Source organism: Emys orbicularis, chromosome 1, assembly GCF_028017835.1.
Source record: "Emys orbicularis isolate rEmyOrb1 chromosome 1, rEmyOrb1.hap1, whole genome shotgun sequence".
NCBI lineage: Eukaryota > Metazoa > Chordata > Testudines > Emydidae > Emys > Emys orbicularis.
In genome coordinates this window covers 6,342,143-6,404,396 of record NC_088683.1, presented here as the reverse complement: position 1 = coordinate 6,404,396, position 62,254 = coordinate 6,342,143, and the positions used below count along the sequence as shown (strand labels likewise).

General features: G+C 55.0%; 2 protein-coding genes across 2 annotated transcripts; both read right to left on the bottom strand.

The window, feature by feature from the left end:
• Positions 1-4,726: 4,726 nt before the first annotated feature.
• Positions 4,727-7,966, bottom strand: LOC135885046 (interferon-induced protein with tetratricopeptide repeats 2-like). Its single transcript, XM_065412688.1, has 2 exons — positions 7,754-7,966; positions 4,727-6,802 (listed from the first exon to the last, which is right to left on the bottom strand). Exons 1-2 carry the CDS (start codon positions 7,756-7,758, stop codon positions 5,440-5,442), a joined length of 1,368 nt encoding a protein of 455 aa, XP_065268760.1. The 5' UTR covers positions 7,759-7,966; the 3' UTR covers positions 4,727-5,439.
• Positions 7,967-24,744: 16,778 nt separating this feature from the next.
• On the bottom strand, positions 24,745-28,028 carry LOC135882938 (interferon-induced protein with tetratricopeptide repeats 2-like). Its single transcript, XM_065409968.1, has 2 exons — positions 27,815-28,028; positions 24,745-26,817 (listed from the first exon to the last, which is right to left on the bottom strand). The coding sequence occupies exons 1-2, from the start codon at positions 27,817-27,819 to the stop codon at positions 25,458-25,460; spliced, it is 1,365 nt and encodes a 454-aa protein (XP_065266040.1). The 5' UTR covers positions 27,820-28,028; the 3' UTR covers positions 24,745-25,457.
• Positions 28,029-62,254: the final 34,226 nt, after the last annotated feature.

Below are 62,254 nucleotides of genomic sequence, written 5' to 3'. Positions count from 1 at the left end.
ATCCCTTTAACTCTTCTCAGTCTGCTTTGGACTTAACTATCTTGAGTAATTTTGTATCATCTGCAAACTTTGCTACATCACTGTTTACCCCTTTTTCCAGATCAGTTATGAATATGCTGAACAGTACTGGTCCCAGTACTGACCCCTGGGGAACACAACTATTCACCTCTCTCCAGTCTAAAAACTGACCATTTATTCCTACTATTTGTTTCCTGTCTTTTAATCAGTTACTGATCCATGAGAGGATCTTCCTTCTTAACCCATGACAGCTTACTTTGCTTAAAAGCCTTTTGTAAGGGACCTTGTCAAAGGCTTTCTGTCAGATCCCCTGGATCAGCCTTGTCTTTGTTGACCTCCTCCAAGAATTCTAATAGATTGGTGAGGCATGATTTCCTTTCACAAAACCCATGTTGACTCTTCCCCAAGAAATAGGATGTATTAGCAGGAGTGTTGTAAGCAAGACACAAGAAGTAATTTTTCTGCTCTACTCCACGTTGATACAGCTTCAAATGGAGCATTGTGTCCAGTTCTGGGCACCACATTTCAGGAAAGATGTGGACAAATTGGAGAAAGTCCAGAGGAGAGCAACAAAAATGATTAAAGGTCTATAAAACATGACTTATGAGGAAAGATTGAAAAAACTGGGTTTAGTCTGGAGAAGAGGAGACTGAGAGGGGACATTATAACAGTTTTCAAGTACATAACAGGTTGTTACAAGGAGGAGAGAGAAAAATTGTTCTTGTTAACCTCTGAGGATAGGATAAGAATCAATGGACTTAAATTGCAGCAAGGGTGGTTTAGGTTGGATATTAGGAAAAAGTTCCTAACTGTCAGGGTGGTTATGCACTGGAATAAAGTGCCTAGGGAGTGTGATGGCGTGGCTGCTTCTCACTGGCAGAAATGGGGTTAAAAGCAGCCCTCCGGAGGGTGCGCTGTAGGCAGCCAATTAGAAATGGGCTGAGAGGAGCAGCCAATCATGGCCCGGCAGGCTCATATAAGAAGGGCTGCACGGCGTAGCAGAGTTCAGTAGCTGAATGGAGCTTGTGGGGAGAAGACCAGGCTCTGAGCAGGAGGAATGTGTGCCAGGACCTGGGATAGAGAAGTGCTGGAAGCGGGGGCCGGGGGGGGAGGCTAGAGAGAGCTCCGGGCTGGCTGCTATGGCCTGCGGGCTGGCTGCTACGGACCTGAGGTGTGGGCAGAAAAGGGTGCTGCAGCTGCATGGGAAGTGGCCCTGGGACAATGGACTGCAGTTGCCAATGAAGGAGTGGCTGGACAGATACTGTGGGTCCCCCGAAAGGGGGGAACACCGAGTGTGGCACAGCCAGAGGGCAGTGTCACTGAAGAGGACTCTGCAGTTCTGGGAGCGGCGTGGGTCCTGGAACAAAAGTGATGGCGACAAGGCACTACCCGGGGAGGGTGCCCTGGTGAATAAGGTAATTACCATGACAGCCAGTAGGAGACGCCAGAGTGGTGAATCCCATCCCGTCACAGGGAGGTTGTGGAATCTCTGTCAAAGAGCAGGTTAGATAATCACCTGTCAGCGATGGTCTAGATAATACTCCCTTCTGCCTTGAGTGCAGGGGACTGAACTAGAAGACCTCTTGAGATCCCTTCCAGTCCTATGATTCTATGAAATTGTGTTTATCTACGTGTCTGATAATTCTGTTCCTCGTTATAGTTTCAACCAATTGCCAGGATCGCATCTGGAGCTTTTTTAGAAATTGGTGTCACATTAACTATCCTCCAGTCATCTGGTACAGAGGCTGGTTTAAATGATAGGTTACATACATAGGTTTTAGGACTGTACATTTAATTTCTGTTTAACTAGCATCCTCATTATTGTGTAGTTCCCCTTTCTGAAATTAAATGCTTCTGTGTTGGACTTCTTTGGTGGTCCCCTTCCACTCCCCCCGATATGTTAACTTTAATTATTTTATGGACGCTATTACAAAGCGGTTCAGCTATATTCACCTCTTGCACCGAATCCTGTGCTCCACTTGGAACTAAATCAAGCACGTAGAAGCACTCCTCCCAGACTCTAGGGAGATGGGGATAAAAATCTCGGAGCAGAAGGAATTTTGGTCCTTTTATCCTGTTTGGATTCTCAGGGGCAAAGATTCCTAAACACAAGCCAGAGATGCGCAGGACTAACCTGGTTAGCTCTAATGGACGTATCGAGCTGGCATATTTCAGGAGCTCTAGCACCATGTGAAGCCTAAGACTGCAACGTGTTTTTGTGTGTATGGTTATTTGTTTGACCCTTGTAAATAATGCTCTGATTTCTTTTTCCTGGTTCATAAATCCTAGTTTACTAGAGAAATGTCTACAAGTGTTGTCTTTGGTGGGAGATCTAAGGTGCAAATTGAGCTGGGTGTCCGTGACGGGTCCTTTGTGAGTGAGACTAACCTGAATATGTTGTGATCTTTGGTGTAAAGCGACCAGGTACCAGAGAGCAAGCTTGCCTGGGTGGCGAGAGAGAGCGGAATGCCCCAGGGGCGTGTCTGTGGCCCCACGGTAAAGCTGCTTTCAGCCTGAGGGGTTCAAACTTGTCACTTGGTTGGTGAAAGCGAAGTCTAGAATTCCCAGCCAGTTTGGGGTTTGTGCTGTGCCCGAGGCTGGTATTCTCACTCGTGAGCCACTCCAGCCAGTGTGACTATAAATACGCTTCCCCATGGCCCTGGGGAGCCACCTCCGGGCTCTCACGGCGCATGGGGGCTTGGAGCTCCGATGGACACAGCTCTCCATAGCCCTGCAGAGCCACCCATGTGACTGGCACAGCCTCCATCCCTGACACAGAGGGGGCTCAGGCCTGCATTGCCCTCTAGGCCCTGCCCTCACCAGCCACACTGCCAATGAGGGACGTTTTCCGCAGCCATTTTGGCTGCTCTCTCCCATTACTCTCGGTGGGGCTGAAGTCAGCCAGAAGCCGTCTCGGTGTAAGGGGGCTGCTGGCCCCTCACGGAAACTGAGTGGGGTTGTTTGGCTGCCCTGTCCCAATACTGGGAAAGGGCCATGGAGAAATCAGGATCCAGAGACTGAGTCCCTGGGGCCAATGCTCCAGGACAGGCTGATTGACAGGGCGGGCAGGCCAATGAGGGAGTCAGAAGCCCGAGGTCCCGTCCTGTGTGAGCTGGAGTTGCCTGACCCAGGGCAGGGCTGAGCTAAGGGGAGGGCGGGGCTGGAGCTGGAGCAGCCCCGGGGTGGGTGCGGCTGGAGCCGGAGCAGCCCCGGGGTGGGGGTGGGGGCAGCGCTGGAGCCAGAGCAGCCCTGGGGGGTGGAGAGGTTGTGGCGTGCTGGAGCTGCCCGGGGGTGGGAGGGGTTGGCGTGCTGGAGCCGGAGCAGCCGGGGGGTGGGTCTCTACCCGTCTCCCAGTGGTGATACATCCAGCCACAAACAGCTGCTGGGAGGGGCCCCCAACCCTGGACAGCCCCAGGGCAGGTACCTGTTGACTGCCCAGGTTTGCTGTGGAAAAGGATTGGGGCTGGAAGCAGGGCACCTGCTCTGCGTGTGAAGCAGCCCCCAACCAGCTAAGAACCTTCCTGTGTTTTGCCCCTTCCCCAAGCTCCCTGTGGATCTACGCCCCGTCCCCTCCAGCACCCCCTGACAGGGCAGACCTTCCAGTTCCCACCCCCCCCACTCGCACCCAGCCTGCCCTGGCTGTCTGCTGATCCCTTCATCGCAGCGCAAAGGGGCCCGTGGTGTTTGGATGCGCCTGGCCAGTTGGCAGTGCTGGGGCGAGCGTGTTCCCCTGCACCTGATGGGGTCGCTGTGCCTGAGGGGTTGGAGCACACAGGACCCCGGGAGGGCTTTTGAACATGCCAGGTAAGGAGCCTTTACCCACGCCTCTGCCCCATCCCTTTGTCCACCTCACCCACCTGGGAGCTTAGGGTCCTTTATGGTAATGCCTTGAGTGCCCAGCAGACCCCAAAGATACCCCCTTAGCTGCCTACGCTTCTATGGCTGTTTTTCAAAAGTGCTAGCAGTGTCCACTGAGAACAATGGAGAATCGTCCTCACCCCACCCCCATTGAGAACAATCAGGGCCGGTGCAACCCATTAGGCGACCTAGGCGGTCGCCTAGGGCGCTAGCATTTCGGGGGCGGCATTTCGAGTCCTTCGGCGGTGACCGCGGAGGCCGGATCTTCGGCCGCCCCGGTCATCGTCGGCATTTAGGCGGAGGGAGCTGGGGCAGGGGGGCGTGGGGAGGGCCGCCTGCAGCAAGTAAGGGGGGGACGGCACACAGGGGAACTCCCCGCCCCGGCTCACCTCTGCTCCGCCTCCTCCCCTGAGCAAGCCGCCCTGCTCTGCTTCTCTCCCTCCCAGGATTGCGGCGCCAGGGAGGCGGGAGAAGTGGAGCGGCAACAGCGTGCTCAGGGAGGAGGTGGAGCAGAGGTGAGCTGGGGCGGGGAGCTGCCACACGGCTCCCCAGGCCGGGGGGAGCTGCCGCGGGGGGGGGCGCCTCAGGGCGGAGGGGGGGTGGGGAGCTGCTGCAGGGGTGGGTGCCTTAGGGCGGAGTGGAGAGCTGCCACAGGGCTTGGGGGGGCGGGGGTGCAAGGTGGAAGTTTCGCCTAGGGCGCGAAACATCCTTGCACCCGCCCTGAGAACAATAGAGCATTCCACCGCACCCCATCCCCTGAGAATAGTGCAGGGGGCTTGGACCCCAGCTGAGACGTGCCCGTGTGCTGCTCACCCCGATGCAATCGAAGGGCAGGGAAAGGAATGTTCCAAGATGGTGCAATTGATTTATTTCTGTTTTCTCAGTTACTTTTATTGTAAATGAAATAAAAACATAGCAGATCCCTGACAAGCTGGGGATGAAGGTGCCATGTACATGTGAGTCATTGTCAGGGAGAGGTGCAGAAAGCAAAGATGGGACTCATGATATAGACACACTACGGGCCCTCAGCTATGCAAATACAAGAACTCAACGCGGTTAGAAGAAACTCCACCCCTATTTCCTGCGTGGATGTTAGAAGGCAGCAGAGCAGGGAGGTAGGTTTGCTTAGAGACAAGGATGGTCGCACCGTCCCCTCTGGGTAGAAACAGCTGCTCAGGATCAGAAGCTAAACTCTCCTCTGCGGTGATGCTTACAAAGCACTTGACAATGGCTGGGTAGCTGGTGGGCTGAGACCACTGTCCATTTTGCTGACCAGTATCGTCTGCCTGTGCTCCCCCGTCTGTCTGCTGGTTCCCTCCTGTTGTCTCTGGTCGCAGACTGTAGACTCTTTGGGGCCAGATGCAATGGGGTCCTGGTCCATGTCTGGGCTTCTAGGCGCTATCACAATACAGGTAGCTAATAATAATGATAAGAAACAGCAGAAGCATGTGCCGTGGTGTGAACTATTCAGGGGACCCAGAATCAGTTGCAGCACGAATGTCATTGTTACACAGCTGGGGAAAGTGACTCACTTCAGAAAGTGTGTCCAGGGAAGGGAAAGGATCACACATTTTCTCTACATCTCCAGTCTCCTGCTCTGTTGCTGCCACCAGTGGATCTCCCCATGTCCCATGGAGTTTCAGTCTCTTGAATGAAGTCAAGTATGGCCTCAGCCTCAGCGGTTTGGGAGCTCTGCTGGAATTCTCCTGCCACCTCTTCCAACCTTTGTTTCAGTTGTTGCCTCTCCTGGTAGCCGTCTGGAATGGCGAAACCTGCTTTGTACATCTCAGCTGCCTCCCACACTGACTTCTGCTTGTAGAAGAGGAAATCCCCCCAGTGAAGGTAGACTGCCTGCTGACACTTCTTGCTGAGGCTGGGCATTTCGCTCATGAGATTGAGATAAATCTCTTCTTGGTAGTGAGGTGTATTTTCTCCATACATTTCAGCTAAAGCCAGCTTTGAAAATACAGAGACTGGATCTTTTTGCACAGCCTTTTTGAAGGCCTCAATAGCTGCTGCCAATATTTCTTCTCTTCTGCCTGATTTGGCCTCCTTCAGTTGTTTCTTGTAGCAGACGCCAAGGTCATAGTGAAGGAGATGATAAGTGGGATTCAGCGATATTGCTCGCTGTAGGATAGCAATTGCTTGTTGTGGGAATTCTTGTAGAAAGAACTTGGCTGCATTTCTCAGAACCTCAGGGTCCAGGCTATTCTGGACAACATCTTCTAAGAGGGCTTCGGCTTGCTGTCTATCCGCCCTCTTAAGGATCTTGGCTAAATACACTTTAGCTTCATAGTTTTGCTGCTGTTCATGGATAATGGCGCCCAACTTCTCTCTGGCAGCATTCCGAGATGCAGAATTCGGTGCGTGACTCCATGATGCAAAGGCTGCGATTGCCAACCCAGCAAGAAATTCCCCATTTGCTTTGTCTTCTCTCAATGCCATTTGGAAACACTCTGTGGCTTCTCTGCCATTGCGGAAGCCTGCTGCCAGGAGAGACCAGCCTTTCTGTGCATGTATCTCAGGGATCTGAGCTGCATATGGAGAGCGGCTCTTAAGGGAGCTGCAGATCTTTCTAACCTTGTCCAGGTAAAGCTCAACCAAATCATAGTGGGCCAAGTGATAATAGAGCCAGGCGTAGTTTCCGTAAATGACCGGGACCTGCCGGGGGAAGTTATCTGGGTGATCTCTTTGCAGAATCTCCTCGGCTTCTCTAAGGCTTTGCAGAGCGTCTTCATATTGCCCTTGCAGGTGGTAGAGATAAGCCTGCATGGCAAGGAGCACGGGCTGGTTCTGGTGGTGAGTGTGGGCAATCCTGAGAGCCAGAGTTTGGAGGATGTGAGTTGCATCTACCTTGTCTCTGATTTCAAAGTTCCAGGTGAAGTGGCACTGGAGGGCCTGCAGCTTCTCCTTCAGACGCAGGGGGCTGCAAAGAGAGGGGGAAATGAGACTCCATCTGGGCTGAATGAATTTCCACTGCACGCTGCAATCATCCCCACCACTATGACAGGGAGCGACACTGCCCCCCACCTCCAGTGAATACCCCGCTGCAGGTACCCCCTCCAGCACCCCCCAACTGTACCCCCCCGTTCCCCCCCCTCCCCACCCGGCAGTGTCCTCTTTCTGGGAACAAGCACCTCACTGAACAATAGAACAACCCCCCCCCCGCCTTGCTAGACACACCGACCCCCCCCCCCCAGCTGTGCCCGCTCTCTGGTCTGGGGCCGGTGCCCTGCGCTGAGGGGCGGGGGGGGTGGGTGACGTGGTCTCAGTCCAGGCTGAGCGTTCACAAGACCCCCCGCCCCCTTCTGCAAGCAGCTGGTTTCCCCTCCCTGCAGCCTCCTCCTCCATAGCTCCGTTCTCCTGCTGCTGCCTTTTCTTTCTGCATCTCCCGGGCTGGTCCCGTCCCGCCCCCCGGCTGCCCCTTGGCTCCAGCTCCCCGGGGATCGGAGTTAATCCCCCCCTCCCCCGGTTTGTGCGGAGGGGAGCAGGAGTTAAGGCCAGTGACTAGTCTGGTGACACCCACGTGGATGTTTAAAACCACAACAGGGAGAGCGGACGGGCGGGGCTCTCTCACCGGCTCCTCGGTTAATGCGGAGTGAAGCCGGAGTGACAGCTGGCCAGAGCGGGGAGTTCTCCGGAAAGTGACAGCAAGGTGAGCTCGCAGGGTGAGGTGTAAACAGTGACCTGCTCTAGCCCTGTGAGTCACCAGCCTGGAGCAGCAACAGGCTGCAAAATTACCCCAGATTAACCCCGCCCCAGAGGTATAAAAGCCGGAGATGGCCAGCCCCAGAAATGCGCAGAGGGGTGGGAAGGTGTCTGGATTGAGTCCTTGCTGGAAATGGCCCCCCCCACCCAGCGACCCCAATGCACCTACCTCATTGCGATCCGCTAAGTCCCCAGCCCAGCCAGGGAGGTGACGGCTCCTTTCACTGCACTGGGTTTCTTCCCGAGCTGGAGAAGTGCCCGGTTCTGGGAGAGACCCGAGTTCTGTCTGGGGCCAGAACGGACTGTGTCTGCTAGGACCCCCCTGCCTTTTTATAGCCAGCCTGGGCTGCGGGCTGGGGAGCTCACGGGGCTGGCTGGGGAACTGAAAGAGAGAGTGAGCTGGAGAAAAGGAAACTGAAACTTAACTTTCAGCTCCACTTGTCACCTTCAGCTTCCACTCTGCCTGACTTGCCATCTGCAGCTCCAGGGGTGACATGGGACTAGTTACAGGGTGTGTGTGTGTGTGTGTGTCTACGCACGCACACGTTTGCACCCGTACAATCCTGCCCTGGGTTTCCCCGCACACAGACGGGGTCACTCACCATTACCACACCGCAGTGCGCTCCCTGCTACGCACCCAACCAGCTCCACAGCCCCGTGCAGTGACCAGGTTGGCCGTGTCCCGGCCTCCGGCCAGCCCTTCCCCTCCACCTTGGGGTGTTTGTGTCGCCCGGGTGGGAACAGCCTGCGCTGCCCTGAGCACAGGGGCTGTGCTTGTGTGCAGAGGATGGGGCCCATAGCACAGAGGAGCTCTCCCTCATTCACTTCAAGGTACCTGCACAGGGCAGTGGGCAGCCCGGCCTCGTGCTACACACGGGGACTGTGCGGCACAGTTGGCAGCCCGTCCCCGCCCCCGGCACGGGGCACTTAGCAGTGAGGAGCAGAGGGAAATGACTGAGGCAGGGCGATTAGCATAATGTGAGCGCTTTGTACCTGCTCCCCCAGGTCTCCTCCTCCTCCCCGAACCCTCCCCCAGCTTTATCCGTGCAGGGGGCGATTTTCAAAAGTGCCCCCCTGATTTAGATGCCCAGGCCCCATTGGCTGCCAGCGTAATCCATGCTCCTCAATCACTTCGGTGCTTTTCAAAATGCCTCCCCCACATAAAAATCAAACCCTCTGAAGTGAGGAAATAATAGTTGGGTTCCCTGTGCAGCCTCATCTCTGCCCTTTGCACCACCGCAGGCTGGTGCACTCTTGAATTACACGATCGCGTTCTATCTCCGTGGGGCCGTGCCTGGTTCACTGTGCTGTGGGGACACTGTGGGGTCTCTTCTGTTCCGTCCTACATAGGTTCTTACCCTCTGCTCCTCCCTGCAGTGTCTGGGCCCGGTCCGGCTGTGCATTAACCGCCGTGACTATCACCTGCCACGGGTTTGGGTTCTCCGCTCCCTAGGGGGAGAAGCGCCTCGTTTTGATATGTTTTTCTTTGTAAATACACACTTTCTTTTGTTTCAGAAGGTGGAGGATGTAACTGAGGGCCTCTGTTTTTTATTTGATTCGGACGAACAGGGAGGAACTGGTTGAGAATCTGAAGGTGGAAGGCAACTTGGTTGAAAGTGACCATAAAATGATAGCGTTCTTCTTCCAGTAGTGTCCCTATGGGTGCCCACCTCAGGTGTGCATACACCTCATGGAGCTTTGGTTGGAGACTTTTCAGAGTAGTGCCCGTTCGACCCATGCATATGCCCTACGTCTCCCGGTGCCCCGCTCCAAGGCTATACAGGGCTGCATGGGCAACCCACCCTCAGTTCCTTCTTCGCCTCCTGGGCCTGGGACGGAATATTCGTGTGCCCACTTAGGAGTCAGAGCTCGTACCTAGTCTGATCTATCTTTCTTCTGTCTTACACCCTGTCACAGAACGAAAGAATCAACCCCGCACTGGGCAAGCAGCGACAGACCAATCACTGTGGGCCCAAAAGACCCCCACGCCCCCTGCCCCACGGCTGCGCATGCTCCACCTGGAGGAGGCAGATAGAAGGAGGCAGCTCAGCTCAGCTCAGTCGGGGCTGACTGAGGAGGAGGAAGGACGTGTGCTGGAGGCTCTGGCCTCCCTGGTGGCTAGCACGCCTGGGTAAAGGGCATGGGAAATAGGGGCTCGAATGGAGACACTCCATTTACAGCGTTCTTCAAGGATAAGGTTTCTTGTGTCCACATCCTCAATTTTTACTCAAGATTTCATCTGAGTTTCATATCAACCAAGTTATCCATCCCCCAGTATTTTCCCCTAAACCACATTGGTACAAAGAGGAGGATGCTGCTTTACACACCCGGGATGTTGGCAGGGCACTAGCCTTCTATCTAGACAGCACCAAGTCCTCAGAAAGTCATCTAGATTATTTGTGTCTATTGCTGTACATCTAAAGGGTCAACAGTCGCCTCTCAGGGACTCTCCAGGGGGGTTTCTGCTTGTATTATATCGTGCTCTGTATGTGCCAACATACAACCTCCCTCCAGGGTGCTGGCCCTCTCCACCACATCCCTTTCTACCTCTGCCGTGTTATTCAGAGAAGTTCCTGTTGTGGAGATTTGCACGGCTGCATCTTGGCTTCCCTACGTACCTTTTCCAAGCATTGTGTGGTGGCGCAGGCTTCTTGACCAAATGCTGCCCTTGGAAACGCGGTTCGGTCCTCAGTCTTGGACTTTGCGCTGAAGCCCCTTCCCCCAGCTGGGGGTTCTGCTCAGGAGTCACCAGAAGTGGGACACATGTAGGGACAATGCTCGAAGAAGAAGGAGAGGTAATTCCCCCTGTGCAGTCACTGGAGATCTTCGAGATGTGTGTCCCTGTGGGTGCCCCACCACCCGCCCTGCTTTCCACTGTTTCAGAGTTCCCGTATGGGACTTTGTGGCAGAGGAGGAACTGAGGGCAGCTTGTCTGTGCAGTGCTATATAGTCTGGTGCAGGGCACGAGGAGATGGGGGTCAAGGATGCATGAGGGGGTTAACTGGAGCATGAAGAGATTACATAAAAACAGCCATATTGAGTCAGACCAATGGTCCATCTAGCCCAGTATCCTGTCTTCTGACAGCAGCCAGTGCCAGGTGCCCCCGAGGGAATGGACAGAACAGGGAATCATCACAAGGTCCATCCCCTGTCGTCCAGTCCCAGCTTCTGGCAAACAGAGGCTAGGGACACTCAGCGCTTGGTGTTGCATCCCTGCCCATCCTGCTAATAGCCCTTGATGGACCTATCCTCCAGGAACTTACCTAGTTCTTTTTTGAACCCTGTTATTGTTTTGGCCTCACAACATCCCCTAGCAACCAGTTCCACAGGTTGACTGTACATTATATAAAGAAGTACTTCCTGCTGCCTATTAATTTCATTGGGTGAGCTCTAGTTCTTGTGTTATGTAAAGGACTAAATAACACTTCCTTATTCACTTTCTCCACACTGGTCAAGATTTTATAGACCTTTATCATATTCCCCCCTTAGCCATCTCTTTACCAAGGTGAAAACTTCCAGTTTTTTAAATCTCTCCTCATATGGAAGCTGTTTCATACCCCTAATCATTTTTGTTGCCCTTCTCTGTACCTTATCTATTGCAATATACATATTTTTGAGCTGTGGCAACCAGATCTGCACACAGTATTTAAGATGTGGGTGTGCCATGGATTTATATAGAGATGACATCATATTTTCTATTTTATCTATCCCTTTCCTAATGGTTCCTAACATTCTGTCAGCTTTTTTTGACTGCCATTGCACATTGAGCAGATACTTTCAGAGAAGTATCCACAAGTCTTTCTTGAGTGGTAACAGTTAATTCAGAACCCATCATTTTGTATGTATAGTTGGGATTATGTTTTCCAATTTGCATTACTTTGCATTTATCAACATAGAATTTCGTCAGCCATTTTGTTGCCCAGTCACCCCGTTTTGTGAGATCCCTTTAACTCTTCTCAGTCTGCTTTGGACTTAACTATCTTGAGTAATTTTGTATCATCTGCAAACTTTGCTACATCACTGTTTACCCCTTTTTCCAGATCAGTTATGAATATGCTGAACAGTACTGGTCCCAGTACTGACCCCTGGGGAACACAACTATTCACCTCTCTCCAGTCTAAAAACTGACCATTTATTCCTACTATTTGTTTCCTGTCTTTTAATCAGTTACTGATCCATGAGATCATCTTCCTTCTTAACCCATGACAGCTTACTTCGCTTAAAAGCCTTTTGTAAGGGACCTTGTCAAAGGCTTTCTGTCAGATCCCCTGGATCAGCCTTGTCTTTGTTGACCTCCTCCAAGAATTCTAATAGATTGGTGAGGCATGATTTCCTTTTACAAAACCCATGTTGACTCTTCCCCAAGAAATAGGATGTATTAGCAGGAGTGTTGTAAGCAAGACACAAGAAGTAATTTTTCTGCTCTACTCCACGTTGATACAGCTTCAAATGGAGCATTGTGTCCAGTTCTGGGCACCACATTTCAGGAAAGATGTGGACAAATTGGAGAAAGTCCAGAGGAGAGCAACAAAAATGATTAAAGGTCTATAAAACATGACTTATGAGGAAAGATTGAAAAAACTGGGTTTAGTCTGGAGAAGAGGAGACTGAGAGGGGACATTATAACAGTTTTCAAGTACATAACAGGTTGTTACAAGGAGGAGAGAGAAAAATTGTTCTTGTTAACCTCTGAGGATAGGATAAGAATCAATGGACTTAAATTGCAGCAAGGGTGGTTTAGGTTGGATATTAGGAAAAAGTTCCTAACTGTCAGGGTGGTTATGCACTGGAATAAAGTGCCTCGGGAGTGTGATGGCGTGGCTGCTTCTCACTGGCAGAAATGGGGTTAAAAGCAGCCCTACGGAGGGTGCGCTGTAGGCAGCCAATTAGAAATGGGCTGAGAGGAGCAGCCAATCATGGCCCGGCAGGCTCATATAAGAAGGGCTGCACGGCGTAGCAGAGTTCAGTAGCTGAATGGCGCTTGTGGGGAGAAGACCAGGCTCTGAGCAGGAGGAATGTGTGCCAGCACCTGGGATAGAGAAGTGCTGGAAGCAGGGGCCGGGGGGCTAGAGAGAGCGCCGGGCTGGCTGCTACGGCCTGCGGGCTGGCTGCTACGGACCTGAGGTGTGGGCAGAAAAGGGTGCTGCAGCTGCATGGGAAGTGGCCCTGGGACAATGGACTGCAGTTGCCAATGAAGGAGTGGCTGGACAGATACTGTGGGTCCCCCGGAAGGGGGAACACCGAGTGTGGCACAGCCAGAGGGCAGTGTCACTGAAGAGGACTCTGCAGTTCTGGGAGCGGCGTGGGTCCTGGACCAAAAGTGATGGCGACAAGGCACTACCCGAGGAGGGTGCCCTGGTGAATAAGGTAATTACCATGACAGCCAGTAGGAGACGCCAGAGCGGTGAATCCCATCCCGTCACAGGGAGGTTGTGGAATCTCTGTCAAAGAGCAGGTTAGATAATCACCTGTCAGCGATGGTCTAGACAATACTCCCTTCTGCCTTGAGTGCAGGGGACTGCACTAGAAGACCTCTTGAGGTCCCTTCCAGTCCTATGATTCTATGAAATCGTGTTTATCTACGTGTCTGATAATTCTGTTCCTCGTTATAGTTTCAACAAATTGCCAGGATCGCATCTGGAGCTTTTTTAGAAATTGGTGTCACATTAACTATCCTCCAGTCATCTGGTACAGAGGCTGGTTTAAATGATAGGTTACATACATAGGTTTTAGGACTGTACATTTAATTTCTGTTTAACTAGCATCCTCATTACTGTGTAGTTCCCCTTTCTGAAATTAAATGCTTCTGTGTTGGACTTCTTTGGTGGTCCCCTCCCACTCCCCCGATACGTTAAATTTAATTATTTTATGGACCCTATTACAAAGCGGTTCAGCTATATTCACCTCTTGCACCGAATCCTGTGCTCCACTTAGAACTAAATCAAGTATGTAGACGCACTCCTCCCAGACTCCAGGGAGATGGGGATAAATATCTCGGAGCAGAAGGAATTTTGGTCCTTTTATCCTGTTTGGATTCTCAGGGGCAAAGATTCCTAAACACAAGCCAGAGATGCGCAGGACTAACCTGGTTAGCTCTAATGGACGTATCGAGCTGGCATATTTCAGGAGCTCTAGCACCATGTGAAGCCTAAGACTGCAACGTGTTTTTGTGTGTATGGTTATTTGTTTGACCCTTGTAAATAATGCTCTGATTTCTTTTTCCTGGTTAATAAATCCTAGTTTACTAGAGAAATGTCTACAAGTGTTGTCTTTGGTGGGAGATCTAAGGTGCAAATTGAGCTGGGTGTCCGTGTGAGTGAGACTAACCTGAATATGTTGTGATCTTTGGTGTAAAGCGACCAGGTACCACAGAGCAAGCTTGCCTGGGTGGCGAGATAGAGCGGAATGCCCCAGGGGCGTGTCTGTGGCCCCACGGTAAAGCTGCTTTCAGCCTGAGGGGTTCAAACTTGTCACTTGGTTGGTGAAAGCGAAGTCTAGAATTCCCAGCCAGTTTGGGGTTTGTGCTGTGCCCGAGGCTGGTATTCTCACTCGTGAGCCACTCCAGCCAGTGTGACTATAAATACGCTTCCCCATGGCCCTGGGGAGCCACCTCCGGGCTCTCACGGCGCATGGGGGCTTGGAGCTCCGATGGACACAGCTCTCCATAGCCCTGCAGAGCCACCCATGTGACTGGCACAGCCTCCATCCCTGACCCAGAGGGGGCTCAGGCCTGCATTGCCCTCTAGGCCCTGCCCTCACCAGCCACACTGCCAATGAGGGACGTTTTCCGCAGCCATTTTGGCTGCTCTCTCCCATTACTCTCAGTGGGGCTGAAGTCAGCCAGAAGCCGTCTCGGTGTAAGGGGGCTGCTGGCCCCTCACGGAAACTGAGTGGGGTTGTTTGGCTGCCCTGTCCCAATACTGGGAAAGGGCCATGGAGAAATCAGGATCCAGAGACTGAGTCCCTGGGGCCAATGCTCCAGGACAGGCTGATTGACAGGGCGGGCAGGCCAATGAGGGAGTCAGAAGCCCGGGGTCCCGTCCTCCGTGTGAGCTGGAGTTGCCTGACCCAGGGCAGGGCTGAGCTAAGGGGAGGGCGGGGCTGGAGCTGGAGCAGCCCCGGGGTGGGTGCGGCTGGAGCCGGAGCAGCCCCGGGGTGGGGGTGGGGGCGGCGCTGGAGCCAGAGCAGCCCTGGGGGGTGGAGGGGTTGTGGCATGCTGAAGCTGCCCAGGGGTGGGGGAGGGGGGTGGGCGGTGCTGGAGCCGCAGCAGCCCCAGGGTGGGGGTGGGGGCGGTGCTGGAGCCGGAGCAGCCCGGGGGGGGGGGGTATTGTGGCGTGCTGGAGCTGCCCAGGGGTGGGGGAGGGGGGTTGCGTGCTGGAGCCGGAGCAGCTGGGGGGTGGGTCTCTACCCAGATCCCAGTGGTGATACATCCAGCCACAAACAGCTGCTGGGAGGGGCCCCCAACCCTGGACAGCCCCAGGGCAGGTACCTGTTGACTGCCCAGGTTTGCTGTGGAAAAGGATTGGGGCTGGAAGCAGGGCACCTGCTCTGCGTGTGAAGCAGCCCCCAACCAGATAAGAACCTTCCTGTGTTTTGCCCCTTCCCCAAGCTCCCTGTGGATCTACGCCCCGTCCCCTCCAGCACCCCCCGACAGGGGAAACCTGCCAGTTCCCACCCCCCTCACTCGCACCCAGCCTGCCCTGGCTGTCTGCTGATCCCTTCATCGCAGCGCAAAGGGGCCCGTGGTGTTTGGACGCGCCTGGCCAGTTGGCAGTGCTGGGGCGAGCGTGTTCCCCTGCACCTGATGGGGTCGCTGTGCCTGAGGGGTTGGAGCACACAGGACCCCTGGGAGGGCTTTTGAACATGCCAGGTAAGGAGCCTTTACCCACGCCTCTGCCCCATCCCTTTGTCCACCTCACCCACCTGGGAGCTTAGGGTCCTTTATGGTAATGCCTTGAGTGCCCAGCAGACCCCAAAGATACCCCCTTAGCTGCCTACGCTTCTATGGCTGTTTTTCAAAAGTGCTAGCAGTGTCCACTGAGAACAATGGAGAATCGTCCTCACCCCACCCCCACTGAGAACAATGGAGAATCGTCCTCACCCCACCCCCACTGAGAACAATGGAGAATCGTCCTCACCCCACCCCCACTGAGAACAATCAGGGCCGGTGCAACCCATTAGGCGACCTAGGCGGTCGCCTAGGGCGCTAGCATTTCGGGGGCGGCATTTCGGGTCCTTCGGCGGTGACCGCGGAGGCCGGATCTTCGGCCGCCCCGGTCATCGTCGTCATTTAGGCGGAGGGAGCTGGGGCAGGGGGGCGTGGGGAGGGCCGCCTGCAGCAAGTAAGGGGGGGCGGCACGCAGGAGAACTCCCCGCCACGGCTCACCTCTGCTCCGCTCCTCCCCTGAGCCCGCCGCCCTGCTCTGCTTCTCTCCCTCCCAGGCTTGCGGCGCCATACAGCTGATTGGCGCCGCAAGCCTGGGAGGCGGGAGAAGTGGAGCGGCGACAGCGTGCTCGGGGAGGGGGCGGAGCAGAGGTGAGCTGGGGCAGGGAGCTGCCACACGGCGGGCCCGGGGGAGCTGCCGTGGGGGGGGGGGGGCCCTCAGGGCTGGGGGGGGGGAGGAGAGCTGCCACAGGGCTGGGGGGGGGGGGCTGCAAGGTGGAAGTTTCGCCTAGGGCGCGAAACATCCTTGCACCCGCCCTGAGAACAATAGAGCATTCCACCGCACCCCATCCCCTGAGAATAGTGCAGGGGGCTTGGACCCCAGCTGAGACGTGCCCGTGTGCTGCTCACCCCGATGCAATCGAAGGGCAGGGAAAGGAATGTTCCAAGATGGTGCAATTGATTTATTTCTGTTTTCTCAGTTACTTTTATTGTAAATGAAATAAAAACATAGCAGATCCCTGACAAGCTGGGGATGAAGGTGCCATGTAAATGTGAGTCATTGTCAGTGAGAGGTGCTGAAAGCAAAGATGGGACTCATGATATAGACACACTACAGGCCCTCAGCTATGCAAATACAAGAACTCAACGCGGTTAGAAGAAACTCCACCCCTATTTCCTGCGTGGATGTTAGAGGGCAGCAGAGCAGGGAGGTAGATTCATAGATTCTAGGACTGGAAGGGACCTCAAGAGGTCATCGAGTCCAGTCCCCTGCCCGCATGGCAGGACCAAATACTGTCTACACCATCCCTGATAGACATTTATCTAACCTACTCTTAAATATCTCCAGAGATGGAGATTCCACAACCTCCCCAGGCAATTTATTCCAGTGTTTAACCACCCTGACAGTTAGGAACTTTTTCCTAATGTCCAACCTAAACCTCCCTTGCTGCAGTTTAAGCCCATTGCTTCTTGTTCTAGCCTTAGAGGCTAAGGTGAACAAGTTTTCTCCCTCCTCCTTATGACACCCTTTTAGATACCTGAAAACTGCTATCATGTCCCCTCTCAGTCTTCTCTTTTCCAAACTAAACAAACCCAATTCTTTCAGCCTTCCTTCATAGGTCATGTTCTCAAGACCTTTAATCATTCTTGTTGCTCTTCTCTGGACCCTTTCCAATTCCTCCACATCTTTCTTGAAATGCGGTGCCCAGAACTGGACACAATACTCCAGCTGAGGCCTAACCAGAGCAGAGTAGAGCGGAAGAATGACTTCTCATGTCTTGCTCACAACACACCTGTTAATACATCCCAGAATCATGTTTGCTTTTTTTGCAACAGCATCACACTGTTGACTCATATTTAGCTTGTGGTCCACTATAACCCCTAGATCCCTTTCTGCCGTACTCCTTCCTAGACAGTCTCTTCCCATTCTGTATGTGTGAAACTGATTTTTTCTTCCTAAGTGGAGCACTTTGCATTTGTCTTTCTTAAACTTCATCCTGTTTAACTCAGACCATTTCTCCAATTTGTCCAGATCATTTTGAATTATGACCCTATCCTCCAAAGCAGTTGCAATCCCTCCCAGTTTGGTATCATCCGCAAACTTAATAAGCGTAGGTTTGCTTAGAGACAAGGATGGTCGCACCATCCCCTCTGAGCAGAAACAGCTGCTCAGTATCAGAAGCTAAACTCTCCTCTGCGGTGATGCTTACAAAACACTTGACAATGGCTGGGTAGGTGGTGGGCTGAGACCACTGTCCATTTTGCTGACCAGTATCGTCTGCCTGTGCTCCCCCGTCTGTCTGCTGGTTCCCTCCTGTTGTCTCTTGTCGCAGACTGTAGACTCGTTGGTCTTTTTTTGACTGCCATTGCACATTGAGCAGATACTTTCAGAGAAGTATCCACAAGTCTTTCTGGAGTGGTAATCGTTAATTCAGAACCCATCATTTTGTACGTATAGTTGGGATTATGTTTTCCAATTTGCATTACTTTGCATTTATCAACATAGAATTTTCATCGGCCATTTTGTTGCCCAGTCAACCCGTTTTGTGAGATCCCTTTAACTCTTCTCAGTCTGCTTTGGACTTAACTATCTTGAGTACTTTTGAATCGTCTGCAAACTTTGCTACATCACTGTTTACCCCTTTTTCCAGATCAGTTATGAATATGCTGAACAGTACTGGTCCCAGTACTGACCCCCTGGGGAACACAACTATTCACCTCTCTCCAGTCTAAAAACTGACCATTTATTCCTACTATTTGTTTCCTGTCTTTTAATCCGTTACTGATCCATGAGAGGATCTTCCTTCTTAACCCATGACAGCTTACTTCGCTTAAAAGCCTTTTGTAAGGGACCTTGTCAAAGGCTTTCTGTCAGATCCCCTGGATCAGCCTTGTCTTTGTTGACCTCCTCCAAGAATTCTAATAGATTGGTGAGGCATGATTTCCTTTTACAAAACCCATGTTGACTCTTCCCCAAGAAATAGGATGTATTAGCAGGAGTGTTGTAAGCAAGACACAAGAAGTAATTTTTCTGCTCTACTCCACGTTGATACAGCTTCAAATGGAGCATTGTGTCCAGTTCTGGGCACCACATTTCAGGAAGGAAGTGGACAAATTGGAGAAAGTCCAGAGGAGGGCAACAAAAATGATTAAAGGTCTATAAAACATGACTTATGAGGAAAGATTGAAAAAACTGGGTTTAGTCTGGAGAAGAGAAGACTGAGAGGGGACATTATAACAGTTTTCAAGTACATAACAGGTTGTTACAAGGAGGAGAGAGAAAAATTGTTCTTGTTAACCTCTGAGGATAGGATAAGAATCAATGGACTTAAATTGCAGCAAGGGTGGTTTAGGTTGGATATTAGGAAAAAGTTCCTAACTGTCAGGGTGGTTATGCACTGGAATAAAGTGCCTAGGGAGTGTGATGGCATGGCTGCTTCTCACTGGCAGAAATGGGGTTAAAAGCAGCCCTCCGGAGGGTGCGCTGTAGGCAGCCAATTAGAAATGGGCTGAGAGGAGCAGCCAATCATGGCCCGGCAGGCTCATATAAGAAGGGCTGCACGGCGTAGCAGAGTTCAGTAGCTGAATGGAGCTTGTGGGGAGAAGACCAGGCTCTGAGCAGGAGGAATGTGTGCCAGCACCTGGGATAGAGAAGTGCTGCAAGCCGGGGGGGGCTAGAGAGAGCTCCGGGCTGGCTGCTACGGCCTGCGGGCTGGCTGCTACGGACCTGAGGTGTGGGCAGAAAAGGGTGCTGCAGCTGCATGGGAAGTGGCCCTGGGACAATGGACTGCAGTTGCCAATGAAGGAGTGGCTGGACAGATACTGTGGGTCCCCCGGAAGGGGGGAACACCGAGTGTGGCACAGCCAGAGGGCAGTGTCACTGAAGAGGACTCTGCAGTTCTGGGAGCGGCGTGGGTCCTGGAACAAAAGTGATGGCGACAAGGCACTACCAGGGGAGGGTGCCCTGGTGAATAAGGTAATTACCATGACAGCCAGTAGGAGACGCCAGAGCGGTGAATCCCATCCCGTCACAGGGAGGTTGTGGAATCTCTGTCAAAGAGCAGGTTAGATAATCACCTGTCAGCGATGGTCTAGACAATACTCCCTTCTGCCTTGAGTGCAGGGGACTGAACTAGAAGACCTCTTGAGGTCCCTTCCAGTCCTATGATTCTATGAAATCGTGTTTATCTACGTGTCTGATAATTCTGTTCCTCGTTATAGTTTCAACCAATTGCCAGGATCGCATCTGGAGCTTTTTTAGAAATTGGTGTCACATTAACTATCCTCCAGTCATCTGGTACAGAGGCTGGTTTAAATGATAGGTTACATACATAGGTTTTAGGACTGTACATTTAATTTCTGTTTAACTAGCATCCTCATTACTGTGTAGTTCCCCTTTCTGAAATTAAATGCTTCTGTGTTGGACTTCTTTGGTGGTCCCCTCCCACTCCCCCGATACGTTAAATTTAATTATTTTATGGACGCTATTACAAAGCGGTTCAGCTATATTCACCTCTTGCACCGAATCCTGTGCTCCACTTAGAACTAAATCAAGTATGTAGACGCACTCCTCCCAGACTCCAGGGAGATGGGGATAAATATCTCGGAGCAGAAGGAATTTTGGTCCTTTTATCCTGTTTGGATTCTCAGGGGCAAAGATTCCTAAACACAAGCCAGAGATGCGCAGGACTAACCTGGTTAGCTCTAATGGACGTATCGAGCTGGCATATTTCAGGAGCTCTAGCACCATGTGAAGCCTAAGACTGCAACGTGTTTTTGTGTGTATGGTTATTTGTTTGACCCTTTTTCTGCTCTACTCCACGTTGATACAGCTTCAAATGGAGCATTGTGTCCAGTTCTGGGCACCACATTTCAGGAAAGATGTGGACAAATTGGAGAAAGTCCAGAGGAGAGCAACAAAAATGATTAAAGGTCTATAAAACATGACTTATGAGGAAAGATTGAAAAAACTGGGTTTAGTCTGGAGAAGAGGAGACTGAGAGGGGACATTATAACAGTTTTCAAGTACATAACAGGTTGTTACAAGGAGGAGAGAGAAAAATTGTTCTTGTTAACCTCTGAGGATAGGATAAGAATCAATGGACTTAAATTGCAGCAAGGGTGGTTTAGGTTGGATATTAGGAAAAAGTTCCTAACTGTCAGGGTGGTTATGCACTGGAATAAAGTGCCTAGGGAGTGTGATGGCGTGGCTGCTTCTCACTGGCAGAAATGGGGTTAAAAGCAGCCCTCCGGAGGGTGCGCTGTAGGCAGCCAATTAGAAATGGGCTGAGAGGAGCAGCCAATCATGGCCCGGCAGGCTCATATAAGAAGGGCTGCACGGCGTAGCAGAGTTCAGTAGCTGAATGGAGCTTGTGGGGAGAAGACCAGGCTCTGAGCAGGAGGAATGTGTGCCAGCACCTGGGATAGAGAAGTGCTGCAAGCCGGGGGGGGCTAGAGAGAGCTCCGGGCTGGCTGCTACGGCCTGCGGGCTGGCTGCTACGGACCTGAGGTGTGGGCAGAAAAGGGTGCTGCAGCTGCATGGGAAGTGGCCCTGGGACAATGGACTGCAGTTGCCAATGAAGGAGTGGCTGGACAGATACTGTGGGTCCCCCGGAAGGGGGGAACACCGAGTGTGGCACAGCCAGAGGGCAGTGTCACTGAAGAGGACTCTGCAGTTCTGGGAGCGGCGTGGGTCCTGGAACAAAAGTGATGGCGACAAGGCACTACCAGGGGAGGGTGCCCTGGTGAATAAGGTAATTACCATGACAGCCAGTAGGAGACGCCAGAGCGGTGAATCCCATCCCGTCACAGGGAGGTTGTGGAATCTCTGTCAAAGAGCAGGTTAGATAATCACCTGTCAGCGATGGTCTAGACAATACTCCCTTCTGCCTTGAGTGCAGGGGACTGAACTAGAAGACCTCTTGAGGTCCCTTCCAGTCCTATGATTCTATGAAATCGTGTTTATCTACGTGTCTGATAATTCTGTTCCTCGTTATAGTTTCAACCAATTGCCAGGATCGCATCTGGAGCTTTTTTAGAAATTGGTGTCACATTAACTATCCTCCAGTCATCTGGTACAGAGGCTGGTTTAAATGATAGGTTACATACATAGGTTTTAGGACTGTACATTTAATTTTTGTTTAACTAGCATCCTCATTACTGTGTAGTTCCCCTTTCTGAAATTAAATGCTTCTGTGTTGGACTTCTTTGGTGGTGTCCCCCGCCCCCCGATACGTTAAATTTAATTATTTTATGGACGCTATTACAAAGCGGTTCAGCTATATTCACCTCTTGCACCGAATCCTGTGCTCCACTTAGAACTAAATCAAGTATGTAGACGCACTCCTCCCAGACTCTAGGGAGATGGGGATAAATATCTCGGAGCAGAAGGAATTTTGGTCCTTTTATCCTGTTTGGATTCTCAGGGGCAAAGATTCCTAAACACAAGCCAGAGATGCGCAGGACTAACCTGGTTAGCTCTAATGGACGTATCGAGCTGGCATATTTCAGCTGCTCTAGCACCATGTGAAGCCTAAGACTGCAACGTGTTTTTGTGTGTATGGTTATTTGTTTGACCCTTGTAAATAATGCTCTGATTTCTTTTTCCTGGTTAATAAATCCTAGTTTACTAGAGAAATGTCTACAAGTGTTGTCTTTGGTGGGAGATCTAAGGTGCAAATTGAGCTGGGTGTCCGTGTGAGTGAGACTAACCTGAATATGTTGTGATCTTTGGTGTAAAGCGACCAGGTACCACAGAGCAAGCTTGCCTGGGTGGCGAGATAGAGCGGAATGCCCCAGGGGCGTGTCTGTGGCCCCACGGTAAAGCTGCTTTCAGCCTGAGGGGTTCAAACTTGTCACTTGGTTGGTGAAAGCGAAGTCTAGAATTCCCAGCCAGTTTGGGGTTTGTGCTGTGCCCGAGGCTGGTATTCTCACTCGTGAGCCACTCCAGCCAGTGTGACTATAAATACGCTTCCCCATGGCCCTGGGGAGCCACCTCCGGGCTCTCACGGCGCATGGGGGCTTGGAGCTCCGATGGACACAGCTCTCCATAGCCCTGCAGAGCCACCCATGTGACTGGCACAGCCTCCATCCCTGACCCAGAGGGGGCTCAGGCCTGCATTGCCCTCTAGGCCCTGCCCTCACCAGCCACACTGCCAATGAGGGACGTTTTCCGCAGCCATTTTGGCTGCTCTCTCCCATTACTCTCAGTGGGGCTGAAGTCAGCCAGAAGCCGTCTCGGTGTAAGGGGGCTGCTGGCCCCTCACGGAAACTGAGTGGGGTTGTTTGGCTGCCCTGTCCCAATACTGGGAAAGGGCCATGGAGAAATCAGGATCCAGAGACTGAGTCCCTGGGGCCAATGCTCCAGGACAGGCTGATTGACAGGGCGGGCAGGCCAATGAGGGAGTCAGAAGCCCGGGGTCCCGTCCTCCGTGTGAGCTGGAGTTGCCTGACCCAGGGCAGGGCTGAGCTAAGGGGAGGGCGGGGCTGGAGCTGGAGCAGCCCCGGGGTGGGTGCGGCTGGAGCCGGAGCAGCCCCGGGGTGGGGGTGGGGGCGGCGCTGGAGCCAGAGCAGCCCTGGGGGGTGGAGGGGTTGTGGCATGCTGAAGCTGCCCAGGGGTGGGGGAGGGGGGTGGGCGGTGCTGGAGCCGCAGCAGCCCCAGGGTGGGGGTGGGGGTGGTGCTGGAGCCAGAGCAGCCCGGGGGGGGGGTATTGTGGCGTGCTGGAGCTGCCCAGGGGTGGGGGTGGAGGGGTTGTGGCGTGCTGGAGCTGCCCAGGGGTGGGGGTGGGGGGGGGTGGCGTGCTGGAGCCGGAGCAGCTGGGGGGTGGGTCTCTACCCGTCTCCCAGTGGTGATACATCCAGCCACAAACAGCTGCTGGGAGGGGCCCCCAACCCTGGACAGCCCCAGGGCAGGTACCTGTTGACTGCCCAGGTTTGCTGTGGAAAAGGATTGGGGCTGGAAGCAGGGCACCTGCTCTGCGTGTGAAGCAGCCCCCAACCAGATAAGAACCTTCCTATATTTTGCCCCTTCCCCAAGCTCCCTGTGGATCTACGCCCCGTCCCCTCCAGCACCCCCCGACAGGGCAGACCTTCCAGTTCCCACCCCCCCTCACTCGCACCCAGCCTGCCCTGGCTGTCTGCTGATCCCTTCATCGCAGCGCAAAGGGGCCCGTGGTGTTTGGATGCGCCTGGCCAGTGGGCAGTGCTGGGGCGAGCGTGTTCCCCTGCACCTGATGGGGTCGCTGTGCCTGAGGGGTTGGAGCACACAGGACCCCGGGAGGGCTTTTGAACGTGCCAGGTAAGGAGCCTTTACCCACGCCTCTGCCCCACCCCTTTGTCCACCTCACCCACCTGGGAGCTTAGGGTCCTTTATGGTAATGCCTTGAGTGCCCAGCAGACCCCAAAGATACCCCCTTAGCTGCCTACGCTTCTATGGCTGTTTTTCAAAAGTGCTAGCAGTGTCCACTGAGAACAATGGAGAATCGTCCTCACCCCACCCCCACTGAGAACAATGGAGAATCGTCCTCACCCCACCCCCACGGAGAACAATGGAGAATCGTCCTCACCCCACCCCCACTGAGAACAATCAGGGCCGGTGCAACCCATTAGGCGACCTAGGCGGTCGCCTAGGGCGCTAGCATTTCGGGGGCGGCATTTCGGGTCCTTCGGCGGTGACCGCGGAGGCCGGATCTTCGGCCGCCCCGGTCATCGTCGTCATTTAGGCGGAGGGAGCTGGGGCAGGGGGGCGTGGGGAGGGCCGCCTGCAGCAAGTAAGGGGGGGACGGCACGCAGGGGAACTCCCCGCCCCGGCTCACCTCTGCTCCGCCTCCTCCCCTGAGCAAGCCGCCCTGCTCTGCTTCTCTCCCTCCCAGGATTGCGGCGCCAGGGAGGTGGGAGAAGTGGAGCGGCGACAGCGTGCTCATGGAGGAGGCGGAGCAGAGGTGAGCTGGGGCGGGGAGCTGCCACACGGCTCCCCAGGCCGGGGGGAGCTGCCGCGGGGGGGGGGGGGGGGGGCCTCAGGGCGGAGGGGGGGTGGGGAGCTGCTGCAGGGGTGGGTGCCTTAGGGCGGAGTGGAGAGCTGCCACAGGGCTTGGGGGGGTGCAAGGTGGAAGTTTCGCCTAGGGCGCGAAACATCCTTGCACCCGCCCTGAGAACAATAGAGCATTCCACCGCACCCCATCCCCTGAGAATAGTGCAGGGGGCTTGGACCCCAGCTGAGACGTGCCCGTGTGCTGCTCACCCCGATGCAATCGAAGGGCAGGGAAAGGAATGTTCCAAGATGGTGCAATTGATTTATTTCTGTTTTCTCAGTTACTTTTATTGTAAATGAAATAAAAACATAGCAGATCCCTGACAAGCTGGGGATGAAGGTGCCATGTAAATGTGAGTCATTGTCAGTGAGAGGTGCAGAAAGCAAAGATGGGACTCATGATATAGACACACTACAGGCCCTCAGCTATGCAAATACAAGAACTCAACGCGGTTAGAAGAAACTCCACCCCTATTTCCTGCGTGGATGTTAGAAGGCAGCAGAGCTGGGAGGTAGGTTTGCTTAGAGACAAGGATGGTCGCACCGTCCCCTCTGGGTAGAAACAGCTGCTCAGGATCAGAAGCTAAACTCTCCTCTGCGGTGATGCTTACAAAGCACTTGACAATGGCTGGGTAGCTGGTGGGCTGAGACCACTGTCCATTTTGCTGACCAGTATCGTCTGCCTGTGCTCCCCCGTCTGTCTGCTGGTTCCCTCCTGTTGTCTCTGGTCGCAGACTGTAGACTCTTTGGGGCCAGATGCAATGGGGTCCTGGTCCATGTCTGGGCTTCTAGGCGCTATCACAATACAGGTAGCTAATAATAATGATAAGAAACAGCAGAAGCATGTGCCGTGGTGTGAACTATTCAGGGGACCCAGAATCAGTTGCAGCACGAATGTCATTGTTACACAGCTGGGGAAAGTGACTCACTTCAGAAAGTGTGTCCAGGGAAGGGAAAGGATCACACATTTTCTCTACATCTCCAGTCTCCTGCTCTGTTCCTGCCACCAGTGGATCTCCCCATGTCCCATGGAGTTTCAGTCTCTTGAATGAAGTCATGTATGGCCTCAGCCTCAGCGGTTTGGGAGCTCTGCTGGAATTCTCCTGCCACCTCTTCCAACCTTTGTTTCAGTTGTTGCCTCTCCTGGTAGCCGTCTGGAATGGCGAAACCTGCTTTGTACATCTCAGCTGCCTCCCACACTGACTTCTGCTTGTAGAAGAGGAAATCCCCCCAGTGAAGGTAGACTGCCTGCTGACACTTCTTGCTGAGGCTGGGCATTTCGCTCATGAGATTGAGATAAATCTCTTCTTGGTAGTGAGGTGTATTTTCTCCGTACATTTCAGCTAAAGCCAGCTTTGAAAATACAGAGGCTGGATCTTTCTGCAAAGCCTTTTTGAAGGCCTCAATAGCTGCTGCCAATATTTCTCCTCTGCCTGATTTGGCCTCCTCCAGTTGTTTCTTGTAGCAGACACCAAGGTCATAGTGAAGGAGGTGATAATTGGGGTTCAGAGATATTGCTCGCTCTAGAATAGAGATTGTTTTTTCTATGAATTCTGGTTGAAAGAACATGGCTGCATTTCTCAGGACCTCAGGGTCCAGGCTATTCTGAACAACATCTTCTAAGAGGGCTTCTGCTTGCTGTCTATCCGCCCTCTTAAGGATCCTGGCTAAATACACCTTAGCTTCATAGTTTTGCTGCTGTTCACGGCTAATGTCACCCAACTTCTTTTTGGCTGCTTCCCAAAATACAGGCTTGCGTGTGTGAGTCCATGATGCAAAGGCTGCGATTGCCAACCCAGCAAGAAACTCCCCATTTGCTTCGTCTTCTCTCAATGCCATTTGGAAGCACTTTGTGGCTTCTCTGCCATTGCGTAAGCCTGCTGCCAGGAGAGACCAGCCTTTCTGTGCATGTATCTCAGGGATCTGAGCTGCATATGGAGAGCGGCTCTTCAGGGAGCTGCAGATCTTTCTAACCTTGTCCAGGTAAAGCTCAACCAAATCATAGTGGGCCAAGTGATAATAGAGCCAGGCGTAGTTTCCGTAAATGACCAGGACCTGCCGGGGGAAGTTATCTGGGTGATCTCTTTGCAGAATCTCCTCGGCTTCTCTAAGGCTTTGCAGAGCGTCTTCATATTGCCCTTGCAGGTGGTAGAGATAAGCCTGCATGGCAAGGAGCACGGGCTGGTTCTGGTGGTGAGTGTGGGCAATCCTGAGAGCCAGAGTTTGGAGGATGTGAGTTGCATCTACCTTGTCTCTGATTTCAAAGTTCCAGGTGAAGTGGCACTGGAGGGCCTGCAGCTTCTCCTTCAGACGCAGGGGGCTGCAAAGAGAGGGGGAAATGAGACTCCATCTGGGCTGAATGAATTTCCACTGCACGCTGCAATCATCCCCACCACTATGACAGGGAGGGACACTGCCCCCCACCTCCAGTGAATACCCCGGCTGCAGGTACCCCCTCCAGCACCCCCCAACTGTACCCCCCCGTTCCCTCCCCCTCCCCACCCAGCAGTGTCCTCTTTCTGGGAACAAGCACCGCACTGAACAATAGAACTACCCCGCCCCCACCGCCTTGCTAGACACACCGACCTCCCGCCCCTTGCTAGACACACCGACCCCCCCCCCCCCCAAGCTGTGCCCGCTCTCTGGTCTGGGGCCGGTGCCCTGCGCTGAGGGGCGGGGGGGGGGGGGGTGACGTGGTCTCAGTCCAGGCTGAGCGTTCACAAGACCCCCCCGCCCCCTTCTGCAAGCAGCTGGTTTCCCCTCCCTGCAGCCTCCTCCTCCATAGCTCCGGGCTCCTGCTGCTGCCTTTTCTTTCTGCATCTCCCGGGCTGGTCCCGTCCCGCCCCCCGGCTGCCCCTTGGCTCCAGCTCCCCGGGGATCGGAGTTAATCCCCCCCTCCCCCGGTTTGTGCGGAGGGGAGCAGGAGTTAAGGCCAGTGACTAGTCTGGTAACACCCACGTGGATGTTTAAAACCACAACAGGGAGAGGGGACGGGCGGGGCTCTCTCACTGGCTCCTCCATTGATGCGGAGTGAAGCCGGAGTGACAGCTGGCCAGAGCGGGGAGTTCTCCGGAAAGTGACAGCAAGGTGAGCTCGCAGGGTGAGGTGTAAACAGTGACCTGCCCTATCTCTGTGAGTCACCAGCCTGGAGCAGCAACAGGCTGCAAAATTACCCCAGATTAACCCCGCCCCAGAGGTATAAAAGCCGGAGATGGCCAGCCCCAGAAATGCGCAGAGGGGTGGGAAGGTGTCTGAACTGAGCCCTTGCTGGAAATGCCCCCCCCCCCCCCCCCGCCCAGCGACCCCAATGCACCTACCTCATTGCGATCCGCTGAGTCCCCAGCCCAGCCAGGGAGGTGACGGCTCCTTTCACTGCACTGGGTTTCTTCCCGAGCTGGAGAAGTGCCCGGTTCTGGGAGAGACCCGAGTTCTGTCTGGGGCCAGAACGGACTGTGTCTGCTGGGACCCCCCTGCCTTTTTATAGCCAGCCTGGGCTGCGGGCTGGGGAGCTCACGGGGCTGGCTGGGGAACTGAAAGAGAGAGTGAGCTGGAGAAAAGGAAACTGAAACTTAACTTTCAGCTCCACTTGTCATCTTCAGCTTCCACTCTGCCTGACTTGCCATCTGCAGCTCCAGGGGTGACATGGGACTAGTTACAGGGTGTGTGTGTGTGTGTGTGTGTGTGTGTTTGTGTCTACGCACGCACACGTTTGCACCCGTACAATCCTGCCCTGGGTTTCCACGCACACAGACGGGGTCACTCACCATTACCACACCGCAGTGCGCTCCCTGCTACGCACCCCACCAGCTCCACAGCCCCGTGCAGTCACCAGGTTGGCCGTGTCCCGGCCTCCGGCCAGCCCTTCCCCGCCACCTTGGGGTGTTCGTGTCGCCCGGGTGGGAACAGCCTGCGCTGCCCTGAGCACAGGGGCTGCGGTTGTGTGCAGAGGATGGGGCCCATAGCACAGAGGAGCTCTCCCTCATTCACTTCAAGGTACCTGCACAGGGCAGTGGGCAGCCCGGCCTCGTGCTACACACGGGGACTGTGTGGCACAGTTGGCAGCCTGTCCCCGTCCCCGGCACCGGGCACTTAGCAGTGAGGGGCAGAGGGAAATGACTGAGGCAGGGCGATTAGCAAAATGTGAGCGCTTTGTACCTGCTCCCCCAGGTCTCCTCCTCCTCCCCGATCCCTCCCCAGCTTTATCCGTGCAGGGGGCGATTTTCAAAAGTGCCCCCCTGATTTAGACGCCCAGGCCCCATTGGCTGCCAGCGTGATCCATGACCCTCAATCACTTCGGTGCTTTTCAAAATGTCTCCCCCACATAAAAATCAAACCCTCTGAAGTGAGGAAATAATAGTCGGGTTCCCTGTGCAGCCTCATCTCTGCCCTTTGCACTGCCGCAGGCTGGTGCACTCTTGAATTACACGATCGCGTTCTATCTCCGTGGGGCCGTGCCTGGTTCACTGCGCTGTGGGGACACTGCGGGGTCTCTTCTGTTCCGTCCTACGTAGGTTCTTACCCTCTGCTCCTCCCTGCAGTGTTTGGGCCCGGTCTGGCTGTGCATTAACCACTGTCACTATCACCTGGCCCGTGTTTGGGTTAAGCGTCTTGTTTCAATACGGTTTTTTGAAAGATCCATTTTGTTTTGTTTCAGAAGGTGTGGGATGTGAGGGGGGACGGCCGGTGGCTAGTTGCCATTTCTGACGAATAGGGAGGAGCTGGCTGTGAATCTGAAGGTGGAGGACAACTTGGGGGGAAGTGACCACAGAGTTTGTGATCCTGGGGGAAGGAAGGACGGGGAGCAGCAGCATCAAGACAATCCACTTAAAAAGCCGATTTCAACAAACTCGGGGACTCGTTTGCCTGGTTCTCTGCCCTCGATCGGTGTGGGGGGGGGGACTCTCCCATCATTGAGGGGTGAGGGGGGAACAGCCAGCACCCTGGGGCCACACCTAGAGCAATTGATTTAAAGGGGGTGCAAAGCTGTGGTTGCTTTTTGTTGGGGAGGTGTCGGTGCCTGAGGCCTGGGCGTGCGAGGGTTAACAGGCCCGGACCAGCTCCCAGCTGAGAGCCCCTTGCTGGAGATGCACAATGGGCTCCTTAAAGGCACAAATCCCATCATGTCCCGTGTGTTCCCCAGCCCTGGTCACGCGAGGCTCTCAGAGCAGCCTGAGAGCTTGCTGGCGGGGGGGGCTCACCACAGCCCGCTGCGTTTCCTGCCCTGGCTCTTTCTGTTTCCTCACCGTCCCTTTAGGTTTCATTTCTCTGAGTTTCAGCTTCCTGACCCCTTGCAAGAAGAGCTGGCAGGCGGCCAGGACGGGGGGGGGGGGCAGCAGCAGAGACATCAACCCCCCCTCCCCTCTGTGAACTCCCCCCGCCCACTGTGAATTCTCACCACTCACACGCATGCTCCCTGAGAACACATCCCCCCCCTCTCCCCCACACACTGCTGTGCTGGGGCTGATCCTGGCTCGGTGGGGCCCTGCAGAGGGTTGCAGGGGTTGGGGGGGATAGAAGCAGGGCTGCGTCTGCCCCTCATGCCTGGTCTCTGCAGGGTTCAGTCACTGGGGGGCCTGGCTGGTGGGAGGGAGCCGCGTTCCCCACAGGCCTGTTAACCCTCCGAACCCCTCCCTCTTGGCAGCGCCCAGTGGTTATGTGCAGGGAGTGAATGAGCTCTTCCCTGACTTCTAGTGATGGGCTGGGGGAAAGACTCCTGTATTTACATGAGTACATAAAAGGTTGTTACAAGGAGGAGGGAGAAAAACATTTTTCTCACCTCTGAGGATAGGATAAGAAGCAATGGGCTTAAATTGCAGCAAGGGAGCAACTGTCAAGGTGGTTAAGCACTGGAATAAATTGCCCAGGGAGGTTGTGGAATCTCCATCACTGGAGATTTTTAAGAGCAGGTTGGACAAACACCTGTCAGGGATGGTGTAGATCAGTGGTCTCCAAAGTGGGGTGCGCAAGACCATCCATTGGGGGACACGGCCGGAGGAGCACCACAGGAGCAAACAGGGCAGCACAGCGCTCCTCGGGCCGCGCCGCCCTTTTAGCTCCCACGGCGCTCCTCCGGCCGCGGCCCCCAATGGATGCATGTCCCGGGGGCGGGAGGTGAACCCACATGAAGGCCCCTCTGAGCTCTGGGTCTTTGTCGGCCAACCGTGAGTGGGGTGCAGTGGAGGGAGAGGGGAGCGATGTGCTAACGGGACATTCATTCCTCAGACTTTCCCACCACATTATGGGAAACTGAGGCAAAGGACACTGCCCAGCGTGGTGTGGGGTCGGGTTGGCTGATGATCACACGTGATTGAATGAGGTTGTGGTGTTTTCCCAAACTAATGCTGGGTTCCCTGTCCCTTTCAATAGCAGTTCTCTTTGGTTACGCACAGACTCCGTGCCTGTGAGTGGGGAAGCCTCTTGGAGGCACCCGGGACAGTGTTAAGTTTTCCCAGGTTACTGGATGGGGGCTCGAGCTGGTTGTTTGTGGCAGTGTTAAGCGGGACCCCTAGATACTGAACCCGGCCCTTGGTGCTGCGACTCCCCCTGGCAGAAGGATGAAGTTACATTGTGGTAGGCCACGCCTAGAGGCCCCACTCAGGTCAGTGTCTGTGGTATTAATTTGGATGGAATAGATGGGCCAAAGGTGTTAACTACTCCTGAGGGAATTCTGCGCCAAAAAAATAAAAAGTCTGTGCACAGTATTTTAAAATTCTGCAAGTGTTATTTGTCAATAAATAAATGTGGCTGGTCCAGCGTGGTAGTGGGGAGCACAGGCCACTGGCTGCACAGAAGTGGGAGATCACGCTGCAGCGCCCTCTCTACCCCCCAGGACAGGACTCGGCAGTGAGGTTGCTCCAGACCCTGATACAGCACAAGGGCTAGACCTCCCCAGAACACCCCAGTGCCCTGCCCCTCTGCACCAGACACACCAGGTGTGGGCAGGCTCAGCCCAGCAGGATCCAAGTGTGGAGGGGCGTAGTGTGGGGGGATCCAGCTGTGGGGGGAGAGGTTTCTGTGTGGGGCAATCTGGGTGTGGGTGGCTCAGTGGGGGATCTGGATGCACAGGGGCTCATTGGTGGGTTCCAGGCGCGGGGGTAATGGGACTCTACAGTGTGGTTGGGGCTCAGCAGAGGGGGCTGGGTGTGGGAGGCTCAGTGGGGGGGGGGGGTGGGAGGGGGCTGGGTGCAGGGGAGGTGGGGCTCACTGGGAGGGGATCCAGGTGCAGGTGGTTGGGGCTCAGTGGGGTGGGTGTCCGGGGGGCTCATTCGGGTGGTCCAGGTGCAGAGGAGGTGGGGCTCATTGCCGGGCTCCTGCTGCCCTCCCGCCCCTGCTTCCCCTCTCCTCTTCTCTTTCCCACTGCCCTATCCCCTCCCCCTCCCAACCCCCTCCTTCCCCACTGTCTCTTTCCCACACCACGCCACCTCGCCCCCCTTGCCCTGCCCCACTGTGGGCACTCAGTGCTGTACAGAAAACAGGATGGCTCCCAGCACACAGAAAGGGAGCCCAAGTGGCACTAGGACCCAGGAAGAAGCATCCGGCTGCAAAGTCGGCAGAGCCCAGGGACAGCCTCTTTCAGACATGCAGCTCTGCGCTCGCTCACAGAAATGGGGGGGGGGAGGGAGCAGTGGCATGTAACCCCGTGTGCCCCCCACCTCACCTCCGTTTGGGGGAAAATCCTCCCGAATTTCACCCCTCCCCAGCAACCCCCCCCTTTCTGTAGGGAAGCAAAGACATTTAGTGTATGGGGAGGCGGAGGCGGGGGAAGGGGACGGGGGCATGTTTTCTGCACACACAGTGGTGCAGAATTCCCCCAGGAGTAGTAACATAACCCAGTCACTGTCCAACACTGACCAGCTGGAAACAAGGTCCAGGGGGTGGTATTCAGCGACCTCACACTGCTTCCTACCATGGCAAATGCTTCCAGCTCTGAAGGACAATGATGTTTACACAACAGCTGGACACGTCCCTGCTTTGAGGAGCTCAGGGTCTGAGTGGGGAGGAGACCAGGAGGAGATGGGTGGGCCAGAAGAGAGGAAACTCTGGTTATTGCAGATATCTGGAGGGAGACCACGTCCTGTCCCTTAGCCAAAAGGCCAGGCCCATCCTGCCTCCCTCTGGGGGTCCCCGTCCTCTCCTCCACTGGGATCTGGGCAGTTCAGGACACAGGCAGAGGGGGCTGGATGGACGCCTCTATGTGGGGCCAGGAACGGGACAGAGGAGACACACAGAACTGCATGCTCAGGAGAGTTTATTCTTGTCGTGGGCTGCAGCCACTGAGGGGAAGAGGGAAGGGGCAGGCGTGTAACTACAACAGAGACACTTGGGGGAAGAGAGTTTGCAGCTGGGGAAGTGAGATCTGGTCTCTCAGGGAGGGAGGAGGGGACAGGCCCTTGATGCAGCAAAGGCATCGGAAAGTCTGGGCCGTTGTCTGATCACAGCCAAGGAGCCCAGTTCTTTTGCATCCCAGGCGCTGAGCTCCCCCTTCAGGCGCAGGCGAGCGACTCCCCTTGCTAGGGTCGATACTTGCAAACGTAGGCGTTTTGCATATGACAGACTTTATCATTCCAGTTCTTAAAACCTAGAAGGTAAAACAGAAATCACTGGGGCAGGGGAAGGGCGAGTGGGGCCATTCCTGCCCTTACAGTGACACCCGCCCCCCCCCCCATTGCACCCTGCTGAGAGAAGGCCCCAGCTCCTCGGCATGAGGCTGTGAGGATGAGGAGGCTGGAAATGAAGGCCCATGTGCCTCAGACAGGGACAGGCTCCATCGCTCCCTGAGGGACGCTGTGTCAGCGTGACAGTGGAAGACCCTCTTCTATTATGCTGGAATGTGTCTGATGAGAGCACGACGGGGCCTCTTGGTGCTAGGTGCTGTACATGCACACACCGACAGACAGTCCCTGCCCCAGACAGCGCACAGTCTAAGGATACAAGAGGTGGGAGGGGAAACTGAGGCCCACAGAGGGGAAGTGACTTGCCCAAGGTCACCAGCAGATCAGTGGCGGGGCTGGGAATAGAACACGCAGACTCGTGAGCATCGGAAGGTGGGCGAGCCCGTGTGACTAGCATGGCCCATGAAGAAGAGAAGCAGTTTCTCCTCCCTTGGTGTTCACACCTCTACTGCTAGCAGAGCACCTCACCCTCCCTGATTGAACTAACCTCGTTATCTCCACACTGATTTATACCTGCCTCTGGAGATTTCCATTACTTGCATCTGAAGAAGTGAGGTTCTTACCCACGAAAGCTTATGCTCCCAATACTTCTGTTAGTCTTAAAGGTGCCACAGGACCCTCTGTTGCTTTTTACAGATTCAGACTAACACGGCTACCCCTCTGATACATGAATTAGCGAGTGAGCTTTCCCTGTTCACCCAGCTCTCTCCTATTGTCAGTGAATGGGGTGAGACCTTCAGCCCTGCTCCACCCCGCATGCCACTCCAGCAACACGGACAGCAGGAACCAGCTGGGGGTTCCTCTTGCGTAGGGGAACCCAGAAGAGAGACAGCTGCCCTGCCCAGTCCTGGTCCCCAGCATAGGGGACAGGCTGGGATGTGGCTGAAGCCCCTGTGCTCTGGCCGTCCAGGTTTTTACTGCCACTGCCAGAGTATCCTTGAGGCTGCTCTAAATTGCCCCGGGGCCAAAATAGCCCCCGGCTGCCTCCAGAATCAGGGTGCCTAGGATCCCTCCTGGAACAGTCTTCACATCTGTTAAGGGCTGTTATAAAGAGGATGGTGATCAATTGTTCTCCATGTCCACTGATGGTAGGACAAGAAGGAATTGGCTTAATCCGCAGCAAGAGAGATTTAGGTTAGATCTTAGGAAAAAATTGCTAACTCTCAGAGTAGTTAAGCTCTGGAATAGGCATCCAAGTGTGTTTGTGGATTCCCTGTCACTGGAGGTTTTTAAGAACAGGTTGGACAAATACCTGTCAGGAATTATGTAGATTTACTTGGTCCTGCCTCAGTGTGGGGGGCTGGATTAGGTGACCTCTGGAGGTCCCTTCCTGCCCTACATTTCTATGATTCTCTGATAGCTGAGGGCCCAGAAAGGGAAGGGAAGGCAGAGAGCTTGTGACAGATGGGTGGGGGAAGGGATTAGGGGTATGTGGAGTAAGTGCAGAGATTTGTGGGGATACGTAAGGAAGGGGTGCAGGGGGAGAGAAATACTCTGTGGGTCCCAGGATTTTTCTTTGCACAGGAGGAGGGGGGAAGGGTTTGGATTATCCATAGCACAGGGATGAAGCTCACGAAGAGGCGGCATTTTGAGCCCAATGAAAAGAGATGGCTGTCACTTGTCTGGGATGTTATCAGGATCGACCGGGGGGGGGGGGGGGGGGAAGCCGGCGGTCCGGAAGGGGGCCCGGGGCCCGACTTCCCCCCGCTCTCGTCGGCCCTGTTTAGCTGGTCCGCCCTTGCTGGGGGGCCCGAATAATTGTTTTCACCGGGGCACGAACCTGCTCTCTGCGGCCCTGGATGTTACTGGCACATTCTGCTCCCTGGTTGGGAGGGGACCCCTCTGCCCCGGTGGGGAAAGTCCCCCTCTAGGCCGCAGCAGGAGCTGGGGGCGGGTTTAGCTCCCAGCCTGTCTCTCACACTCAGCCCCAGGAGGTCTCAGGGATTCCCTCTGCACTCAGAGCCAGGGGCAGCAGGAAGCCCCCTCGCCCCTCGGGCAGGTGCTGAGCCGCTGGGTGGGGTCTGGATTGATGGATTTGGTGGGGAAGGGGCTCTGGGGACCCAGCTGTGATGGCTGCTCCAACATGTGGGGCTGGGGCCCCTGAGTGAAATGAATTCACTTCCCATCCAGGGCAAACAGAGCCTGGGGTCTCCAGCTCCGAGGGGCCGGGCAGGGGACTCACCTTCCAGCGAGGGGTTAAAGATCAGGCAGCCGAGGAGGCAGAGGCCGAAGTAGGTGACTGGCCCCATCTTCTCTCTTCTCCTGGTGAGAAAACACACAAGGGAGATGGGGCCATGAGAGCCTGAGACAGCCCCTGGAGCAACCCCGCTCCCATCCCTCGTGGGCATTTCAGTTCTTTGGAGCAGAGGCTGTTTGCTAAAGGGCCTGGCTGGGTTGGAAGGGCCCCGAGAGGGATCCCGTCCCCCAGCCCGAGGGGATGCAGCTTGGAGCCCATGTCCCTGGTTCCGAAGGGCCCTTCTGCCTCTAGCCCTCACCGAGCCGTGCCCCAGGGACAGAACTGGACACCCGGCAGGGAGCCAGGTCCCAGCTCCTCAGTGGCTGGGCTCTGCAAGCCGCACCGCCAGGGACTCCCCAAACCAGGGCGGCAGGTGGGGAGGAGCTGGGGGGCAGCAGGGAGGCCAGGCCAACTCAGAGGCAACAGGGTCCCAGGCAACAGGGTCCTGTTTACAGAGAAAAGTGGTTCTCGTAAGGGGCATTTGCCATCTCCCGCTGTCCCTCTCTCCCCAGTGCTGGGGCTGGCAGGTCCCCACGGTAGCCACCTACATGGAACGTGGAGGGAGGGCAGAGGTGGGAGGAGGGAAGAGTTTGGAAGAGGCCCCAGTGCCACCAGGATGGAGGCCAGTCTGTGTGCACAGGGCTGGAATGCCGGCTGCAGGGGCAGCACCTCTGCAATCGTTCTCTGACTAGAGACCAGTTCAGTGTTAGAAACATGGAGCCTCTCGTGTTATCACCCAGCACCTGGTACAGGAGACACCCACTGACCCCACCCCGGGGCCTTTCCCCCACTAACAGGTGTTTGAATCACACTCATATTTCCAGCTTCAGGGAGACTGAGTGTCTGGGAAGCCAACACTGTGTGTTTGGGATGCGGGGAGGGGTGATAGTTACTACACCTCGTGGTGGGGGCTGGGATCCCCGTGGCACCATGACTGGGAGAAGGGGTCCAATGGGAGAGCTGCCCGGCAGAGTGATGCTCCATTGGGGACTGGACACAGGACTGGTGGGAGGGGCAGAGCGCTCGGCAGGGCTCTGCAGGGCGTTAGGATGTCACCTGCAGGGCTGTGCTGGGTGGGAGGAAAGGGTGAGACAGAGACGGTCCCAGGGTCAGAGGACGCACACAGGGCAAGCCTGGCCACACACCCCAGTAGCGGATCCTCAGCCACCCAGAGCAGGAGGAGGAAGAAGCTGGAGGAAGCCAGAGTCTCACCTGATTGTCTCTCTGCGTAGCCGCTCTGGTGCAAGGTCGGATCAAGTGCAGCCTGCATGGGACACTGGCCACGCCTGGGGCATTTATAGACCAGTGTGGGGAGGGGACCAGGTGTCAACACTGAACATGCAAATCTGTCCAGATGGCAGATACAATCATTTAATGCCCAGGCAATCAGATAAGAGGAGCCACAACCCACCCATCTGCTGGGCTGTGAGCAGGAGGAAGCACTTGTCAGGGCTCATATAAGAGATAAAATAAAAGCTGTTCCCATGCCCCCCGTCTGTCAGCGCTGAGATCAGTGTGGCTGTGGGGAGCCATCGTGTCCTGGCCCTGACTGGCCCAACTGCTCACGTCCATCTTGTCCAATGGAAAGTTCCGGGCAGATCCCCAGGGAGTGTAAATCAGCTGGAACATCCTTCTTGAACTGTGGGCACCAGAACTGGACACAGGATTCCAGCAGCTGTTGGCTGTTGCACCACTGCCAAACACAGGGGAAAAAACCCTCTCCACTGCTAAACCAGATTCCCCTGTTTGTGCATCCCAGGATCGCACGAGCCCTTTTGGCCACGGCGTTGTGCTGGGAGCTCATGTTCAACGGATTATCCATCCCCACCCCCAAATCTTTCACAGAGTCGCTGCTTCCCAGGATCGAATCCCCCATCCTGTAAGTCTGGCCTATGTTCTTTCTTCCTAGATGTCGACATTTACATTTAGCTGTACTACAACCCAGATCAATGACCTGTCCTCTTCATTATTTGCCTGTTCCTGCAACAGACATCAAATACAATTAACTTCCTGGTCTTCAAAGATTTGCCTCAGAAATGTTTTCCTCAGCAAATATTGAGTCACAGTTTACTGCCATTCCTGGAACCTGTATTCAGCCCCTGCACAGCTAGCCAGCTTTACTGCTCACCCTGACTATCACATGTCACAGAATAAATATGATCAACTCCCATAAGCCAATAGCTGTGGGCAGGGCTGGCTCTACCATTTTTGCCGCCCCAAGCAAAAAAATAAAAAAAGCGGCTCGGACTGCCGCCGCCCAAACTGCCGAAGCAGAAAAAAAAAAAACGCTCGGACTGTCGCTGCCCAAACTGCCGAAACAGCGTCTGGAGCTAGCCCTGATCGAGAGGGCGTGTTTCTAGTGCGTCCTTCAGGGATCGGTTCTTGGCCCTACGCCACTTAACATTTTTATCAATGATGTTGTCAAGGCTGCTTCCCCACTCTGAACTTTAGGGTACAAATGTAGGGGCCTGCATGAAAACTTCTAAGCTTAACTACCAGCTTAGATCTGGTCCGCTGCCACCACTCTCGATGCTAATTCCCTTCCCTGGGTAGCCTTGAGAGACTCTTCACCAATTCCCTGGTGAATACAGATCCAAACTCCTTGGATCTTAAAACAAGGAGAAATTAACCATCCCCCCTCCTTCCTCCCACCAACTCCTGGTGGATCAAGATCCAACCCCCTTGGATCTAAAAACAAGGAAAAATCAATCAGGTTCTTAAAAAGAAGGCTTTTAATTAAAGAAAAAGGTAAAAATCATCTCTGTAAAATCAGGATGGAAAATAACTTTACAGGGTAATCAAACTTAAAGAGCCCAGAGGACCCCCCTCTGTCTTAGGTTCAAAGTTACAGCAAACAGAGGTAAACACTCTAGTAAAAGGTACATTTACAAGTTGAGAAAACAAAGGTAAACTAACACGCCTTGCCTGGCTGTTTACTTACAAGTTTGAAATATGAGAGACTTGTTCAGAAAGATGTGGAGAACCTGGATTGATGTCTGGTCCCTCTCAGTCCCAAGAGCGAACAACCCCCAAAACAAAGAGCACAAACAAAACCCTCCCTCTCCCCCCCCAAGATTTGAAAGTATCTTGTCCCCTTATTGGTCCTTTGGGTCAGGTGTCAGCCAGGTTACCTGAGCTTCTTAACCCTTTACAGGTAAAAGGATTTTGGAGTCTCTGGCCAGGAGGGATTTTATAGTACTGTACACAGGAGAGCTGTTACCCTTCCCTTTATAGTTATGACAGATGTGGATGAAAACAAAATCATCGCTGATAATGTCTGAATATCCCCCAAAGAATGGGCGAGTGATAAATAATGAAGAGGGCAGGTCACTGATACAGAGTGATCTGGATCATTTGGTAAGCTGGGGCGACGCAAACAATATGCATTTTAGTATGGCTAATTGTAAATGTATACATCTAGGACCCAAGAAGGTAAGCCATACTTACGTGATGGAGGACTCTATCCAGAGAAGCAGTGACTCTGAAAGAGATTTGGGGATCTTGGTGGATAAACAGCTGAACGTGAGCTCCAGTGTGATGTGGTGGCCAGCAAGGCTTGGATCCTTGGATGTACACACAGGAATCTGAAGTAGGATTACCTCTGTATCTGGCACTGGTGTGACCACTGCTGGAATCCTGTGTCCAGTTCTGGTGCCCACAGTTCAAGAAGGATGTTGATAAATTGCAGAGGTTTCAGAGAAGAGCCATAAGAATGAAACCTGCCTTATAGCGATAGACTCGAGGAGCTCAATTGATTTCTGTTATCAAAGAGAAGGTTTCAGGGGTGACTTGATCACAGTTTATAAGTGCCTGCAGGGCAAACAGAAATTTTATAAGAGAGGGCTCTTCAGTCTAGCAGACAAAGGAATAACAAGGTCCAGTGGTTGGCCATCAAAGCCGCTCAGGCTTAGACTGGCCGCTGCAGATTTTTAACGGTGACAGTAATTAACCATTGGAACAATTTGCCAAGGGTTGTGGTGGATTCTCTGTCGCTGGCGATTTTTAAATTGAGATTGGATGATTTTCTAAAAGATCGGCTGTAGTTCAAACAGGAATTACTGGGGGGCAGTTCTCTGGCTGGCGTTATGCAGGAGGTCAGACCAGATGATCACAATGGTGCAGTTTGGTTTCATAATCTATTAATCTCTCCCCCCCCACAGCCCCCCGGGCATGCCTTGCAGTTGTAGTCCGTAACTCCCAGCCATCCCCCGTGCATTGCACGTCCCAGAAGCCCTGACTATTAGACCGTGGTAGTGCTGGAGTTTAGGCCCACCTCAAAGGGCTGAATACATCCACAATGAATGGTTATGCTCTCACCCACGACCAGCGCTGGGGTGTTCATGGGAGCCAGAAGGCCAACGAGAGGCAGGCTGACAAGGCTGTTCAGCTCGTGAGCTTGGAGGAGGCAGAGGCTGTTGGCTTGGGGGGATTCACAGCTGAATCGGGACTGAGGTTTGGGGTTCACAAATCAGTCGAGGTTCACTTTTGGTGTTCAAGGATGAATGAAGTCTGGGGTTCAGGGCTGGAGCAGGACAAGGGTTGAGTTCTGAGCTGATGCTGACATGAACTCGAAAGCCGTACTTGCAAGACTTCCGCTGAATCAGAACTGGCAAATTGCCCTTTCTGGGTTTGGTTCTGACCCAGAGCCAAACCTGCAGAAACTCCAAGCGGGTCAGAGCCAGGGTTCTGGCTTCAGACCTTCGCTAAAGCTAACACAGTCATTCAGAGCGTGCAAACCAAACCTGGCCTTGGGGACAGGATGGAGCATTCGGCCTTTACCATCCTGGGTCTTCTGGGCTTAAAACCTGAACTCTTCACCCACCTTGTGTTGTGTGTTTGGGAGTGGAGTGATGGGGGGATGAGGTGTGCTGTGCTAGCAGTCATTTACCAGGGCTTTACAATAAGTCGTGCCGTAAAGAGAATGGATCCCGGGCCTAGAAGCTCCCAGGCTGCCAGGGCATGTGCACAATGCGGTGATTGTAGCAGGTATCCACCGTGGGACAGCTGGGCTTTTGCGGGGGAGGAAGTGGATGCCGGTTAATGGGGAGGTTGTTCCTGGTCTCACCCATGCTAGCTCAGCGCAGCTCTCGGCCCCCTTTGGGGGCTAGTCCATATCTAGAGTCCTTAGCTAAAGGAGATAGGTTCTTTAGAGACGTGCGCTTTTTGGATCCAGAGGTTCTGAGTTCAATACGTGCCCCTGCTGACCCAGCCAGGGGAGTCATGTTAGGCTAGTATAGGGATGGATTGAAAGAAGGTAAGTCCCACGTGGGTGACAGTGACCAGGACAAAAGTGTGGCTGGAGCACTGGGCGTGTGAGAGGTGATTATCTTGCACGTTGATTCACAAACACATTGGAAGATAAAGTCCCAGTCCGGAGAGATGCAGGCCCCAGGCGTCTGGCAAGAGGCACACGTTGCTCCCCTGAAGGGGGCAGAGGCTCCGGGAGGAGGTCGCTAATAAGGGGAGAAGAATCCCCAGCCCTGGGAGGAAGCTGCCAGCAAGAACGTGTTTGACACAGCCGAGGTCACTGCACACGTCCGGAGTGACCCAGAAACACTCTTTGCCTTTCTGTCAGCAGAGGAGATGGGCAAGGAGCGGGGCGTTCGATGAATTATGAAACACTTGGAAGTAACCTCTTGTGTAGATGGCTGTTGAATATTTCATCCGCTCCTGCCTGGCCGGGGGGAGGGAGGGGTGGGAGAAGGCTGATCACAAGCCAAACACTGAGGCAGCACTTTCTCAATAATTCACACGCTAACGAACAAACCCAGGCCTGGGCCTTGGGGATATAGAGGAGGAGGCTTCAGAGGCGAGCAATGAAAATGAGGAGGGGGTTACAGGAACTGGCTTAGAAGGGAAAAGGTGTCGGACCTGAGTGTGTCTAGCTTGGCTTAACGTCTCTAGGGGGGACAGAGTGTTTGAATGGCCCCAGTGCCATGAAGGGAGAGGAATTGTTTACGGAGGGTTAATGGGATGTAATTGGCTACGGTCCGAACTCGGCAGGACAGCACCATCTCTGATAGACCGGCTTGTCTTCCCACCGCGGCAAGAACTTGCTGGTGGACGTTTTTATTCCCTCAACTTTGTGACCCCAGATGTGTCGGATCCAAAGCAGACGGGCGCTCCAAGGTGGTGGTGATGTGGCTCTGCCTTCTCTCCGAAGGGAACGGGGACAAGCTAGAAATGGACATCGGCTTGCGACAGTTTTATATTAGCCATTGCTGGGAGCAGCGTTGTGCCTGTTCTACCAGAAGCACAAACGCTGCTGGAACGACCAGGAGGGGAACGTATCGTGTAACGCTTGCAGGGCCAGCAGAGACTTCACACTGCCGGTGAAAGCAGGGCTCCACCTCAGACCCTCCTGCTCTTAAATCACAGGCCCCTGTCCCTTGAGCTGCAGGAAAATCTCTGTTAGCTGTTAGCGGTATAGAGCTGAGCAGTTCTGATTCCCTCCAGAAGGGGGCAGTGGTGTAAATGTTCATACACTCACCGTCTGTCTCGTCCCACCCATCCCCTACTATGATCCCAGCAGGAACACTGGTGAATTCACCTTTTGCTCTCAAAGAGGCTTAAGACTGTAATAGTCTGGGATCCTGGCCGGGGCCAACCCTGGTTCCCTGCTTCACTGGGAGTCAGGCTGGATGTTACCTGATAGACATCTGCCTAGACTCGATTCCCCAGCACAGGAAGAGCCAGAAACCCGTTGCTTGGGCACCGATGGGGCATTCAGATTAAAGATCTCCCTGGCCCAGTAGCCTGCACACCTCAAAACAGTGCACACTTATCCCTGAGCTCACCCAGAACCAGTCAGCCCTTTGACTCATCATCACGCAGCTGCCCCACCAAAGCAGTCTGCACGGATGGTCCTTCCCCCAAGCACCTGTGCCAGGGGGAGGCAGCAGAGCTAACGCGGACCCTTGGGGACCAGGGAGCACCTGTGCAGCTAAGACGATGGACTAGATTCAGCCCTGGAGTAACTCCATTGAAGATGCTCGTGGGGATGGGCCTGCAGCGGAGCTCCAGCTCTGAATCCCCCGGCCTGTGTCAAGTGGGTGCTGGCCAGTGGGAGCTGCCGTGGCCTAGCCTGCGAGACAGAGTGGCTCTAGTGCACTGAAGCCTTCCCTGATCAACACCAGACCCCTCCAGTGGATCCAGCGATGGGCGCAAGCCAGCCAAACGTGATCATTTGGGCAAAGCAGCCCCACCTTGCTGCGTGCCTAGGCAGAGTGGGCGGGTCTATGCAAACAAGGTCAGCTGATGACGTCTTCTCCCCCGGCTCCTCACTAGCTGTCAGGGGAGAGCTCATGCAGACCCTGCTTACGCTGACAAGCGGCGAGGCACTTGGGATTCTGCAGCCGGTATTTGCAGTTGAGCACAACTGCACCCCGGGCAAAATATGCCCTTGTACCAACCAGTGGTGTCTGCACTCAATGGATTGAGCCTTCCTCCACTGCCATACATTCCCCAACAGGATCGCTTGGGCCTTCTCTGCTCCAGGAGCTTTCCCAGGCGGCTGTAGCTGACGTCCGTCGTGGACGTGAGGAACAAGTGGGGTAGCAGGGCGTGACAGCTCTACTGCAGTAGTTAATTATTATACCGAAAGTGCCGACGGAAGTCGTTCTGCAGGGGGAAAGGGACGTATGAGGCATTTGGAGTCTCCCCAGAGAGGGCTGGCAGCAGGACTGGTGAGCATGCGGTGTGGGGCATGAAAATCTGGCCCGATAGAAACTAGTGGGCCAAATTTATTCCTGATGTAACTCCCTGGAGGGGGCATGGGATTCTAGTGGGGATGATTCTGGCTCGAGAGAGGTGTCCTCACGAGTACCTGCCCCTCCAGGAGGCGAGTATCATTATTCCCATTTTATAGATGGAGTAACCAGAGTACAGACTCTCCAGCCCGGGCCGGGGTCCCTTTGGGGTTCGTTCGCACACAGGGATCCGTGCTAGCGGAGCCGATGGAGCAGCCAGCCCGCAGCACAGTCTCACTGAATTAGCCATGCGCCCCTACGACTTTCGGCTTCTGCGCTGGGCATCCTGCCCGCTGCGGCAGGTGAGCGTCCGTCCTCTGCCCGGCAGCAGCGGCAGGACCAGGCTAAGCAGGCAGCCTGGGCACCGTTCTCTCGCGCTCTTAGCAGAAGCTGAGCTGGGCTGCCGCGCCGTGACCCTGGCGCATGCCCCGCCAAAGGACCCAGTGACACGGACCTGACACACGTTGCTCCCAGGCCCGACACAGCCAGCGGTACTCTGTGTGGAGTCATGCGTTGCCGCTAACAGGTTGTCCTCAGTTCACTTGATCACTTGTTATCAGATCACTTGAGGGTTACCTGTTCTGTTCATTCCCTCTGGGGCACCTGGCATTGGCCCCTGTCGGAAGACAGGATACTGGGCTAGGTGGACCTTTGGTCTGACCCCGTACAGCCGTTCTTATGTTATGTTCAGTTGTGAGCACTGTAAATACCACAGCTAGAACTCAATGGCATTACAGCAGGAGTGAACCTGGCCTCTGGCGTAGTAAGTAAGGGCCAACTTTTAAAAGGTGTTTAGGTACCTAAAACCGTTGGTTTCAATGGGAATTAGGCACCTGATACCTTTTAAAATCTGGACCCCTACCTCCAGGTCTTAAAGTATTTTAGACTCATGTAGCAGGCCAGAGAAGTTCAGATGCTCTCTGCCTCTCCTCCCACCCCATCAGTGTATTGTGGTGTGGGGAGGATCCCATGGGCCCGTGTTTCTGAGTTCAGATCCAGGCCTTCACCACTGACCCGTTTCCATGGAGATCACTCTGGGGGGGTGTTGGCTCTGTGCGGAGTTTGTCTTGCTGCGTTCCAGGGTTTTGGTCTGGCGTGTTCTGTGGGCTGCTGGAGTGCAGGGCACATACCTGTGCCTGGCGGGATGGTTAACGTCGCTCCTGGTCATCAGCAGAGGTGTCTGATTCTCTGCACTGTTGACCTGACCCCTGTCAGTTACGCTTGTTGGCTGTGCTGAGCAGTGGTGGATTCCATCAGATGCCCCCCCCCCCCCATTCCCAGAGACCAGAGGGACACGAGTCAGGACTCCTGGCTTCTCTTCCCAGCTTTGTTACTATCTCCCTGTGTCACACTGGGCAAGTGACTTGATCTTACTCTGTGCCTCAGTTTCCCCACTTCTCAGTGGGGTTAATATTACTTACCCGAGATGCTTCTTAAAGAGCTTTACATTCCTCAGATGAAAAGTGCTTCATTACTGTAATGCATAGGCATAATGTTCATGTGCTACCACTGCCATCTAAAGGAAGGAATCGGAACTATGTGTGTCATAGGCACTATAGCGCTAACAGCTAATGGAGAGTCTCTTCGAGTGGCAGGGGATTGGGTTTCTGGGGCAGGAGCATCTGAGTTTTGTCCCCACTGCTGCCATGAAGTTCCCAGTGTCTGTGGAGTGCAGCCCAGTGACAACCGTGAAGTCCTAGGTGGGTGTGAATTTATTCCAAGATTGTGTTTTTACTCCCTTAGGGCTGTCACTTCAACTCCTTGCCTGGGGATCATCCCCGGTAGTCACCATTAACACCAGCCGGGATTGCCCATATCAGTAGCTTCGTACTGCGAGAAGAACGGGCCCCTTAAATGACTTATTCCTTGACACTTGAACGAAAAGCTCCATTGCCAGCTAAGGCATTCCTAAAGAAATCACATCAACGCTGCACAACATAGAAACACATTGGGCTAAACGGCAGCCTTTCATTTTGCACCCGCAACTAAGCTGGAGGGGCAATGAATTTCCAGTGGAAATGATGACAGCATTTCGATGTCTAACATCTGGACTCTGCCCACAAAGCAGTTAGACTGCTGGCTCCCGGATTGGTGGGCACAGTTGGGTAGTTCGCATGTCGATAACCTCTCATTTACATGTCCCACTTTATGGTGGGTACAGAATTGTAGGGTGGATTGAGGACCAGTACCAAGTCCATTTGTAGAAGCTGTATTTTTCTTTAGCAATTTCTAACACGTTCGGCCTCGTCTACACAGGAAATTCCACCAGCTTAACTTAAAGTGATTTCTAAACCAATATAGTTAAACCGGTTCCAACCCCCACGTGGCCACTCTTAAGAGTGTCTTATTTCAGTCAAGTGTAAATCTGTTCTCAATCAACTTCAGTTAAACCGAGAAAGCCACTGTACGCCATGCCCACGTGGTGTGGCACTCTGCCCCCTCTGGTGGTGGCTCAAGCAGTAGAGGCTCATGCATCGAGATCCCAGGAGTTGGATCCCCACTGTTGGATGACCCACCCAGGAGTGTTAATATTACACCGATCTTAAACTGAAATAAGACTGTCCACATGGGAGTTTGTACCAGTTTAGTTGTATCGGTTTAAATGCACACCTTAAGCTACCTGTCCTTATAGACAAGCCGTAAAGCAATGGATTCCAGGCTGCAGCCAGTGGGACGCTTGTCGGTACTCTGCAAAGGGTTGGCAGGTCACATGGTGCTGGATCATTCTTCTGGTGTCCAGCTCCTCATCCCGTTGAACCCTCCCCTCATATCCTTCTGCAGCTGGTGCAGAGGCGTCACATGATCACGAATGGGGAGGGAGGTATCCGCATGACCGCCTCTCCGTTAAGTGGGGGTTCCCACTCTGGCAACGTTTAACCCTCAAGCCAAAGCTCCCTGGGGTCTGATTTTCCATAGCGGCATTGTTGAAGTGGTCACCAGTCTTACCGTGGGTCTCTTGAGGGGCCGAGTGGTCCCAGGAGGCTAGCGACACAGGCGTGCTAGCAGCAGACGGGTTAAAAAGACACCACAGAAGTAAGAGGGGGAGATGTAGGTTGCCTTATAGACTGAGCCAAACCTGACGATGTCTGTGCGATCTTTTAAAGCTGCTTTTTGAGAACAAACCTCTCGGCTTTTCCCCTCCCCACATCCCCTAAAAATTAAAAAAAGAATGTCATGGTCCAGCAGCATGGCTCCCTGAGCCGCCCTACATAAACACACCTGTCTGCAACGCCCGGCTCAGGTGAGCCGCCCTACATAAACACACCTGTCTGCAACGCCCGGCTCAGGTGAGCCGCCCTACATAAACACACCTGTCTGCAACGCCCGGCTCAGGTGAGCCGCCCTACATAAACACACCTGTCTGCAACGCCCGGCTCAGGTGAGCCGCCCTACATAAACACACCTGTCTGCAACGCCCGGCTCAGGTGAGCCGCCCTACATAAACACACCTGTCTGCAACGCCCGGCTCAGGTGAGCCGCCCTACATAAACACACCTGTCTGCAACGCCCGGCTCAGGTGAGCCGCCCTACATAAGCACACCTGTCTGCAACGCCCGGCTCAGGTGAGCCGCCCTACATAAACACACCTGTCTGCAACGCCCGGCTCAGGTGAGCCGCCCTACATAAACACACCTGTCTGCAACGCCCGGCTCAGGTGAGCCGCCCTACATAAACACACCTGTCTGCAACGCCCGGCTCAGGTGAGCCGCCCTACATAAACACACCTGTCTGCAACGCCCGGCTCAGGTGAGCCGCCCTACATAAACACACCTGTCTGCAACGCCCGGCTCAGGTGAGCCGCCCTACATAAACACACCTGTCTGCAACGCCCGGCTCAGGTGAGCCGCCCTACATAAACACACCTGTCTGCAACGCCCGGGTCAGGTGAGCCGCCCTACATAAACACACCTGTCTGCAACGCCCGGCTCAGGTGAGCCGCCCTACATAAACACACCTGTCTGCAACGCCCGGCTCAGGTGAGCAGCCCTACATAAACACACCTGTCTGCAACGCCCGGCTCAGGTGAGCCGCCCTACATAAACACACCTGTCTGCAACGCCCGGCTCAGGTGAGCCGCCCTACATAAACACACCTGTCTGCAACGCCCGGCTCAGGTGAGCCGCCCTACATAAACACACCTGTCTGCAACGCCCGGCTCAGGTGAGCCGCCCTACATAAACACACCTGTCTGCAACGCCCGGCTCAGGTGAGCCGCCCTACATAAACACACCTGTCTGCAACGCCCGGCTCAGGTGAGCCGCCCTACATAAACACACCTGTCTGCAACGCCCGGCTCAGGTGAGCCGCCCTACATAAACACACCTGTCTGCAACGCCCGGCTCAGGTGAGCCGCCCTACATAAACACACCTGTCTGCAACGCCCGGCTCAGGTGAGCCGCCCTACATAAACACACCTGTCTGCAACGCCCGGCTCAGGTGAGCCGCCCTACATAAACACACCTGTCTGTAACGCCCGGCTCAGGTGAGCCGCCCTACATAAACACACCTGTCTGCAACGCCCGGCTCAGGTGAGCCGCCCTACATAAACACACCTGTCTGCAACGCCCGGCTCAGGTGAGCCGCCCTACATAAGCACACCTGTCTGCAACGCCCGGCTCAGGTGAGCCGCCCTACATAAACACACCTGTCTGCAACGCCCGGCTCAGGTGAGCCGCCCTACATAAACACACCTGTCTGCAACGCCCGGCTCAGGTGAGCAGCCCTACATAATCACACCTGTCTGCAACGCCCGGCTCAGGTGAGCCGCCCTACATAAACACACCTGTCTGCAACGCCCGGCTCAGGTGAGCAGCCCTACATAAACACACCTGTCTGCAACGCCCGGCTCAGGTGAGCCGCCCTACATAAACACACCTGTCTGCAACGCCCGGCTCAGGTGAGCCGCCCTACATAAACACACCTGTCTGCAACGCCCGGCTCAGGTGAGCCGCCCTACATAAACACACCTGTCTGCAACGCCCGGCTCAGGTGAGCCGCCCTACATAAACACACCTGTCTGCAACGCCCGGCTCAGGTGAGCCGCCCTACATAAACACACCTGTCTGCAACGCCCGGCTCAGGTGAGCCGCCCTACATAAACACACCTGTCTGCAACGCCCGGCACAGGTGAGCCGCCCTACATAAACACACCTGTCTGCAACGCCCGGCTCAGGTGAGCCGCCCTACATAAACACACCTGTCTGCAACGCCCGGCTCAGGTGAGCCGCCATACATAAGCACACCTGTCTGCAACGCCCGGCTCAGGTGAGCCGCCCTACATAAACACACCTGTCTGCAACGCCCGGCTCAGGTGAGCCGCCCTACATAAACACACTGTCTGCAACGCCCGGCTCAGGTGAGCCGCCCTACATAAACACACCTGTCTGCAACGCCCGGCTCAGGTGAGCCGCCCTACATAAACACACCTGTCTGCAACGCCCGGCTCAGGTGAGCCGCCCTACATAAACACACCTGTCTGCAACGCCCGGCTCAGGTGAGCCGCCCTACATAAGCACACCTGTCTGCAACGCCCGGCTCAGGTGAGCAGCCCTACATAAACACACCTGTCTGCAACGCCCGGCTCAGGTGAGCCGCCCTACATAAACACACCTGTCTGCAACGCCCGGGTCAGGTGAGCCGCCCTACATAAACACACCTGTCTGCAACGCCCGGCTCAGGTGAGCCGCCCTACATAAACACACCTGTCTGCAACGCCCGGCTCAGGTGAGCCGCCCTACATAAACACACTGTCTGCAACGCCCGGCTCAGGTGAGCCGCCCTACATAAGCACACCTGTCTGCAACGCCCGGCTCAGGTGAGCCGCCCTACATAAACACACCTGTCTGCAATGCCCGGCTCAGGTGAGCCGCCCTACATAAGCACACCTGTCTGCAACGCCCAGCTCAGGTGAGCAGCCCTACATAAACACACCTGTCTGCAACGCCCGGCTCAGGTGAGCCGCCCTACATAAACACACCTGTCTGCAACGCCCGGCTCAGGTGAGCAGCCCTACATAATCACACCTGTCTGCAACACCCGGCTCAGGTGAGCCGCCCTACATAAACACACCTGTCTGCAACGCCCGGCTCAGGTGAGCAGCCCTACATAAACACACCTGTCTGCAACGCCCGGCTCAGGTGAGCCGCCCTACATAAACACACCTGTCTGCAACGCCCGGCTCAGGTGAGCCGCCCTACATAAACACACCTGTCTGCAACGCCCGGCTCAGGTGAGCCGCCCTACATAAACACACTGTCTGCAACGCCCGGCTCAGGTGAGCCGCCCTACATAAACACACTGTCTGCAACGCCCGGCTCAGGTGAGCCGCCCTACATAAACACACCTGTCTGCAACGCCCGGCACAGGTGAGCCGCCCTACATAAACACACCTGTCTGCAACGCCCGGCTCAGGTGAGCCGCCCTACATAAACACACCTGTCTGCAACGCCCGGCTCAGGTGAGCCGCCATACATAAGCACACCTGTCTGCAACGCCCGGCTCAGGTGAGCCGCCCTACATAAACACACCTGTCTGCAACGCCCGGCTCAGGTGAGCCGCCCTACATAAACACACTGTCTGCAACGCCCGGCTCAGGTGAGCCGCCCTACATAAACACACCTGTCTGCAACGCCCGGCTCAGGTGAGCCGCCCTACATAAACACACCTGTCTGCAACGCCCGGCTCAGGTGAGCCGCCCTACATAAACACACCTGTCTGCAACGCCCGGCTCAGGTGAGCCGCCCTACATAAGCACACCTGTCTGCAACGCCCGGCTCAGGTGAGCAGCCCTACATAAACACACCTGTCTGCAACGCCCGGCTCAGGTGAGCCGCCCTACATAAACACACCTGTCTGCAACGCCCGGGTCAGGTGAGCCGCCCTACATAAACACACCTGTCTGCAACGCCCGGCTCAGGTGAGCCGCCCTACATAAACACACCTGTCTGCAACGCCCGGCTCAGGTGAGCCGCCCTACATAAACACACTGTCTGCAACGCCCGGCTCAGGTGAGCCGCCCGACATAAACACACCTGTCTGCAACGCCCGGGTCAGGTGAGCCGCCCTACATAAACACACCTGTCTGCAACGCCCGGCTCAGGTGAGCCGCCCTACATAAACACACGTGTCTGCAACGCCCGGCTCAGGTGAGCCGCCCTACATAAACACACCTGTCTGCAACGCCCGGCTCAGGTGAGCCGCCCTACATAAACACACTGTCTGCAACGCCCGGCTCAGGTGAGCCGCCCTACATAAACACACCTGTCTGCAACGCCCGGCTCAGGTGAGCAGCCCTACATAAACACACCTGTCTGCAACGCCCGGCTCAGGTGAGCCGCCCTACATAAACACACCTGTCTGCAACGCCCGGCTCAGGTGAGCAGCCCTACATAAACACACCTGTCTGCAACGCCCGGCTCAGGTGAGCAGCCCTACATAAACACACCTGTCTGCAACGCCCGGCTCAGGTGAGCAGCCCTACATAAACACACCTGTCTGCAACGCCCGGCTCAGGTGAGCCGCCCTACATAAACACACCTGTCTGCAACGCCCGGCTCAGGTGAGCAGCCCTACATAAACACACCTGTCTGCAACGCCCGGCTCAGGTGAGCCGCCCGAAATAAACACACCTGTCTGCAACGCCCGGCTCAGGTGAGCAGCCCTACATAAACACACCTGTCTGCAACGCCCGGCTCAGGTGAGCAGCCCTACATAAACACACCTGTCTGCAACGCCCGGCTCAGGTGAGCCGCCCTACATAAACACACCTGTCTGCAACGCCCGGCTCAGGTGAGCAGCCCTACATAAACACACCTGTCTGCAACGCCCGGCTCAGGTGAGCCGCCCTACATAAACACACCTGTCTGCAACGCCCGGCTCAGGTGAGCCGCCCTACATAAACACACCTGTCTGCAACGCCCGGCTCAGGTGAGCAGCCCTACATAAACACACCTGTCTGCAACGCCCGGCTCAGGTGAGCCGCCCTACATAAACACACCTGTCTGCAACGCCCGGCTCAGGTGAGCAGCCCTACATAAACACACCTGTCTGCAACGCCCGGCTCAGGTGAGCCGCCCTACATAAACACACCTGTCTGCAACGCCCGGCTCAGGTGAGCCGCCCTACATAAACACACCTGTCTGCAACGCCCGGCTCAGGTGAGCCGCCCTACATAAACACACCTGTCTGCAACGCCCGGCTCAGGTGAGCCGCCCTACATAAACACACCTGTCTGCAACGCCCGGCTCAGGTGAGCCGCCCTACATAAGCACACCTGTCTGCAACGCCCGGCTCAGGTGAGCAGCCCTACATAAACACACCTGTCTGCAACGCCCGGCTCAGGTGAGCCGCCCTACATAAACACACCTGTCTGCAACGCCCGGCTCAGGTGAGCAGCCCTACATAAACACACCTGTCTGCAACGCCCGGCTCAGGTGAGCCGCCCTACATAAACACACCTGTCTGCAACGCCCGGCTCAGGTGAGCCGCCCTACATAAACACACCTGTCTGCAACGCCCGGCTCAGGTGAGCCGCCCTACATAAACACACCTGTCTGCAACGCCCGGCTCAGGTGAGCCGCCCTACATAAACACACTTGTCTGCAACGCCCGGCTCAGGTGAGCCGCCCTACATAAGCACACCTGTCTGCAACGCCCAGCTCAGGTGAGCAGCCCTACATAAACACACCTGTCTGCAACGCCCGGCTCAGGTGAGCCGCCCTACATAAACACACCTGTCTGCAACGCCCGGCTCAGGTGAGCAGCCCTACATAAACACACCTGTCTGCAACGCCCGGCTCAGGTGAGCCGCCCTACATAAACACACCTGTCTGCAACGCCCGGCTCAGGTGAGCCGCCCTACATAAACACACCTGTCTGCAACGCCCGGCTCAGGTGAGCCGCCCTACATAAACACACCTGTCTGCAACGCCCGGCTCAGGTGAGCCGTCCTACATAAACACACCTGTCTGCAACGCCCGGCTCAGGTGAGCCGCCCTACATAAACACACCTGTCTGCAACGCCCGGCTCAGGTGAGCCGCCCTACATAAACACACCTGTCTGCAACGCCCGGCTCAGGTGAGCCGCCCTACATAAACACACCTGTCTGTAACGCCCGGCTCAGGTGAGCCGCCCTACATAAACACACCTGTCTGCAACGCCCGGCTCAGGTGAGCCGCCCTACATAAACACACCTGTCTGCAACGCCCGGCTCAGGTGAGCCGCCCTACATAAACACACCTGTCTGCAACGCCCGGCTCAGGTGAGCCGCCCTACATAAGCACACCTGTCTGCAACGCCCGGCTCAGGTGAGCAGCCCTACATAAACACACCTGTCTGCAACGCCCGGCTCAGGTGAGCCGCCCTACATAAACACACCTGTCTGCAACGCCCGGCTCAGGTGAGCAGCCCTACATAAACACACCTGTCTGCAACGCCCGGCTCAGGTGAGCCGCCCTACATAAACACACCTGTCTGCAACGCCCGGCTCAGGTGAGCCGCCCTACATAAACACACCTGTCTGCAACGCCCGGCTCAGGTGAGCCGCCCTACATAAACACACCTGTCTGCAACGCCCGGCTCAGGTGAGCCGCCCTACATAAACACACCTGTCTGCAACGCCCGGCTCAGGTGAGCCGCCCTACATAAACACACCTGTCTGCAACGCCCGGCACAGGTCAGCCGCCCTACATAAACAGACTGTCTGCAACGCCCGGCTCAGGTGAGCCGCCCTACATAAACACACCTGTCTGCAACGCCCGGCACAGGTGAGCCGCCCTACATAAACACACCTGTCTGCAACGCCCGGCTCAGGTGAGCCGCCCTACATAAACACACCTGTCTGCAACGCCCGGCTCAGGTGAGCCGCCATACATAAGCACACCTGTCTGCAACGCCCGGCTCAGGTGAGCCGCCCTACATAAACACACCTGTCTGCAACGCCCGGCTCAGGTGAGCCGCCCTACATAAACACACCTGTCTGCAACGCCCGGCTCAGGTGAGCAGCCCTACATAAACACACCTGTGTGCAACGCCCGGCTCAGGTGAGCCGCCCTACATAAACACACCTGTCTGCAACGCCCGGCTCAGGTGAGCCGCCCTACATAAACACACCTGTCTGCAACGCCCGGCTCAGGTGAGCCGCCCTACATAAACACACCTGTCTGCAACGCCCGGCTCAGGTGAGCCGCCCTACATAAACACACCTGTCTGTAACGCCCGGCTCAGGTGAGCCGCCCTACATAAACACACTGTCTGCAACGCCCGGCTCAGGTGAGCCGCCCTACATAAACACACCTGTCTGCAACGCCCGGCTCAGGTGAGCCGCCCTACATAAACACACCTGTCTGCAACGCCCGGCTCAGGTGAGCCGCCCTACATAAACACACCTGTCTGCAACGCCCGGCTCAGGTGAGCCGCCCTACATAAGCACACCTGTCTGCAACGCCCGGCTCAGGTGAGCAGCCCTACATAAACACACCTGTCTGCAACGCCCAACTCAGGGTGAGTAACCCTAGGAAAAAAACCTGTTTGCAGAGCTCTATCCACATGAGCAACCCTACAATAACAAACCACATGCCAGAATTTTAAACAAATAAATGCATTTTATTGAGGAAATCTTTTCAAGCATTTAGCAAGGCTCCAGCATTACAAACAGTATTACCAATTCTTTGACCATTGGGGGAAATATAGACCGACACAGCGTCTTTTTCATGACAAGGACACTTGAAAGAAGATCCAGGTCCCTGTTTGAGGTGGGCTATGCATTATTCAGTGCATACACAGTGGAATGAAATACACACGCAATTCATATTTAATGGGCTACATGGTGTCTTAAATGAATACACAACAGCTGAATGCTGGTATCTCCGAGCTCGCTCGACATGGAATCTTGGGGGCGAGGCGGCAAAGGGTCCCTTGGACATGACACTAGTAGACCTCTCCGATAGAGGAAGAGTCTCCCACCAAATGGACAGCATTGGTCAATTGGACAGGTGGGCTTGCCTTCTTCTAAAGCTTCAGCTACTAGGCATGTCACCAGGCTGGAGGGATGGATAGTCTGGGGCATCTCCTGGGTGATGAGACAAGGGCTCATGCAGAATCTCCCCGTTGCTATGGCTGGATGGCGCTTGTCAAACAAGCACATTTTGTCAGGTGGTTTGGTCAAACCATCTCCACCATCTTCATTTCTCATGAACAGTTCAATTAGTGACCTGTGATTGGTCATGTGGTATTATTTCTGTTCTCTGATTGGATAACTGAAACTGTTAAAAATGTGAGACTAGCCAATAAAGGCTTCTCCTGCTCCGACCTGGCTATGTGAGTGTGTTCACACAGGACCACAGCGACTGGTGCGAAGAGCAGCCCGTCTCCAAACCCTTAGGCAAACTATGGTGTTTCCACGGATGTGCGTGCAGAGGGAATAGCAAAGGGGTTGGAAGAGGTCGGCAGAAGGTCCCAGATGAGCCTGGATCCGAAGTCACTGAGGTCTGGTTTACTCTACACTACAGGGCAGCTTACGTCCACCTGACTATGGACATGTCTACACTTAAGTTTGGCTCCCGCTGATGTAACTGCCCCACTGCGGCGACTTAATAACTCCACCTCCCGAGCAGTGTAGCGTCACGGGCGAAGTAGTTAGGTCAGCACAATGTCAGTGCAGATACTGGCCTCCAGGAGCCATCCCACCATGCCCCATGCTGACAGTACAGCAAACGCTCCTGGGGAGGACGCGCACGTCGATACAAGGAGTGAAGCGTAGATGTGCAGGAGCGATGTAATGACTGGGGCGGCTGCATGGAGGGTGTCGTGTAGACATGGCCTGAGGGGGCAAGTGATGGATGATCTGAGAGTTGTGCAGAAGCAGTGTCTCATTGCAGAGCCGAGCGGGGCTGGTGACGGGAAGGACAGAGGGCCCGCTGGCTTGGGAGTTGGGTGATTCAGGCTGTTCCCTACTCTGCTGCACATTCCCTGAACGACCTTAGCCAAGACATGCAGGGTCTGTCTCCGCTGCGAAAAACCCCCGTGACAGCGAGTCGGAGAGCCCAGGTCTACAGTCCTGTACTACAGTGCTAAAACAGCTGTGCGACGTGCCCGCTCAGGCTGTGATACCCAGCGAGGAGGGTGGAGCTCAGGGCCCGAGCTCCAGCCCGCGTGGGAACGCCCACACTGCTGTTTTTAGTGCCGTAGCGCTAGCCTGAGTCTGTATACCCTGACTCGCTGCTGCCAGGGATTTTTCTTTTTTTGCAGTGTCGACAACCGCTAGTCTCTCTGTGCCTCAGTTTCCCATCTGGACAGCGGGAAAACAAAACACATTTGGCACTAATTGTCACCCTTGCTGGCAATCTTAGCAGAGATGCTAAAGTGTGATGGGAGAATCAACTCCTATCCTTCTTCTAGTTTATGGTTCAGTAACATTGGCAGAGAATTTCGCTGCCTCTACCATATCTTATCTGGGGACAGAGGAATTCACACACAGACTGTCAAGGTGGGACCTTTCGTTAGCACTAAACTTGCACATCCACACATTGCGTTCGCTATATTCATAAATGCTGTAAATATTTGAACCACATCTATCTTGTTTCCTTAGATCCATGCTTTATAGGGATGCCATGAGTAGTATTTGTGTGTGTGTATGTGCTCAGATTCAGCACTTACTCAGCTTGTTTAGTGTGCAATTTAACTTCAGCTGACAATCAGTCTGACAACAAAGCAAGCATGAATCAAACCAGAAGCGGCAATGATTTTGCAGTTTGCTGTCCAGTAAGGCTAGGATTTGGGGGAGGGAGAGAATGGAGAAATACAGAAAACAATAGGAGTACTTGTGGCACCTTAGAGACTAACAAATTTATTTGAGCATAAGCTTTTGTGGGCTACAGCCCACTTCTTCGGATGCATAGAATGGAACACACAGACAGAAGATATTTATACATACAGAGAACATGAAAAGGTGGAAGTAGCCATACCAACTGTAAGAGGCCAATCAATTGAGATGAGCTATCATCAGCAGGAGGGAAAAAAAAACCTTTGAAGTGATAATCAAGATGACAATGTCCTGTTGGAAGAGTTTTCTACCACCAGAGAGGAATTTTGGTGGATTGGGGTATATATTTGAACAGTACAATTCTTACTCATTTATTATCTTGAGCTGATGATGTTCATTACTGGGTTGTAACCATGTCTAAAGCAAAGAAGTAAAAACTGAAGAAAATGTCCTCATAAATAGGAAATGTTTGCACATGCTACACCACGGTAAGCGCTGTGGCGCTTCGTGGTCTTGAGATGCCCTGTTTGTGAGTTAACTGAGTGCTAATTGTTTGCAACTAAATGCCTTGTTTCTTTCTTTAAGAGGGGGGGGGGGGGGGGAAACAAACCAACAAACTACTGTGAGAGGAAGCAGGGGCCTTGTGCCCTGCCATCCCAGCTCTGGGTCCCCCTCTACTCCACCAATGCCCCTCACTCCCGACCCACAGCCCCCTCCCATCCCAGCTCTGGGTCCCCCAGCTCCGCCAATGCCCCTCACTCCCGACCCACAGCCCCCTCCCATCCCAGCGCCCCTCCCCCAGCTCGGCCAATGCCCCTCACTCCCGACCTGCAGCCCCCTGCCATCCCAGCTCTGGGTCCCCCTCTACTCCACCAATGCCCCTCACTCCCGACCCACAGCCTCCTCCCATCCCAGCTCTGGGTCCCCCCAGTTCCGACAATGCCCCTCACTCCCGACCTGCAGCCCCCTCCCATCCCAGCCCTGAGCCCCTCCCCCAGCTCAGCCAATGCCCCTCACTCCCGACCTGCAGCCCCCTGCCATCCCAGCTCTGGGTCCCCCTCTACTCCACCAATGCCCCTCACTCCCGACCCACAGCCCCCTCCCATCCCAGCTCTGGGTCCCCCCAGCTCCGCCAATGCCCCTCACTCCCGACCCGCAGCCCCCTGCAGGTTTGGTCCTTGGCCTCTCTGGAGTGAGGATGAACAGCCCTGTCTGTTGCGCGGCTCGGCTGAGGCCAGCCCGTCGCACTGTGAGGTGGGTCCGGTTTGGCGGCGGAGGTAAGATCGCTGGCCAGGCCCGAGGCTGGGGGCCCCAGCAGTGTGGGGTGGCCCGTGCTGGGAGTCGGTAAAGCTGGGGGCTGTGGGGCGGAGGTGGGGGGATCCGTGCTCCTTGCTGGGGTCCTGTGGGGATCCCCGTTCGCTGGGCTGGGGGCTCAGCCCGATGCCCAGGGGCTGCGTGCGAGCGACCGGCTCTGTCTTTTCCAGCGTGCTGTATGGGAACAAGATCACAGACCTGCCCCGGGGCGTCTTCGGGGGACTCCACGTGCTGCAGCTTCTGTAAGGATGCGGTGGCTCCGGCAGGGGACGGGAGCCCGGGGCCTGCCTGGCTCTGCTCTCGGGAGCCCGGCGTACCAGCCCCGGTGTCGGCGGGGCCCAGAGCAGGGCCGGCCTGCATCTCTGTTTGACATCTCCCTGCCCCCCCCAGGCTCATCAACGCCAACAAGATCAACTGCATCCGCGCCGACACCTGCAGAGCCTCTCTCTGCTCTCGCTGTACGACAACAAGCTGCAGGGCCTGGCCAAGGGCACCTTCGCCCCCCTGCGGGCCATCCAGACGCTGTGAGTGCCAGGCAGCGCCAGCCGCCAAGTCCCGGAGCTTGGGGGGGATTCCTGCCCCGCCCTGCATGGCCCACGTGGGGCAGGCTCCTGGGGCAGGCTCTGGTTCAGGAGGTGCAGCCCGGGGGCAGGGGGGTGGGCAAAGAGGCCTTCACGCCCTCCGGATCCTGGGCTCCCCCGGGGCCAAGAGGGGAAGAAAACCCTGGAACCGGGTAAGTCAGAGCAACCAGGGGGGTCCCAGCACCACATGCTGACGCTCCCCCCCCCCCAGCAGGGCTCAGTGGGGCAGCATGGGGCTGGCTGGGGCTGGGGGGCATGAGCAGCTTCGCAGGCCCCAGGGCAGCGCAGAGGGGCCAGACTGGGGGTTGCTGTAATTTACCCAGAGTCCCTAGAGCCCTGCGGGGTTTGGTGCTCCTCGCCTGGGCCCAGGGGCGAGCTGCGAGCCGGGGGCCCTGCCCAATGGGGGGCGGCACCCCCAGCTCAGGGCCTGTCCAGTAACGCTCAGCGCTGGGGCCAGCATCCCCCTCCTCCCCTCTGCATCCCCCCCCAGGCACCTGGCTCAGAACCCCTTCATCTGCGACTGCAACCTGCGGTGGCTGGCGGATTTCCTGCGCGCCAACCCCATTGAGACCAGCGGTGCCCGCTGCGCCAGCCCGCGCCGCCTGGCCAACAATCGCATCGGCCAGATCAAGAGCAAGAAGTTCCGCTGCTCAGGTGAGTCCGGGCCCCTCCCTGCCCCACTGCAGCCGCAGGACCCCGGGGGCTGGGGGACGGAGGCAGTTCATTGGGGAAGGCAGCTGGGCCCAGCAGTGAAGGGAGCGAGGGGCCGGTGCCCCCGTGTGCCGAGCAGGCAGAGGACGAGCCGGGGCACGGAGTCTCCACGCAGCCACAGGGAAGCTGGAACCCAGGCTCCTGCTCCTCCAACCCCGGGCCCTTCCCTGAGGAACCAGAGCGTCCGTCCATGCAGCCGCTGTCACTGCCCCCGCGGGCTGGGGGCTCCTCCCCGGGCTGCTGCTACTGCAGCACTATCCAGAGGCCTTAACTGAGCCGTGGGGTGCTGGGTCCCGCAGAGACACCGCGTCACGCCCTGCCCTGCCCAGCTCCCAAGCCACATAGACAGCAAGGGAGGAGGGGAAACTGAGGCACGGACCTGGAGGGACTTGCCCAAGCTCAGCTGGTGTGTCAGTGGCAGAGCCGGGGCTCGAGCCCTGGTGCCAGCGCACCAGAGATCTCGCCAGGCACCACCAGCCGTCCCCCCTTCCCACGCAGGCCCCGGCGCTGGGCTGCCCCGCTAACGTGTTTGTGCCTTTCTCTCCACAGCCAAAGAGCAGTACTTTATCCCAGGTAAGGACCGAGCTGGGGCTGAGGGGACGTATCTGCACAGGGACTGTCCATGGGCCTCTCTCGGACGGGCTGTGCTTTGCCGTGTGACGTCCCTGGGTAGCTGGGTACGGTGCCACGCAGGACACCGACGGCCCAGCTCTCCTGCCCGGCACAGATATTGCCGCCCGCTGCTGGCACCTGGGGGTCTGGTCCCAGAGGCGGCGAATGGCCCTAACCCAGCCTGGCCCCGCGCCCCACACAGCCCCCGAGCGATGGCAAAGCCAGTGCAGCGTCTGGCTCCAGGGAGCGATTCCCACGCAGCCAGCGCCCCCCGCAGGCACAGAGCAGGAATCCTGCACCCAGGAGCCAGCTGCGGATGTGCTGGCCGCCACTTCCCGCAGCTCCCGTTGGCCAGGAATGGTGAACCACGGCCACTGGGCGCTGCGGGCGGCCGTGCCTGTGGATGGTCAATGGAAAATTGTCTCGCCACCCACCACTGGATTACCCTGACGAGCTGTGTGCGGCCCGCGGGCTGCAGGTTGCCCACCACTGTCCTAGACTGATACCAGACACCTCTGTGTTTTTGGGGAACCAGGTGCAGTATCCAGCCTGACTCTTGAAAGACACCCCTCCCCCCCCCAGCCTCTGCTTAAATGAAAACCCATCAGAGGAAAAAACTTGCAGAGAGCAGTGAAGGACGCTGGGAGACACACCTAGACCCCTCCTGACAAGGGTGACAAGATGAAGACATCTCCATTAGCACACAGAATGGAGAGCAGAGACAACTCCCCTAGCCTCATCTGCATGAAAGATGGGACAGGAAGACATCTCAGTTTACATACAGAATGGAGAACAGAGAACCACACTGAACTCTGGGACCAGAAAAGCAGGGAAGCACTGCATCATGGGAATCTCTGCTCCAGATGCTAATGAACCTATGGCTGCACACACCCGGCTCAGCAATTACCAGACCAATTCTAGGAATGAATCCTTAATTGAGATCCAAATACTGAAGCAGCCTAGTTGCATTGTGAGCTCCCTGGAAGAAAACCCCACCCATAGCCAAGAGTGATCAGCTCCTATTGTCTAGCCTAAAGAAAACCCTGGAGTCATCAGCTTACCTATAAAGAAATCTAGTGTTCTCCCTTCAACCATTGTAATTTCTCTACAAAAATCCCTACTCACCCTCTAGTCAGGGTTCTGATGCTTAGATCCAAACTATGCATCAGTTCCACTGGAACTCCATCTCCTGACTGATCGTGCTGGGGGCTCTGCCTATCTCCAGCATTCAGGACCCTCAGCTACCACCATCATCTGGGAACCCTGACCAGTTCAAGCCTTGTGGAGTGGGTGAGATCCCCCCTCTTTCTCTCTCTCTGTTTTCCTTTCTACCTTAGGTATGAACCTTTAATCGTGTATGTTACGTTGGTTTAGCTCTCCTTGTGTAGTTATCACTATTATTCAATAAATAACTTTTATGGTTAAGTTGGTTGCTTCTCTCTCTCTTGCTGAACTTTACTCGTTTGTGATTTTAGCTTCCCCCATTCACTCTACAGCAAGGCTTCTTTTACCTAAGCTAAAGATCCCTGCAGCACCCAAAATACTGTGGGGTTTGCTCATCGAGTAGGTTACTGCCAGTACAATTGTGATGTGAGAGTGGGGATAGGGACGTGCTGAATCTGGGACGCATAAGGGTAACAGCTTGAAAGTGCTGCTTGACCCAGTCCATGGAGCCCAGGGGCATATAAGGAGAGACAGCTTGAAAGTGCTGCTTCCTCCAGCCCAGTGAGTCCAGAGACATATAAGGGGTCAGCTTGACAGTGCTGATTGACCCGGTCCGCTCACACTTGCTCTGTTAATGTACGTGTGGGTATGTGGGTGTGTTCATCCGGTTCTGGGGCTGGAGAAACCCAGCCCTAGGGAGCCTAGGTCCTGCAGGATAGCTCCATGGGGAGGGGACTTGCAGAAGGGAGAAGTAGAGCTCCATATGAAAACACAAATGACACAAGCAGTACATGGATAGAATTACAGAACCCCCTTCCCCAGAAGCGTAACCCGAATAAATGAGCATACCCCAAAGTAATGGGCACATCTGGCAACAAGACCCAATCCACCCAGTCCTCATTGCAGTCCATTCATAGTCAGCCAGGCCAAGCAATGATCCCCAGCCCTACATCTCCAGGGGACTGTGTCTGGACATGCACTGCTGTCCTCGGTTGCACAAAGCACATCAGACCAGATTAAGTATCTATTCGATTCTATTGTTTTCCTCTGAATAGTGGAGGAGCTGCTTCTTTCCCTCCTCAAGGGCTGCATTTCCGGAGCTCGGGGTCATGGGCCCCATTTCCAACTGCCACAGGTGAGTGGGTGGCTAACGAGTGTGATGCCGCCTGTGTATCCATCCATGGAGCATTATGAATGGATCTGCAGAGCAGTGGGGTCGAGAGGAACTTGATTAATGGCAGGAAAATGCCAAACAGTCTAAAACCAATAAAACTGATAAACCCTGGGATGAAATGTAGCAAAAGCCATTCCTATCCGCTCCGGGTTTCTGTCGGGATAGTCAGAGGGCCAGAAAATGTAAGTGGGTGATTTAAATGATCTGCAGTGAATTTAACTCCATAGTTAATCCATGGACCACAAATCTTCAATTACAGGAACAAACTCTTCCATTCATGGGAGAAAAGTGAATGACGTGGGTGGAACTGAGACTGGATTGATTATAGCCTGATCAGGCGTATGTGTGACTTGGGTTTGAGGGCAACAGTCCTGAGGTTAGTTCTCATCATAAAAAAGACCAGGCAGTTCGGCAAGATGATCTGTCCCCTGCGCAGGTCTAGAGTCGCAAAGGGTGCTGCAGAGCAGAGCAGAGCAGAGCGGGATGCAGCAGCAGAGCTCAGCGGAGAGGGGCAGAGCAGAGGGCAGTTGCACGTCAGGACTGAGAATTGTATGTCCAAGACCATCACCCTCCAGGTGCATTGTTTGGACTGGACTAGCAGGGGTGTGGCAGGCCACGGAGGATGGCTGATGCCTTGATACAGAGCTGTGTTGATGGTGCCCACTGGATGCTAAGGAAATGGTGGAATTTGTGGGCCCCTTCTGTTAGTGGGCATGCTGGCAGGGTGGGATTCGGTACTATGGAAAAAGTAGTATAAGGGCCCTACCGTCAATTAAACCCTAAC